Source organism: Triticum aestivum, chromosome 3D (genome assembly GCF_018294505.1).
Source record: "Triticum aestivum cultivar Chinese Spring chromosome 3D, IWGSC CS RefSeq v2.1, whole genome shotgun sequence".
In the NCBI taxonomy this organism is placed as follows: Eukaryota; Viridiplantae; Streptophyta; class Magnoliopsida; order Poales; family Poaceae; genus Triticum; species Triticum aestivum.
Genome location: NC_057802.1, coordinates 26,673,376 through 26,745,464, shown reverse-complemented (window position 1 = coordinate 26,745,464; position 72,089 = coordinate 26,673,376). Strand labels below are relative to the sequence as shown.

Below are 72,089 nucleotides of genomic sequence, written 5' to 3'. Positions count from 1 at the left end.
TATACCAAGAGCATTGGTCCCGGTTCGTGGCACCAACCGGGATCAATGCACCCCTTTAGTCCCGGTTGGTGCCACCAACCATGACCAAAGGTCAGTTTTCGGCAGGCCAAAGGGCGGGAAGCGGCGGCCTTTGGTCCCGGTTGGTGGCACCAACCGGGACTAAAGGGGTGCATTGGTACCGGTTCGTGCCACGAACCGGTACCAATGCACCCCTTTAGTCCTAGTTGGTGCTACCAACCGGGACCAGAGGTTCTGTGCTGCTGCGCCCGCGTCGAAAGTTTAGTCCCACCTCGCTAGTTGAGAGGGGCGCGCAGTGGTTTATAAGCCCCACTGCCGCACCCCTCTCGAGCTCCTCTCCATTGTAGGCTTATGGTCCTAAATGTCACTGCTATGCTTGATGGGCCTACTGGGCCTTCCGCGGGCCTGAATCCTAGCCCATCGATGGGTTTCTAGTCGTATTCAGGCCGTGGCGGCCCAGTAGGTGGCATATTTTCTATTTTTTGACTTTGTTTTGTTTTCTTTTTTGCTTTATTTATTTTGTTTTGTTTCTACTTATAACAAAAAACATATTTATTTTATTTTGTTTCTAATTACTTATTTATTTTATTTTATGATAATTCTCTTTGCTATTAAAGTTTCTAACAAAAAAAGTTCTTTATGAAAATTCTTTTTGCTTTTCATGATTTTGAACAGAAAATACTTCGATAATTTTAGTTGCATCAATTTTATATAATTTTAGTTTCAATAATACTAGAGGTTGCTTATAATGTTTTGAACAGAAAATACTTTGTTAATTTTAGTTTCATAAATGTTATTAAAGTTTATTTTATTTTGTTTCTACTTATATATTTTATTAAAATTTATATTAATTTGTTTCTAATTACTTATTTATTTTATTTGTTATTTTTCATGCATTTACTGATTATTTTGAGCTATAAGACCCTCAAATTGAAAAGCACTACAAATGAACTCTGAAAAAGTTGAAAGTTGGCATGGTATCATCATTTCACCCACATAGCATGTGCAAGAAAGTAGAGAGACTTACGGCAAAAATTGGATGCAGTTCGTGTACAAAACGGACAATCTCTTTCGAAGTATCAGGGTTTCATACGGAAACTCGTCTGTTACAAAGGGATTTAATTTTTTTGAACTTATTTGAACTCCATAGTTTTTCTGTGTTCAAAATGCCCCATTCAAAGCCACATCATCAATTTTCAACCCTTTCTGACTTCATTTGTTATTTTTGACGCATTTACTGATTATTTTGAGCTATAAGACCCTCAAATTGAAAAGCACTACAAATGAACTCTGAAAAGGTTGAAAGATGGCATGGTATCATCATTTCACCCACATAGCATGTGCAAGAAAGTAGAGAGGCTTACGACAAAAACTGCATGCACTTCGTGTACAAAACGGACAATCTCTTTCGAAGTATTAGAGTTTCATACGGAAACTCGTCTGTTACAAAGGGATTTCATTTTTTTGAACTTATTTGAACTCCATAGTTATTCTGTGTTCAAAATACACCATTCAAAGCCACATCATCAATTTTCAGCCCTTTCTGACTTAATTTGTTATTTTTGATGCATTTACTGATTTTTTTCCAGCTATAAGACCCTCAAATTGAAAAGCACTACAAATGAACTCTGAAAAGGTTGAAAGTTGGCATGGTATCATCATTTCACCCACATAGCATGTGCAAGAAAGTAGAGAGGCTTACGGCAAAAACTGGATGCACTTCGTGTACAAAACGGACAATCTCTTTCGAAGTATCAGGGTTTCATAGGGAAACCCGTCTGTTACAAAGGGATTTCATTTTTTTTGAACTTATTTGAACTCCATAGTTTTTCTGTGTTCAAACTGCACCATTCAAAGCCACATCATAAATTTTCAACCCTTTCTGACTTCATTTGATATTTTTAATGCATTTACTGATTTTTTCCAACTATAAGACCCTCAAATTGAAAAGCACTACGAATGAACTCTGAAAAGGTTGAAAGTTGGCATGGTATCATCATTTCACCCACATAGCATGTGGAAGAAAGTAGAGAGGCTTACGGCAAAAACTGGATGCACTTCGTGTACAAAACGGACAATCTCTTTCAAAGAATCAGAGATTCATAGGAAACTCGTCTGTTACAAAGGGATTTCATTTTTTGGAACTTATTTGAACTCCATAGTTTTTCTGTGTTCAAAATGCACCATTCAAAGCCACATCATCAATTTTCAACCCTTTCTGACTTCATTTGTTATTTTCATGCATTTACCGATTTTTTCCAGCTATAAGGCCCTCAAATTGAAAAGCACTACAAATGAACTCTGAAAAGGTTGAAAGTTGGCATAGTATCATCATTTCACCCACATAGCATGTGCAAGAAAGTAGAGAGGCTTACGACAAAAACTGGATGCACTTCGTGTACAAAACGGACAATCTCTTTCGAAGTATTAGGGTTTCATACGGAAACTCGTCTGTTACAAAGGGATTTCTTTTTTTTTGAACTTATTTGAACTCCATAGTTTTTCTGTGTTCAAAATACACCATTCAAAGCCACATCATCAATTTTCAGCCCTTTCTGACTTAATTTGTTATTTTTTATGCATTTACTGATAATTTTTTTCAGCTATAAGACCCTCAAATTGAAAAGCACTACAAATACACTCTGAAAAGGTTGAAAGTTGGCATGGTATCATCATTTCACCCACATAGCATGTGCAAGAAAGTAGAGAGGCTTACGGCAAAAACTGGATGCACTTCGTGTACAAAACAGACAATCTCTTTCGAAGTATCAGGGTTTCATATGGAAACTCGTCTGTTACAAAGGGATTTCATTTTTTTGAACTTATTTGAACTCCATAGTTTTTCTGTGTTCAAAATGCACCATTCGAAGCCACATCATCAATTTTCAACCCTTTCTGACTTCATTTGTTATTTTCATGCATTTACTGATTTTTTCCAGCTATAAGGCCCTCAAATTGAAAAGCACTACAAATGAACTCTGAAAAGGTTGAAAGTTGGCATAGTATCATCATTTCACCCACATAGCATGTGCAAGAAAGTAGAGAGGCTTACGACAAAAACTGGATGCACTTCGTGTACAAAACGGACAATCTCTTTCGAAGTATTAGGGTTTCATACGGAAACTCGTCTGTTACAAAGGGATTTCTTTTTTTTTGAACTTATTTGAACTCCATAGTTTTTCTGTGTTCAAAATACACCATTCAAAGCCACATCATCAATTTTCAGCCCTTTCTGACTTAATTTGTTATTTTTTATGCATTTACTGATAATTTTTTTCAGCTATAAGACCCTCAAATTGAAAAGCACTACAAATACACTCTGAAAAGGTTGAAAGTTGGCATGGTATCATCATTTCACCCACATAGCATGTGCAAGAAAGTAGAGAGGCTTACGGCAAAAACTGGATGCACTTCGTGTACATAACGGACAATCTCTTTCGAAGTATCAGGGTTTCATAGGGAAACCCGTTTGTTACAAAGGGATTTCATTTTTTTGAACTTATTTGAACTCCATAGTTTTTCTGTGTTCAAACTGCACCATTCAAAGCCACATCATCAATTTTCAACCCTTTCTGACTTCATTTGATATTTTTAATGCATTTACTGATTTTTTTCCAACTATAAGACCCTCAAATTCAAAAGCACTATGAATGAACTCTGAAAAGGTTGAAAGTTGGCATGGTATCATCATTTCACCCACATAGCATGTGGAAGAAAGTAGAGAGGCTTACGGCAAAAACTGGATGCACTTCGTGTACAAAACGGACAATCTCTTTCAAAGAATCAGAGATTCATACGGAAACTCGTCTGTTACAAAGGGATTTCATGTTTTGGAACTTATTTGAACTCCATAGTTTTTCGGTGTTCAAAATGCACCATTCAAAGCCACATCATCAATTTTCAACCCTTTCTGACTTCATTTGTTATTTTTCATGCATTTACTGATTTTTTCCAGCTATAAGACCCTCAAATTGAAAAGCACTACAAATGAACTGTGAAAAGGTTGAAAGTTGGCATGGTATCATCATTTCACCCACATAGCATGTGCAAGAAAGTAGAGAGGCTTACGGCAAAAACTGGATGCACTTCGTGTACAAAACAGACAATCTCTTTCGAAGTATCAGGGTTTCATACGAAAACTCGTCTGTTACAAAGAGATTTCATTTTACTTATTTGAACTCCATAGTTTTTCTGTGTTCAAAATGCACCATTCAAAGCCACATCATCAATTTTCAACCCTTTCTGACTTCATTTGTTATTTTTGATGCATTTACTGATTTTTTCAGCTATAAGACCCTCAAATTGAAAAGCACTCTAAATGAACTCTGAAAAGGTTGAAAGTTGGCATGCTATCATCATTTCACCCACATAGCATGTGCAAGAAAGTAGAGAGGCTTACGGCAAAAACTGGATGCACTTCGTGTACAAAACAGACAATCTCTTTCGAAGTATCAGGGTTTCATATGGAAACTCGTCTGTTACAAAGGGATTTCATTTTTTTGAACTTATTTGAACTCCATAGTTTTTCTGTGTTCAAAATGCACCATTCGAAGCCACATCATCAATTTTCAACCCTTTCTGACTTCATTTGTTATTTTTCATGCATTTACTGATTATTTTCAGCTGGATAGAGATAAGTGACAAAATTAATAGTAGTTCATCATCACATTAAAACCAAAGTACATACATAGTTCAAATTGAACAACATATAGCTCTCCAGAGCATCTAGTTAAACCATACATTGAAACTATCACTACTGGAATCAGCTAATTTGCCATCTGCCAGCTCTTTGCCATCTGCTAGCGGATGGCAAAGAAGGTCTTTGCCATCAGCTACCCAAAAGCAGACGGCAAAGAAAATGGCAGACAGCAAAACAGGCCTTTGCCATCAGTCAGTTCTTTGCCGTCAGCTGGCGGACGGCAAAGAGAGAGGTGGCCCCCCACTAACGAGCCGTTTACGGAAAAAAACGCCCCCACTTTGCCGTCTGCTAGCAGACGGCTTGCCGTCTGCTAGCAGACGGCAAAGAGACAAAACAGCGGACGGCAAACCAGATCCACACCCCCACCGCACGTTATCTCTTCTCTCCCTCTCTCCCCCCGCCGTTATCTCTTCTCTCCCTCTCTCCCCTCCCCGAGGCCCACCAGATCCGCACCGACCGCCGCCCCCGCCGCTCCTCGCTCCGCCACCTGCTCTCCTCGCCGGCCGTCTCCGCGGCCTGCCTCCTCTTCGGCCTCGCCGGGTTCCTCGCCGCCGCGGTCTCCCTCTCCCGGGCGCCCGCCGAGGCCCCGCGGGGCCGCTGCCCGGACTCCTCGCACCCGCTCTCCGTCTCCGTCGCCTGGGACCGGCGCCCCGGGGATGCCGCGGGCGGCGCCACCGACCTCCCGGCGGGCCTCGCCACCGGATCGCGCGGCAGGCACAAGGTGGGGGAGCCGCGACCTCGAACAGGAGGCCGCCGCCTGGGGCGCATTGATTGGAGCTAGGGTTTCAGTCAATCGGTCGGGACCATGGAGTCGCCGCCGCCCAAGCGCAACGCCGACCACGTCGGCGAGGACGGAATCAGCGCCCTCCCCGACCACCTCCTCCTCGACATCCTCGAGCGCCTCCACCTGCGCGAGGCGGTCCGCGCCGGCGCGCTCTCCACGCGGTGGCGGCACCTCCCCAGCCACCTCTCGCTCGTGCACCTCGACGCCGGTCACTTCCGCGGCGCCACATCGCTCCAGGTCATGGACGCGTTCACGGGCGCGGCGCGGGCCTTGCTCACTCGGGTACCTCCCGCCGAGGGAGTGTGCGAGAGTGGTGCCCTCAAGGTGCTCGTCCTCAGCTTCTACACGTCTTCCCCTCACCTGACCTCATTAGCACTTGCAGTAGGCTCAGGCACCTCAGCTTGAGATTCTGCAGACTGCCTGATCTGCACTCCACGCTCAAGATCGATGTGCCGTGCTCTGAGCTCCAGGAGCTTGAGTTCATCGGCCTTTTGTGCACACGGATCAAGCTCGTCTCTATCCCCAAGCTTAGACAAGTGGAGTGCAAATGTTGGCTCTTCAATAACCCTCTAGTGCGCTTTGGCTACGTTCCTGAGCTTCGCGGTTTAGTACTCGCTTCTAAAGCCAAGGCATGGCAAGAGCCATTCGCGCTTAGCGAATGCCTGTCAACGAGTGTTGGTGCCAGGAACCTGTCAACACTGACTCTGTGTTTTGGGTACCAAATGGTATACTTAATTTCTGCGCACCACTTAAATATAAATCTTCTGCATCGTCATACCATGTCTTCTCTACCAGTTTCAGTTGTGCATGTATGTTCTTGCTGCAGATTTGGATTCAGCCAGAACCTCCGAAGCAGCTCATTGCTATATTCAGAAACCTGACCTCTGTGCGTCTGGGGCCAACTAGTACCAAGATTTTTTTTAACTTGGTACCACAGAAAGATGTATACCTAAAAAGTGCCCTGGGGCCACATGTTAGTGACACATGAATGGCACTTCACAACTTGAATGTGTCGTGGTTGTGGTTGTGGGATGTGCCGTGGCGCGGTGGTGCTGGATGCGCCCACGTCGCCGGCGGTGCTGGATGTGCCGTGGCGCGGTGGTGCTGGATGTGCCCACGTCGCCGGCGGTGCTGGATGTGCCGTGGCGCGGTGGTGCCCCTGGGTGGCGCCTCCGTGCTGCGGTGCCCCTGGTTGGCGCCTTCGTGCCCGTGCTCTCACTGGTGCCGCCGTTGTGGTGCTCTCTGGCAAGCTCCGGCTTGTTGTGGTGGTGTTGGTTGTGATGCTGGTCACACCATAGTGATGGTGTGGCTGCATCCTACTTCGGCTACAACTCCTTTTGGTGAGCTTCTCCTTGCTCCCCTCCTGATCTCTCTAATGCATAGCTCTAGATCTTGATCTTGTGGGATGTGAGGCTCTATTAGCTGTGGTTAGCTGCTGTAGATGAGCATCAACTTGTATTGGAGCTCTCTGTGATGATTCTTGCTGTGTCAGGGTTTTGGTCAGTGACCATCTATGTGTATTTGTGAAGTATATATACTCCTGTACTGCTCTGTTCTGTTTAGTTGATCCTGGAGTTGTTACTTTGGTCAGTTACTTTACTCATGAACGGATACTCACTTGTTCTTAGTTATTTTACTTCTAATACTGATATGAACAGATACCACTTGGTTTGGCTATTCCTATTTGTCTCTTTCTAATAGCCTATGAACAGATGCTATACTTGGTTTTGGCTGTTACTTTCCTAGTTTTCTACTGATAAGACAGATACTACATCTGATTTGGGCAGTGATGCTGGTCTGAGCCCCCCTCTCTTAGGCTTAATTTACATGTGACTATCCCTGTGCTGTGATGAACTAGCCCTGGCACTTCCAGGCTGTCTGAGCACATAATCCCTCAAGTATACCTTGAGGTCTTCTGTAGCTCTCCTTAATAGTTATCTCTTCTAAGCTGCTGGTGGTTGGATGTGTTGGGACTTGGTCTGGTTGGCTGATTATCTTGATCTCAAGTACTGGCTCCTAGGGCATTGCATTTCACCAAGTGAAATGCTACATTTCTACTCCTAACCCATTCTCTCTTTCTTAGTGTTTTTGTTATGCAGGTTGGAAGAAAAGAAGAAGATCCGGAGAAGATCTTAGTAATAAGATAGTCTTTTAGGAAAATAGATATTTAGTTTTAGATCATTCCTTGTAATATTTGTTGGATATGTGTTCATGGATATGTGTTGGATATATATGTGTTCATGACTATATATTGGTAACATGTGTTGGATATATATGTGTTCATGAGTATTGGTAATATGTGTTGGATATGTATATTGGTCATATATATATATATATGTGTGTTTGATTTTCTGTGAAAATGAATTGATATAAGAAGAAACAGAATTAATGCCTATTTGGTCTCTTTGCCATCTGCCAACAGATGGCAAAGAGCCTGCAGCCTTTGCCGTCAGCTGGCGGACGGCAAAGGCTGCCGTTAGCCACCTAACGGACACTAACACTACTCATTTTGCCGTCCGCTTCTTTGCCGTCCGCCGCAGATGGCAAAGAGCCTTTGCCGTCCGCCGCCTGGAAGCAGACGGCAAAGTAGGTCTTTGTCGTAGCCTTCTTTGCCGGAGCCTTTTGCCGTCCGCGGCTGACGGCAAAGGTCTTTGCCGTCCGCCTTTCGAGCCTTTGCCGTCCGCCGTGGCAGACGGCAAAGTAGCTGTTTCCTGTAGTGTATGTAAAACCTTTCAATGCAACAACAAATGCGATCATAATCACAACTAAGGTAACAATTGATCCAACGGCATAATGATACCAAGCCTCGGTATGAATGGCATATTTTCTAATCTTTCTAATCTTCAACCGCATTGCATCCATCTTGATCTTGTGATCATCGACGACATCCGCAACATGCAACTCCAATATCATCTTCTCCTCCTCAATTTTTTTTATTTTTTCCTTCAAGTAATTGTTTTCTTCTTCGACTAAATTTAACCTCTCGACAATAGGGTCGGTTGGAATTTCCGGTTCAACCACCTCCTACATAATTGTCATAAACAATAAATGAACCAAATAGTTATAAAAAGATAATATATACCACATCCGAATCATAGACAGGACGAGGGCTGACGGGGGCGGATACCAGAACCATCGCACTATATAATAACAAGGAATAATAAAAGTAAGAAAATTAGACAAGTATCCATCTCAAGTAAGAATTTTTTTCTTTCAGAAAGAAGATAAGAAAAAGAGGCTCACCACGGTGGTGCCGGCGACGAGATTGGCGCGGGCAATCGACGGCGGTGAAGACGGGGACGGGACGTGACGGACCGCTAAACCTAGAAAAATCTCGGGGAAAATAGAGCTCCGAGGTTGAGTTTCGAGAGAAGAAATATTAACTAGTGTGGCTCGGACATTTCATCGAACACCTCATGTGCATAGGAGGTGAGCTAGAGCACCCAAATGCCCTCCCCTCGCCGGCCAGCAAAAAACAGAGCACGGTGGAGTGCTCTGCTCGCTGGCGATGGGCTATATATAGGCAATGCATTTTTCCCGGTTTGTGGCTGGAACCGGGACCAATGGTTATGGGCCAGGAGCGAGGCCCATTGGTCCCGGTTCGTTCCTAGAACCGGGACAAATGGGTCCAGACGAACCGGGACCAAAGCCCGCGAGGCCCCAGGCGGCCTCCTGGGCTCACGAACCAGGACGAATGCACCCATTGGTCCCGGTTCGTATAAGAACCGGGACTAATGGGCTGGCCAGGCCCGAACGAAAGCCCCTTTTTCTACTAGTGGGGAAGGATTTTGGGGGTTAAATGGACATAGCAGTAGCGCGTTTTACGCAGACCGCGCTACTGCTATTACATGTAGCTATAGCGATTTTATAAGGAAATCGCTACTCCTACCTTGACTAGCTGTAGCTCTTTTTCAGAAAAGCGCTACTGCTATTACCAGTACCTATAGCAGTTTTCCTGTTTGTTTTTTTTTCTTTATTTTCTCTCACTTTTTTTTCTGAAAGCTGTGAACGAAGGGAAGGTGATATATATTGCATCACTTGACGGTTAAGTATGTATTCAAAATAGGAACATATATATTACATCATTGGACCCATGCATAATGGCTAAGTGCGTATACAAAATAGGAACATATATATTACATCATTTGACCGATAACATTAGGTTCCTCAGCGTTGAAGTTTTCGTTTTTGAGTGAGCTTCTTTCCCTTCTTGTTCGTTGAAGAATAATTGAGCCCCTCATTGTGACATTTCCGTTTCCATGGAGTACGATTTTTCTTAGGTAATTTAGTATTGATTCTTCTTTTGACGTATACTTCATCGTCATCATCATCTTCCCTCATTGGGTTGCCGTACTGATCGTAGTCTTCCTCGTTGGCGACTCCATCCATTCCAATGATGTTCCTTTTGCCTCTCCTAACGACAACATGGCTGGGATTGCACGGGTCGGTTATGAAGAAGCATTGTGTCATGTGCTTAGCATGCTTGAACATGAGGGTCCCGCATGATTGAACTTAGTACCGACGAACTCTACGGCGTGGAGTCCACGTTCTCTCCGCCGCCATGTCCGGCCCCTTCTCCTCCACCAAGTTCGGCCCCTTCTCCGCCGCCATGTCCGGCCTCTTCCCCGCCTCCATTATCGATCATCTCTTCGTCTTGCCCCGTGTCGTCATTGCCTGCCCCGTTGGCGTCCTCAACATCATCATCCTCATCTTCAATTATCCACCGAATATAGCCATCCATGAAACCAATCATGAGTAGGTGCGCTTCGACACGACCTTCATCATAGGGGTCGAGCCAAACTATTCCTTTGCATCTTCGACACTAACATAAAACCTCTGTCAGGTTATTTTCTTTCATGTCCTGCACAGCCGACCGCAACCACCTATCCACACCCGTTCCACTAACCATCATGAACGCCTTCATGGTAATAATAAACAAGTTGATTATAAAAATGCATGCATGCATCAAAGTCATACAAAAATTCGGCATGACCTTCCCTAAAAATAGGACATATAGATCTAGAGTTTGCCCAGAATTCGCCGAAACGGAAATAAAATCAACATTTCGGCAAAACATAGGCAACTCAGAAGCACAATTCGGTGTCAACTCATGCCACACACACAATTTCAATCATCTCGCCCAATTCTCATATCGCACACACATACACATATTTCCATTCTTGCAAAAGCATGAATTTTTAATCACACACACCTATCTCGAGATCGAGCACGCGGTGGAGAGATGATGATGTAGTAGGGATCGGAGATCAAAAGTGGACAAAGCTCTTCTTGACAAAGCTAAATCTAGTTAGGGGGCACATAGGTCACTTCACTAAATGCTAGCTACATCTACCTAGCTAGCTAATTTGGGAGGAGACAACTTCAACTAGTGGAGGGGGAAAGAAAAAGAGAAAGGAGATGCATTAATGGAGGTGGTGCTAGGAGTAATAAAGAGAGAGAAAGGTAGGTACAAGAGGGAGAGTAATGGGGGGAGAAGTATTGAGGAAGAGAGGAGGTGGGAGTAGGGGAAAGTGAGGAAGAGAGGAGATGGGGGAGGGGAGGGTAAAGGTGGAAATTGTGCTGCGTCTTAGCAGTAGCGCGGGTGGCTAAGCTCGCTACTGCTAAGAGAATAGCAGCAGCGCGCTTCCTGTGCACGCGCTACTACTAAGCGGGCCCGCCATATGGCCAGTTTCAAAATTAGCAGTAGCGACAAGAAAACTAAGCGTGCTACTACTATTACTTTACTAGTAGCGCTGGTTGCGTACGCGCGCTGCTGCTAAACCAAGGTTGGTGGGTACTGTCGGTCGCTTTTAGTAGCAGCGCGGTTCGGCTCGGCCGCGCTGCTGCTAACTGAGTAGCAGTAGCGCTTGTTCCGCACCCGCGCTACTGAATGTTAGCAGTAGCGCCTCGTTTTGTACCACGCTGCTGCTAAGATTCTGTGTATAAGATTTTCCCTAGTAGTGTGTTCACTACTAGGGAAAACCTTACCAGTAGCGCTGGTTTTTGAGCTACCAGTAGCGTGGGCGCCCGGGCTACTGCTATGGCGCTACAGCTATTTTGTAGCAGTAGCACTTGTTTAGACCAACGCTACTGGTATGTTCAGATACTAGTAGTGCGCCACTGGAAAGCGCTACTAGTAAATGAGCGCTGCTGGTAATATTTTGGCCCGCGCCACTGCTAAATTTATGTTTTTTTTTGCATTTTGGCGCTATACATGTTTAAACAGATATATCTTTTATACAATAACAATCATCATGAACTAGTCTGTTTAAATAGTATATTCATCACCACTAGTCATCACCACCAAACAATGTTCGTCAATGAGACATCATATAACAAATTGGTCACTAGTCATAATCACAACTCCTCATCATCATCAACTCTAACACATTGTAGCACATAATAACACATTCTAGCTAGGACCTACTCCTCTCATAGGACCTACTCTACCCTCTCTTAGGTAAAATATCATAAAACAAGATAGGCATTGACTCTCCATTAAGGAAAATGGACTCTCCATAATAAAGAACGGAGATCATCCTGTCTCCAAGTCTTGGCCTACGCACAATGTTGCTTCCAAGTAGCTCTGTACGATGGTCGAAACATTTTTTTAAATCATTTATTATCATGGCTTCCTCGCTTTTAGATATCCGGTATGGACAGGAGTGATGTGGATACTGCGGCTGACCTAAATGTGGAGGAGTTTGATAATAGCTATTGTAATTCTCAAGATCAGTAAAAAATGCTATAAGACCATCTTTCTCCTTATAAGTTAATTGTGCTTCATCATTGTAGTAGTAGGTTCTGTCTACCATCTTCCATACATTTTTTGAAGAATGAAAATAAGCTGTCAATGGAAATAAGCTGTCAACTATTTTGAAATAAACAATATAAATTACTTAATAAATATGTTTGAGAAACTCAGACAGCGGTAGAACTAGAAGCGTGTCAACAAGGATCCAAATGGTCATATTATTTTCGTCGATGTCAGGATCACCAAGATCGAAGGTGAGAAGCATACCCTCATGAAAATCATACGCCTTGCAAAGTGCTTCCCATTTCAGGCAACCAAAATTGGATGAGTTCACAGAATTGTATAGATTTACAACAAAATCATAACCATGATGGGTCCTTAGTTGAATTATCTTTGTCTCCATGCTTTCATGATCTTCAAAACCCATCTTCTCCAAGACATAGCGTCTTGCATGGCATGGGATAAGCTAGTCGAGTTGTAAAAGACGGAAATTACACATTGAAGAAGCAGAGAAGTTGTGCAAAAAATAACAAAAGACACTTGTCGTTGTTGCGTAGCGTTCCAACATCGAAGGTCTCTTCGAGCTTGATGCTGAAGCGCCGACCTTCTACCAGATGAGGCCTGTCGCACAGACCGCGCTCATCTTCGCAGTACTCGCACATAGCGAATTCCCTTTCATTGTTAGACATTTCCTATATGTTCATTGTTGAAACAGACGTGCATTCAATAAGCAGAACTAAAATCATAATAGAGATAAAACAAAGTCCTCCATTCAAATTAGCATGCATTCAATAAGCAAATAACTAATAGGTACTTAATAATCCATCATCGAATACATATATAGTAGTTTGTAGCAAAGATCATCATATAATATCACTAATACATCTCGAATAATAGCTCCTCTAGGTTCAGTGGGCCGCGGTGGACACCCAAAGAGAAGGAACCACCACAGGATCATAGCTCCGGTGCGATCCTTGAAGAATCTGCCAGGTATTGGAGAACCTTACGTCCGCCAACGCAACCATCTAGCGATGGACGTGCGCGTCCTCCTACGTGACACGGTGTTGTACCACCTGCGTGGGGGACTCAAGCCTATGCACCGATGCAGGCCCACGTGACCGCCACCAAAGACGCTCTGGGTCGACGACGGGCTGGCTCCCCACTAAGTTGCGCTCACCAGAAGGTAGCACAACCCAGTACCAGCCCGGCGGAGCCCAGTCCCGGACATGGCCCCTCTGCTCAAGCAGGCCTCCTCCGCCCAGTCGACGACGAGGATGCGGGATAGGCATCGTCGACGTCGAGAACAAAATGCTTAATTATGAAAACAAAATTAATAAACAGATAGCAAAATTCGGCATCACCTTTGCTAAAACCAGGACATATCGAGCGCCTGAAATTTGCCAGAACGTAAACGAATCGACATTTCTGGCAAAACATAGGCCACTCGGAAAAATATGACATGTCCAAAATGTGACATGTTCAAAATATGACATGTCCACTTCAAATTTGCATATAACAGGAAAACTTGCTTTAACTAAAAAAATAACAACAATTGCTTTAACTAAAAAATACCTAGAATTCTGTTAACTACACCTAAAACACCTAAAATTCTGTTAAATACACATAAAACACCTAAATTCTATTAACTACACCTAATTAAAAACCTAGCTAATTTTTTTCCTAACTTTAAAACCTAGCTAAATTTAAAAACCTAGGGTTCATACGAATTAACTAGGGTTCATACTACCTAATCTGTCCTAGCTAGGGTTCGATCATAACCTACATTATTCTAAGAACCTACATTTTTTCAACTATATAGGATTCAAAATAACTACTCTCTAATAACTATAACTAGGGAGGGAGGAGGGGGAAGGAGGGAGGAGTACCTCTCGGTGGAGGAGGGCCGGCGCAGGAGGGAGACCGGCGGGGGAGGATGGCCGGTGCGGGGGGGGCGACAGGGGAGGAGGGCCGGCGCGGGGAAGGGCGGCCGACGAGGGAAGAGGGCCCGTGCGGGGAAGGGCGGCCAGATAAGGGGATGGAGGGATTCTGTGAGTGTGAGCGTGTGAGTGTGAGTGAGTGAGCAGGGAACGGCGCGCGGGCCAGCGCGGGAGGAAGCAGAGGTGGGCTTAGCAGCAGCGTGGGGGAGGTGGCCCGGCACTATAGCTAAAGCTGCAACAGGGGGCTGAGAGTGTGTCCCATCAACAGCAGCGCTGGCCGGGAAATCCCGAGCTACTGCTAACATGCGCTTGCAGCACTGGTGTTGTCCGGCGCTACTGCTAAGTAGGAGTAGTGCGGGGTCTTTAGCCCACGCTACTCTAAATATCTACCTATAAGCATTTTCCTAGTAGTGGTTGGTGGTGATGAGATAGCTACACTATGACTATGATGATTAAATAGTAGCAATGACTATGATGGTTATTAGCTAGTGTTGTTGGTGATGATATGATGCAAGAGTTTATATATTAATGTGATGATGATGAGTTATTATATCATTTGGTGAAAGAACCGTGGATTAGTTTCAAGTGGATGGATCCTAAGTGATCAAGTCATGGATTATCGTGATAATCCATGACTTGATCACTTAGGATCCATCCACTTGAAACTAATCTGCGGTTCTTTCACGTAATGATTTAATAACTCATTATAATGTAAAAACAATCTCTAAATTGCTACTGTATGAAAACTTGTATAAAGGTGTATGAATACGACATAAAATAAAAAAGAAATAGAATACAAAATAATAGTAGTAGCGAGAGCAGCGAGACGTGCTACTAGTAATTACCAGTAGCGCGTGTTGCACGACGCGCTACTACTAAGTAGATATAGCAGTAGCGCATGTTAACACACGCTATTGCTAACCTTTAGATCTAGTGTCGTAGCAGTAGTGCGGTTACCCGCGCTACTGATAGGCCAAAAACCCACGCTACTGCTAGGCTTTTCCCTAGTAGTGCATGCACGCTCCTTGGTGGAATTGGGGCAACTTGTCCCTGTCAGCTTCATTTTGTGCTTATGCTAGGCCAATTCAGTGTTCTTATCATACTATGTTTCGACCATATTTGTTTTGACTTTTTATGATTGTTACCTGTGTTGGGCTTTATTAATTTAAAGGTGGACGCTCCTTGTTTCTTTGTTCTAAAAAACCACCAGAATCGGCGGGGTCATGTAAACAAAAAAAGTAGTATTTATATGGTATCAGTATGCTTCTTCTCTATATTCCCTGCGTATTGGTCTAGAAACATTTTAGAGGTTGGGTCAGAGAGAAGTGCCACATCGGTTGTGGGTCCGGGTGGTGTGGATCCACGCACGAGCGGCTGAGATAGGCGCTTTGAACAGGACATGAATAAAAGGCTTGTAGGATGGTTGAGCTCCGGCTGATCAGAGCTAGTACAATAGTGGGCTTATAGCCCACTTACATGGCACTTTTGCCTATGTGGAGGAGAGACATGTGAAAAAGTAAGGGGAGTGAGCTCTCATGTAAGAGCCTAGCTACATATGCATTCCTAGACATATACAATAAATGTGAAGAAAGAGATGGAGAGAAGCTAAAAAAGCACTAATCTAATAGCCAACCTTATAGCCCATACTATTGTATAAGTGGCTATAGATGATAAGGTAGCTTCATATAGCAATCAGCTAGCTATATTATTAACCATGATCTCATGGTTTCTTGGTAGTGGTTGCTCGTATATGTTTCTTTTGTATGGTCAAGTGATTTAAATGGTGGTGTATCTAAACACTCATTTAATGCTTGAGATATGGCGTCGAATCCTGAGATATTTCGTGATGCGCTTCCTATGAAGTATGATTGCATATATCAAAGTTTGAAATATACGCTACCTAGGTATGAATTTAGGAGCATATCTCAACAGATTTGATCGAACGGCTGGATTTATTTTCTTTTACTTATGATATGATACACCGCCTATTAATATAGAACTAATAAGAAGAGACAAAGGGGGAAGAGGGAGGGAGAGAACGAGAGACAATACGCCACCACCATGGCCGTGGGCACATCCTCTTTGATGCTTGGTGGCACTCTAGTCCTCCTCGCCCACGATTGCTTGTATCTGCGTTGGTATTTCCCCGAAGAGGAGAGGATGATGTAGTAAAACAATGGTAAGTATTTCCACAGTTATGAAACCAAGGTATCAATCCCCTTGTCATGAAGTTTAATATTACTAAGCTAGGAATATATAGAAGAAACACCAATCATTTTAACATCTTCATCATTAATAAAAAAGCAATTGGTAGAAAACGCTCTTTCTAAAAATTCTCTTTTAGCTCTAAGTTTAGTGGTTATTTTCTTACTTCCATCCATGGAAACATATAAAGCTTTAATTGATTCATTGAGATCAACCTTAGGTGAAATTTTTTTGATCTTGAGATTTTCTACATCATGTGAAATTCTATCAATGCTCCTAGACATATCATCAATCTTATTAAAGTTTTCTTCTATCGCAGTGTTGAAAACTTTTTGCGCACTTATAAATTCTTTAATATTACTCTCAAGATTAGAGGGCATCCTACATTATTTTACCAAGAATTACCATAGGAATTGCCATAATTATTAGAGGAATTTCGAGGAAAAGGCCTAGGATTAAAATTGCCTCCATAAGCATTGTTATTAAAATTGTATCGCGAGATAAAATTCACATATAAGGAATCGCTATTTTGCTCAATAAAAGTAGAAAAGGCACAACATTAAGATCAATAGGAGCATTCTTACTAGCAACCAATTTTATAAGTGCATCAACTTTTTCACTCATAGTACTAATTTCTTCAACCGAATTAACCTTTTTACTAGTAGGAGCTCTTTCAGTATGCCATTATGAATAATTTTCCATACTATTATCAAGCAATTCCGTGGTTTCACCTAAAGTAATTTCCATAAAAGCACCACCCGCGGCGGAATCTAAAAGATTTCTAGAGACAAAATTCAATCCTGCATAAATATTTTGTATAATTATCCACAGATTTAAACCATGAGTACGACATTTTTTAGCATTAATTTCATTCTTTCCCAAGATTGCGCAACATGTTCATGCTCTAGTTTCTTGAAATTCATGATTTGATTTCTAAGGGAAATAATTTTCATGGCAGAAAATAATTAGTAATAAAAGCATCTTTGCACTTATCCCAAGAATCAATACTATTGCGAGGCAAAGATGAAAACCAAATTTTTGCACGATCCCTCACAGAGAAAGGAAATAATTTCAACTTCACAATATCATTGTCCACATCTTTTTTCTTTTGCATATCACACAATTCTACGAAAGTGCTTAGATGGGACGCGGCGTCCTCATTAGGACTACCGGAAAATTGCTCTTTCATAACAAGATTCAACAAAGCGGCATTAATATCATAAGATTCCGCACTAGCGGCAGGAGGAGCAACCGAAGTACTAATAAAATTATTATTATTATTATTATTGGAAAATCACACAACTTGGTATTTTCTTGAGACATCGCGATTGCAAGCAAACAAGAGATCTAACAAGAAAAAGGCAAACGACAAAGAAGGTGAATAAAAAGGCAAATTATTTTGTGTCTTCTTAGGAAATGTTTTAGAAGTGTGGGAGATGAAAACGAGAGGCAAATGGAAAATAAAGTAATTGCAAGGAGATGAGAATTGTGATTGTGTACCTGATAGATCTGGACTTGATCCTCCTCGGCAACGGCGCTAGAAATTCTTCCTGATTGCTTGTATCTGCGTTGGTATTTTCCCGAAGAGGAGAGGATGATGTAGCACAACAACGGTAACTATTTCCTTCAGTTATGAAACCAAGGTATCAATCCAGTAGGAGGATCCACCAAACTATGTAAGCAGTACCTTCAAACAAATAATAAATTTTTGCAACCCAATGCGATAGATTAAATTGTATGAGATTGGATAAATAGATCTGACAAAAACACAAAATAAAATAAATAAATAAAAAGTGCAGCAAGGTATTTTTGGATTTTTGGATCAATAGATTTGATGACAATATGATAGAAAATAGACCCGGGGGCCGTAGATTCCACAAGAGGCTTCTCTCGAGAAAATAGCATACGGTGGGTAAACAAATTACTGTTGGGAAATAGAAAGAAAAGCAAATAATTATGACGATATCCAAGGCAATGATCATGTATATAGGCATCACGTCCAAGATTAGAAGGCCAAAACGATTCTGCATCTACTACTATTACTCCACACATCAACCGCTATCGAGCATGCATCTAGTCTATTATGTTCATGAATAAACGGAGTAATGCAATAAGAACGATGACATGATGTAGACAGGATCTATTAATGTAGCAATAGACCCCATCTTTTTATCCTTAATGGCAACGATACAATTGTGCCATGTCTCCTTCTGTCACTAAGATTGAGCACCGCAAGATCGAACCCATCACAAAGCATCTCTTCCCATGGCAAGAAATATCAATCTAGTTGGCCAAACCAAACCAAAGTTTCGGAGAAGAAATACGAGACTATAAAAGTCATGCATATAAGAGTTCAACAAAGACTCAAATAATATTCATAGATAGATATGATCATAAAATCACAATTCATCGGATCCCAACAAACACACCGCAAAAAAGAATTACATCAAATAGATCTCCAAGAACATCGAGGAGAACATTGTATTAAAGATCAAAAAGAGATAAGAAGCCATCTAGCTACTGCCTACGGACACGTAGGTCTGTGGTAAACTACTCACACATCATCGGACGGGCTAGGGTGATGATGAATAACCCCTCCGTGATAGTTGACTCCTCCAGCAGAGTACCAGAGAAGGCCTCTAGATTGGTGATGTCTACTACGCAACTTTATTCTTGTAGACACGTGTTGGGCCTCCAACCGCAGAGTTTTGTAGGACAGTACAATTTTCCCTCAAGTGGATGACCTAAGGTTTATCAATCCATGGGAGGTGTAGGATGAAGATAGTCTCTCTCAAACGACCCTGCAACCAAATACAAGAAATCTCGTGTGTCCCCAACACACTTACAATGGAAAATTGTATAGGTGCACTAGTACGGCGAAGAGATGGTGATAAAAGTGTAATATTGATGGTAGAAATATATTTTTATAATCTGAATAAATAAAAAAGCAAGGTAGCAAATAGGAAACGGGCACAAAAACGGTATTGCAATTCTTGAAAATGAGGCCTAGGGTCCATACTTTCGCTAGTGCAATCTCTCAACAACGCTAACATAGTTGGATCATATGATTATCCCTCAAAGTGCAATAAAGAATCACTCCCGTGTTCCTATTAGCGGAGAACAAAAGATAGTAATTGTTTGTAGGGTACAGAACCACCTCAAAGCTATTCTTTCTGTTCGATCAATTTATGAAGTGTGAATGCTAGCAAAGTGCACAAGTTTGATCAATGACAATTTCAATCACTTTTACTAGCATCATAACAGCAATTATTTCTTATAAAACTTCTCATGTTATAATGGAAACCAATTCACATGTTAAGGTTCAAACAATGAATTATCTTGAAACTCAACAACCTATGTTCTCAGTCACCAAGCAATTGCAATTCAACTTATTCAACAGAGTATAAGTAAGATCTCCACATACTCAACCATCATATAGTCTTCTATGATTGCTAACACTCACCGCATACACATGAGCAAAACGTTTCAACCGGACACATAGAAAGATAGGGGCTTATTGTTTTGCCTCCCAACGTATTCACCTCAAGGGTGATGTCAACAATAATAGCTCATGCTACCCATATTCATCTGGACATATGTGCCTAGATCTTTCCTCACCACATGATGCTTGCCAAAAGAGGAAAATAAAAAGGAATAGAGAGAATAACTTTGACTCTTTGCATAGAAGTAAATACATAAAAGTAAGGATAGGCCCTTCATAGAGGGAAGCAGAGGTTGCCATACGCTTATTTGTTTCTATGATCAACCCCTTAGTGCAAAAGAACGTCACGTTATATTGGCCCTTATGATAGCAACCTTTATTATGCAGCTCGTCGCTTTTATTGCTTTGCCATCATAAGTTCGTACAACGCTCAATTTTCTCTTACACTAAATTATCTAACACTTTTAGAAGCAATTTTTATTGCCTTATTGCACCGATGACAACTTACTTGAAGGATCTTGCTCAATCCTTAGGTAGGTATGGTGGACTCTTGAAAATAAGATTTGGGTTTAAGGTTTTTTGGATGCACAAGTAGTATCTCTACATGGTGCGGAATTTTTGGCCTAGCAAAGATGGGGGGCAAGCACCACATGTTGAAGGATCTATGACAATATGACTTCTATGTGAATATGAGCAAACATAAATCATTACGTTGTCTTCTTTGTCCAACGTCAACAATTTTGGCATATAATATTTTGATGGGGGCTCACAATCACAAAGGATTTCCATGATAGTGTATTTACATGTGAAAGTTCTCTTCCTTATACTAATTATTCGTGAATTTCTTGTATGACCAAAATTGTGATTATCAAGCCTCAAAAGATTTCACTTTCTACACCCAATGTGAAGTTACCACTAGGCATGATAAGATATCAACTTCATGGCATTCAATTTATTCAACAATTTACTCATAGGATATAAGTGAAGCACAAGAGCAATTCCAAAGAAAAGAGCTTCGTTGACGGGATGTGAATGTCGCTTACTTAGTCTCCTTGGCAACTATTTGAGGACTCTATTTTATTTAAAACTTTCAGATATAAATATTTTATTAAAACAGCAAGTAAAACAAAAATAAAATTACATTCTAAGAATAGCACAACTCATGTGAAGCAGCAAAAACTTAGGCTCAACCGATACTAACCGATAATTGTTGAAGGAAAAAGTTGGGATGCCTACCGGGGCATCCCCAAGCTTAGATGCTTGAGACTTCTTGAAATATTATCTTGGGGTGCCTTGCGCATCCCCAAGCTTGATCTTTTGTGTCTCCTTAATTCTTCTCATATCACAGTTTTTCTAAATCTCAAAAGCTTTATCCATGCAAAACTCAAAAAGAACTCGTGAGATAAGTTAGTATAAACTAATGCAAAAACCTTGTCAATCTCTACTATGGCAAATCAATAAAATTATTATTCAACATTGCATACTAAATTCCTCAGCATCTTTAATACTCCTATCCTCAAATATATTAATTAAAAAAGCAAGCATATGCAAACAATGCAAACATAACAGCAATCTGCCAAAAGAGTACAGTCGGTAAAGAGTGGAAGAGTATCAACACTTCCCTAACTCCAAACATTATGAAATTCTACCACACTGTAGAGAATTTATCAGAGCTTATTATGCAAAAAGTTTCAACATTTTATCACATTCTGACTTTCCTCGGGAATTTTTGCAACATCGATAAACTTTCTGTTTCCAAACAGCAACATGTAGACTTGTAAAATAAGCATAGTAAAGGCTATCAATGCCACTTTTATTGAAATAAAAGATGCAAAACACTATGCTAAATAATAGCAAGAAAATCCTAACAAAATAAATTTACGCTCCAAGAAAAACACAAATCAAGTGATGAATGAAAACATAGCTCCAAGTGAGGTTACCGATAACGTTGGAGACAAAAGAGGGGATGCCTTCCGGGGCATCCCCAAGCTTAGTTGCTTGTATATTCCTTGAATATTACCTTGGGGGTGCCTTGGGCATCCCCAAGCTTAGGGTCTTGTCACTCCTTATTCTCCTCATATTGATATCTCACCCAAAACTTGAAAACTTCAATCACACAAAAGTTAATGGAACTTCATGAGATAGGTTAGTATGATAAAGAGCAAACCATTTCACTTTGCTATTGTCAAAGACAAGATTCATAATTGTTTCGACACAATGCCTACTCTAGCATATCATTTCTACAATTTATATTGAGCAGTATAAGACATAGAAACTAGGAAACAAGCAAACTATGCATTGAAAACACAATCTATCAAAAACAGAACAGTCTGTAATCATCTGGATAAATACCATACTTCTGCTCCTCCAAAAATTATGCAAAAATTAGGACTACGTTAGCAATTTGCATGTTAAACTTCTGCAAAAATAATCAACTCAAAATCACTCTTTTGTTAAAAACGAGACTTATTTTCGTGAACACAAACGTTTCTGTTTTTCAGCAGGGTCAAATCAACTATCACCCAAGATGATCCCAAAGGCTTTACTTGGCACTTTGTTGAAAAAAAGCTATAAAACATGATTAATACAGTAGCATAATCATGTGAGCGCACAAAAATAGTAGTTGAAAGTGTGGGTTGTCTCCCCACAAGCGCTTTTCTTTTATGCCTTTTAAGCTAGGCATGATGATTTCAATGATGCTTGCATAGAAGATAAGAATTAAAACATAAAGAGAGCATCATGAAGCATATTACTAGCACATTTAGGTCTAACCCATTTCCTATGCATAGGAATTTTGTGAGCAAACAAATTATGGGAGCAAGAATTAACTAGCATAGGAAGGCAAAACAAGTGCAACTTCAAAACAATCAACACATAGAGAAGAAACTTGATATTATTGAGATATGTAAGAGCATAAGTTCCTTCCTCATAATAATTTTCAGAAACATCATGAATGGATTCAATAATATAACCATCACATACAACACTCTTTTCATGATGCACAAGCATAGAAGATTTATCACTCTTTATGGCATACATGTCATCATAATAATCATCATAGATAGCAACTTTATTGTCATAGTCAATTGAAACCTCTTCCAAAATACTGGATGTATCACTAAATAAAGTCATGACCTCTCCAAATCGACTTTCATCAATATTGTAATAAGATTCAACACCCTCCAAAATAGTGGGATCACTACTACCTAGAGTTGACACTCTTCCAAACCCACTTTTATCAATGTAATCATCATAAATATGAGGCATGCTATCATCATAATAAATTTTCTTACCGAAAGTAGAAGGAAGCAAAGGATCATATACATTAAGCAAAGCATCCCCAAGCTTAGGACAAGCATTATTTCCAGCAAATAAATCTTCAAACATGTCATACTCATTAAACACAACATCTCCAAGCTTGTGGTTTTGCATATCATCACAATCATTCTTATCAATAGCATGAATGGCACCAATAGTATAGCAAACATTATTATCATATTCTTCCAAGCAAGTGCTAAAAAGATTTTCAAGATCATAAGGGACATCGTTGTCTTCCCAATCATAACAATTACAAAAAGTAGTAGGTATCACAAAATCATACTCAATATCATCATCCTCCATCAACATATTTGATTCACTTTCATGAGGCACAATGGTGATAGGAGCAACATTATTTGGGAGAGATGCCTTTTACCTTTATTAATTCTTATTTTCTTCTTCTTCACCACATCATGTGTGGGTTTAATTAATTTCTTTAAGCTTCTTGTTGAAGAGATTTATTGGATAGGAAGCTCCTCCTCGTTACCTGATTCATCATAATAAACACTAGGAGGGTATTGGGAAACAGTTTTCCTTTCTTAGTACTCTCTTCATACTCCATTTGTTTTCTTGTATTTAAGTAGTTGGCAATATAAGGATTCTCAATACAATTTACCGCACAAAACATATAAATTTCTTCTAGATAAAAATCAAGAAATCACTCGGGATTTGGAAAACCCTTAGTTATACGCTTCATTTCTTCATACCCCAAAAGAAGACTAAACTCTTTATGATTCTCAAGGGTAATCAAGTTATCACAATTTGTGGACACGATGTGATCATGAAATAATTTGCATTGGAGATTTAAATGACCAAGTTCATTGCAAAGTTCACAAGGATGGCGAAAAAAATTACATCTTTCAGCACAATCATCTAGCCTCTCTTGCAACTTTTTCGTTTCTAAATATTTATGCTTCTTACAAAATCTATCTTCCATTTTTGGTGCGCAATTGCAATCCTAATTCACTCCGCAAAAAGTGACATGCTTATAAGAAACATTTTTATCATGACTTCTGCAATCATCATTAGCATTTTGGATATTCAAAGAAAATTCATACTAACAATATTGCAATCATGCTCATAATTCAAATATTTTGTGCCAAGCACTTTGTTGACTTCTTATTCTAACAATGGAGCACAATTTTCCGATCCATCATTTTCAAGAAAGATATTATAAAGATGAAGAATAATATGATGCAATCTAAATTCCATTTTTTTAGTTTTCTTTTATAGACCAAACTAGTGATAAAACAAGAAACTAAAAGATTGAATTGCAAGATCTAAAGATATACCTTCAAGCACTCACCTCCCCGGCAACGACGCCAGAAAAGAGCTTGATGTCTACAACGCAACTTTATTCTTGTAGACACTTGTTGGGCCTCCAAGCGCAGAGTTTTGTAGGATAGTAGAAATTTCCCTCAAGTGGATGACCTAAGGTTTATCAATCCATGGGAGGTGTAGGATCAAGATAGTCTCTCTCAAACGACCCTGCAACCAAATACAAGAAATCTCTTGTGTCCCCAACACACCCAATACAATGGCAAATTGTATAGGTGCTCTAGTTCGGCGAAGAGATGGTGAAAAAAGTGTAATATTGATGGTAGAAATATATTTTTATAATTTGAATAAATAAAAACAACAAGGTAGCAAATAGTAAACGAGCACAAAAACAGTATTGCAATGCTTTAAAATGAGGCCTAGGGTCCGTACTTTCGCTAGTGCAATCTCTCAACAATGCTAACATAGTTGGATCATATGATCATCCCTCAAAGTGCAATAAAGAATCACTCCCGTGTTCCTATTAGCGGAGAACAAAAGATAGAAATTGTTTGTAGGGTACAGAACCACCTCAAAGTTATTCTTTTCGTTCGATCTATTCAAGAGTTCGTACTAAAATAACACAAAGCTATTTTTCCGTTCGATCTATCCTAGAGTTCGTACTGAAATAACACCAAAGCAAATTCATATTCATAATACTCAATCCACACAAAGAACTACAAAGAGACCCCAAAGTTTCAATCGAAGAAAAGATAATAAAAACGTGCATAAACGCCTATGCATAGATTGCCCCAACGTCACCTCGGGAATCTGCAAGTTGAGTGCCATAACATACATCAAGTGAATAGATACGATACCCCATTGTCACCTCAAATATTCATACCGCAAGACATACATCATGTGTTCTCATATCTGAATATTCAATCCGACAAGACAAAACATCAAAGGGTAACGATTCAATTCATCACAGCAAGAGTATAGAGGGGAGAAACATCATATGATCCATCTATGTTAACAAAGCCCATGATATAGATCACGAGATAGAGAGAGAGATCAAACACATAGCTACTGGGACAAACCCTCAACCCCGAGGGTGGACTACTCCCTACTCATCGTGGTGGCCGCCGGGATGATGAAGATGGCCACCGAAGATGATTCCCCCCTCCGGCAGGGTGCCGGAACGGGTCTAGATTGGTTTACGGTGGCTACAGAGCCTAGCGGCAGCAGAACTTCTGATCTAGGTTAACCACGAAGGGTTTCGGAATATTTGGGAATTTATAGTGCAAAGAGGGGCGCGGGAGGCCACCGAGGTGGGCACAACCCACCTGGGCGCGCCAGGGGGCCCTGGCGCGCCCTGGTGGGTTGTGCCCCCCTCGGGGCACCCCCAGGTGCTTCTTTGGCCCACTGTTGGTCTTCTGCTCCATAAAAAATCTCCGTGAAGTTTCGTTGCATTTGGACTCCATTTGGTATTGATTTTCTGCGATGTAAAAAACATGCAAAAAACAGCAACTGGCACTGGGCACTAGGTCAATAGGTTAGTCCCAAAAAATGATATAAAGTTGCTATAAAATGATTGTAAAACATCCAAGAATGATAAAATAACAGCATGAATACTTCATAAACTATAGATACGTTGGAGACGTATCAATTGGATCTCGTGGTTCTGGAACTTGTGGCAGTGGAAACTATGATCTCTCGGCTCCCCTAGGGTTTTTGGAATATTTGGATAGTTATAGAGCTGAGAAACGCTGGATAAGACTCCCGTGGGCTCCACTACCCACCAGGGCACGCCTGGGGCCTCCGGCGTGCCCTGGTGCCTCGTGGGCCCCACGGGCCTCCTCTGGTACACCTCCTTGGCCTCCTGGGTGTCTTCTGGGCAGAAAAAAATCTCCAGAAAGTTTCGCTGCATTTGGACTTCGTTTGATATGGATATTCTGCAAAGCAAAAAACAACAACTCGCACTGGGCACTATGTCAATAGGTTAGTCCCTTAAAATGATATAAAATTTCTATAAAATGAATATAAAACATCCAAGATTGATAATATAACAGCATGGAACAATAAAAAATTATAGATACATTGGAGATGTATCAGCCCTCTCCTCGGCCAGCGATGTTCATGATGGGTCAAGCCCTAGTTCAACACCACATTCCTTATGGGACCAGCTCTGCATGGGTGTGCGCAGTGACTACGTCGCACCAGAGGACTGCGTGTCCGCACACTGCATCGACCCCTCCTGCTGATAAGTCTCCAATGTATCTATAATTTTTTATTGTTCAATGCTATTATAGTATCAACCTTGGATGTTTTATATGCAATTATGTGCAATTATATATCATTTTTTGGACTACCCTATTAACCTAGTGCCCAGTGCCAGTTGTTGTTTTTTGGCTTTGTTTTGACTTTTCAGAAAATCAGTACCAAACGGAGTCCAAAAGCTATGAAACCTTTTGAAAAAAATCTGGACCAGAAGGGACCCAAGAAGCTTCGGGAGAAGACCTGCGGACCATGAGGAAGCGACAAGCCCGGGAGACGTGCCCCGGGGGCGCCCCCGGCTTGTGGGCCCCTCGTGGAACCTCTTGACCTAATTTCATTTATGTAAATTCCCAAATATTCCTGATACATCAGAGAGCCACCCGAAACACTTTTTCTGCCGCCGCTAGCCTCTGTTCTTCTGTGATCCCATCCGGAGTCCTTCTTTGATACTCTGCCCGAGGGGGAATCGATCACAGAGGGCTTCTACATCAACCTTGATGCCCTTCCGATGATGCATGAGTAGTTCACCACAAACCTACGGGTCAATAGCTAGTAGCTAGATGGCTTCTTCTCTCTATTTGATCTTCAATACAATGTTCTCCTTGATGATCTTGGAGATCTATTCGATGTAATCTTCTTTTGCGGGGTGTTTGTTGGGATCCGATGAATTGTGGGTTTATGATCAGATTATTCATGAATATTATTTGAGCCTTACCTGAACTCTTATGCATGATTGTTATAGCTTTGTATTTCTCTCCGATCTATCCATATGGTTTGGCCAACTAGATTGATTTATCTTGCAACGGGAGAGGTGCTTTGTGATGGGTTCGATCTTGCGGTGCTATATCCCAGTGATAGAAAGGGACATGACACGTATTTGTATCGTTTCCATTAAGGGTAAAAGGATGGGGTTTATTCTTATTGATTGGATTTACTTTGTCTACATCATGTCATCTTGCCTAATACCATAGATACATGCTGGATAGCAGTCGATGGGTGGAGAAATAGTAGTAGATGCAGGCAAGAGTCTGTCTACTTGTCTCGGACATGATGCCTTTATACATGATCATTGGCTTGAATATCGTCATAACTATGTGCTTTTCTATCAATGACCCAACAGTAATTTGTTTACCCATCCTATGGTTTATTCAAGAGAGAAGACTCTAATGAAAACTATGGCCCTCGGGTCTACTTTTATCATATATAAAATTCAAAAATACCTTGCTTTAATTTATTTACCATTCTTTTATTCTGTGTTTTACTTTATCTATCTAGCACTACGAGATTTGATCCTTGCAATTAACTGCCTAGGGGATTGACAATTCCCTTGTTTGCGTCGCGTGCAAGTATTTGCTTTTCTCTATGTAGATACTGTTTAAGAGTATTTGCGTGGTTCTCCTACTAGATTGATAACCTTGGTTCTTAACTAAGCAAAATACTTATCTCTACGGTACTGCTTCATCCTCTCCTCTTCGAGGAAATCCCAACGCAGCTCACAAGTAGCAGGATAAATTTGTGGCTCCGTTGCAGGGAGACATCACCAAAACCTATCAAGTACCTTCGCATAAACTATCATCTACTTGCATTTACTTTCATTTTTTATTTGCCTCCCATTTTCATGTCCCCCACTTCTAAAACAAATTTACAAAAAACACAATAATATTTTTCATTTGCCTTTTTTCTTGTTTACTTTCATTTTTTATCTGCCTCCCATTTTCATGTAAAACTCCTAAAATAGAAATTCCCACAAATTTGGATATAAAACTTTTGTGACGGAAAGCGGGAACATCATAGGAAAAAGCATTATTCAGGAATTCTTTACTTGTACGGGAAATTTGGTTTGCGATGATGTTCCAATTCTAAAAAGAAGCAATAGTTATGCCAAAGCTATCTCTGCACTTATCCTTAAACTTGACAGAAGATTTATGCGCATTCATCCCACTTTGCAAAGATTTTTTTATGAGTTGCCAGTTATAAACAACCCTAATGCTAAGAATATAGCCACCCTTGTCCTCATGAATGAATTTGATCGCATAGTGCAAGAGGCTAGAGAGATCTTTGATTTTTACAATATGAGCCATGAACATCCTGTGATAGATGAGATTTCATACGATGAAAATTATTGGTTGAGGAATTTGTTTCGTGATAACCACACTTTTGACGAAAATACTAAAAAGGAAGTCGCTCCTTTAAAGGTAATCCAACAAGTTTGCAATGCTATTAATCAACAATATGCATGGATTGTAAAAGGGAACCAACAAGGGTTGGAGGATCATCAGCTTAATAATGCTAAGATTTTTGTTGATGATGTATTCTGCATTGTTTTTCAAAATCCTCCTGATAAACACACATCTCAAGATGTGAAAACTAAGGATGATAACACTTGAAACTATGCATTACGCCTAGCTAGGGGTGTAAAACAACAGCACTTGTTGGGAGGCAACCCAATAGCTATCTTTATTTTTCTTGTTTCTTTTAGGGTTTTTTTTGCACACAATTATGCTACTATTATGGTTGTGTTTTTGTGTTTTAATTAGTGTTTGTGCCAAGTAAAGCCTTTGGGATGATTTGGTTGATAGTTGATTTGATTCTGTGAAAAAACAGAAACTTTTGCACCCAGTTCTGGAATTCTTTAAATTCACTGAACGTGAAACAATTATGGATGTTTTACAGATGGTTGATATACAAATTGCCCACGTTGTCCTAATTTTTTTGAATCATTGGAGTTACAGACGTATAGTCATTATTCAGATTGGTGCAGACTAATCTGTTTTAGACAGATTATGTTTTCGTTGCATAGTTTGCTTGCTTTGATGAATCTATGGATTGTATCGAGGGGTATAAGGCATGGAGAAGTTGGAATACATTAGGTACTATGAAATAATAAAATATGAATGGGTTCATAACAGTACCTAAAGTTTGTGATTTGATTATTATACTAACAAATCTAACAAAGATTTATTTTAGTTTTGTGTGCTGAAGTTTTCAAGTTTTAATTGAGACCGCGATGTATGAAGGAATAGAGAGTGGCAAGAACCTAAGTTTGGGGATGCCCAAGGCACCCCAAGGTAATATTCAAGGAAACCCAAGCATCTAAGCTTGGGGATGCTCCGAAAGGCATCCTCTCTTTCGTCTACCAACCATCGGTAAATTACTTGGAGCTATATTTTTATTCATCACATGATACGGTTTTGCTTGGAGCGTTGTGTATTATATGAGTCTTTGCTTTGTTTGATTTTTAGTTTGCAACAATCATCTTTGCTGGAAACACCTTCTTTAGAGGGACACACACTCATTCGTGTTTTCTTAGAATACTCTTTGTGCTTTACTTATATCTTTTCAGCTAGACAGTTTCTCTAGTGCTTCACTTATATTTTTTAGAGCATGGCGGTGGTTATATTTTAAAGAAATAGTTGCACTCTCATGATTCACTTATATCATTTTGATAGTTTGATAAATAGTAATGGCAATATGCACGGGTTATGAAATTGGTCTTAATATGATAGGTATTCAAGAGGGATATAATAAAACCTTTCATGTAGACCACTGAATATGATAAGTTTGATTGCTTGAAATAGTTTGTGATATTAAGATAATAATATGTGGGAGGTACTAGTGAATGATTGTGGTTTAGTAAGAATATTGGTGTTAATGTTTGTGACTCCCGAAGTATGCACGTATAGTCTCCCGTTATGCTAAGAAGTTGGAGCATGATTTACTATTGATTGTCTTCTATATGAGTGGCGGTCTGGGACGAGCAATGGTCTTTTCCTACCAATCTATCCCCCTAGGGGCATGTGTAGTAATACTTTACTTCGAGGGGTAATAAACTTTCGCAATAAGTATATGAGTGCTTTATGACTAATGTGAGTCCATGGATTATACATACTATCACGTTTCGGCAATTTGCTAGCCTCTTCAATACCGTGCATTGGCCATTCTCACCATGAGAGTTGGTGCAAACTTCGCTGGTGCATCCAGGCCCTGTGATGTGATACACTCTATCACACATAAGCCTTCTTATATCTTCCTCAAAACAGCCACCTTACCTACCTATTATGGTATTTTCATAGCCATTTCGAGATATATTGCCATGCAACTTCCACCGTTCCGTTTTATGACACACATCATCATTGTCATATCACATTGCATGATCATATACCTCACATAGTATTTGTGACTCAGCCACCATTCATCATTTTTTATACATGTTACACCAGCATCATTGAAATCCTGGTATACTGCCAGAGGCATTCATATAGAGTCATATCTTGTTCTAGTATCTAGTTGTAAGTAAATAAGTGTGATGATCATCATTATTCATTATTAGAGCATTGTTCCAGTGAGGAAATATTAGAAAAAATAAAAACAGGCCAAAAAGTGCCGACCAAAAAAAGATAAAAATGTAAAAAGAAAAAAATGAAAAATGAGAGAAAAAGAGAGAAGGGGCAATTTTACTATCCTTTTCCACACTTGTGCTTCAAAGTAGCACCATGTTTTTCATAAGAGAGTCTCCTATGCTTTCATTTTCATATACTAGTGGGAATTTTTCATTATAGAACTTGGCTTGTATATTCCGATGACGGGCCTCCTCAAATGCCCGACGTCTTCATGAGCAAGCAAGTTGGATGCACACCCACTTAGTTTTATTTTTTGAGCTTTCATACACTTTTTAGCTCTTAGTGCATTCGTTGCATGGCAATCCCTACTCCTTGCATTGACATCAATTGATGGGCATCTCCATAGCCCATTGATTAACTTCGTCAATGTGAGACTTTTTCCTTTTTTGTCTTCTCCATATTAATCTTTACCACCCATAGTGTTATACCCATAGTGCATGGCTTACGCTCATGTATTCCGTTGGGGTTGAAAAAGCTGAAGCGTGTTCAAAAGTATGAACCAATTCCTCGGCATGTCATCAGGGTTGTGCATGATAAATACTTTGTGTTAATAAGATGGAGGATAACAAGACTATATGATTTTTTAGGGATAACTTTCTTTAGCATTGATATTTTGAAAGACATGATTGTTTGTTGGGATGCCTGAGTATTGATGTCTTTATGTCAAATTATAGTCTATTGCTTTGAATCATTCAGATCTTAATATTCATGCCACAAAATAAATATTACATGATGAACATGTTAGGTAGCATTCCCCATCAAAAAAATTATCATTTACCTACTTGAGGACAAACAGGAATTAAGCTTGGGCATTGATGTCTGCTAGACTACGTCGCTATTTCCCCAAAGAGGGAGGGATGATGCAGCATAGCGAGGGTAGGTATTTCCCTTAGTGATGAGACCAAGGTTATCGAACCAGTAGGAGAACCAAGCAACACTACGTGAACGACACCTGCACACAGATAACAAATACTCACAACCCGACGTGTTAAAGGGGCTGTCAATCCCTTCCGGGTAACGGCGCCAAAAATTGGCAAACGGACGTGATAAAAATAGATAGATTGAATCGCAGGAACACGAGATAAAATAAATAAGAATAAATTGCAGCAAGGTATTTTTGTATTTTTGGTTTAATAGATGTGAAAATAAAAGCAAAGGAAAATAGATCGCACTGGTAAATATATTAAAGAAGAGACCCGTGGGCCGTAGATTTCACTAGTGGCTTCACTCGAGAAAATAGCAAACGGTGGGTAAACAAATTACTCTTGGGAAATTGATAGAACTTCAAATAATCATGACGATATCCAGGCAATGATCATTATATAGGCATTACGTCCAAGATTAGTAGACGGAATCCTGCCTGTATCTACTACTATTACTCCACACATCGACCGCCTATCCAGCATGCATCTATTGTATTGAGTTCATGGAGAAACGGAGTAATGCAATAAGAATGATGACATGATGTAGACTAGATCTATTTATGTAGAAATAGACCCCATCTTGTTATCCTTAATGGCAACGATACATACATGTTGGTTCCCCTTCTGCCACTGGGATGAAGCACCATAAGATCGAACCCGTCACAAAGCACCCGTTCCATTGCAAGATAAATAGATCAAGTTGGCCAGAAAAAACCCAAATGTGAGAGAAGAAATACGAGGCTATCAGCAATCATGCATATAAGAGGTCAAAGAAGACTCAATTAACTTTCATGGATAAAAAGATAGATCTGATCATAAACTCAAAGTTCATCCGATCCCAACAAACATATCGCAAAAAGAGTTACATCATATGGATCTCCAAGAGACCATTGCACTGAGAATTAAACGTGAGAGGGGAAGCCATCTAGCTACTAACTACGGACCCAAAATTCTACAAGAGACTACTCACGCGTCATCGAAGAGGCACCAATGGAAGTGGTGAACCCCTCCGTGATGGTGTCTAGATTGGATCTGGTGGTTCTGGACTCTGCGGTGGCTGGAATTGATTTGTGTCGACTCCCCTAGGGTTTCTGGAATATTGGGGTATTTATAGAGCAAAGAGCCGGTTCGGGAGGCACCAGGGTGCTTCTCCGGCCCACTGGATATCTTCTGGTCCAAAAAAATCCACAAAAAGTTTCGCTGTGTTTGGACTCCGTTTGGATTTCCTGGGATGTAAAAACCATACAGAAAATAGCAACTTGCACTTGGCACTATGTCAATAGGTTAGTACCAAAAATTGATATAAAATTATTATAAAACATCCAAGAATGATAATATAACAGCATGGAACAATAAAAAATTGTGGATACGTGGGAGACGTATCAGGCATGCTTGATACGCCTCCAACGTATCTACAATTTTTTATAGTTACATGCTATTATAGTACCAATCTAGGATGTTTTATATTCAATTATATGCAATATTATATCATTTTTCAGGACTAACCTATTAACTAAGTGCCAAGTACCAATTGTTGTTGTTTTTTTCCTATTTTTGGTTTTCCAGAAAATCAGTACCAAACGAAGTCGAAATACGAAGAAATTTTTGACGATATGTTTCTAGACATAAGAGACCCTAGAAGCTTCGAGAGAGGCCCAGACGATGAAGGAGCAAGCCACAAACCACATGGGCGTGCCCGGGGGTGGCGCTCATGTAGCTTGTGGGCACCTCATTTCTCTGTTTGACCTAATTCTAGCTCTATGAATTCTCTAACATCGGGAAACCAAGAGAAAGCCACCTGAAACACTTTTTGCGCCGCTGCAAGCTTCTGTTCTTGTGAGATCCCAACTGGAGGCCTTTTTCGGTACTCTATCGGAGGGGGAATCGATCATGGAGGGGATCTACATCAACCTTGCCGCCCTTCCGATGATGTGTGAGTAGTTTACCATAGACCTATGGTTCCATAGCTAGTAGCTAGATGGCTTTTTCTCTCTCTTTGATCTTCAATACAATGTTCTCCTTGATGTTCTTGGGTTTCTATTCGATGTAATCCTTTTTGCGGTGTGTTTGTTGGGATCCGATGAACTGTGAGTTTATGATCAGATTATCCATGAATATTATTTGAGTATTTTCTAAATTATTATTTGCATTATTATTAGAGCTTTGTATTTCTCTCCGCTATATTGATTTGGTTTGGCCAACTAGATTGATTTATGTTGCAAAGGGAGAGGTGCTTTGTGATGGGTTCGATCTTACGGTGCTCAATCCCAGTGACAGAAGAGGACATGACACGTATTTGTATTGTTGCCATTAGGGATAAAATGATGGGGTTTATTCATATTGATCTAGTTTACTTTGTCTACATCATGTCATCTTGCTTAAGGCGTTACTCCGTTCTTTATGAACTTAATACTCTTGATGCATTCTGGATGGAGGTCGATGTGTGGATTAATAGTAGTAGTTGCATGCACGAGTTGGTCTACTTATCACGGACGTGATGCATGTATACATGATCATTGCCTTGAATATAGTCATAACTATGCGCTTTTCTATCAGTTGCACAATACTAATTTGTTTACCCACCACATGCTATGTTCAAGAGAGAAGCCTCTAGTGAAAACTATGCCCCTCATGTCTATCTTTATCATATATTAAAATTCAAAATTACCTTGCTGCAATTTATTTAGCTTTACTTTATTTTGGGTTTTTTGTTTATCTTTGAATCACCACGAGATTTGATCCTTGCAATTAACCGTCAAGGGATTGATGATGTCGCTTGAAGCTACGCCGATATTTCCCCAAAGAGGAAGAGATGATGCAGCACAGCGGCGGTAGGTATTTCCCAGAGATATGAAACCAAGGTTATCGAACCAGTTGGACAACCAAGCAACACGACATAAACAGCCCCTGCCCACAAATAACAACACCTCGCAACCCGACATGTTAAAGGGTTTATCAATCCCTTTCGGGTAACGGCGCCAGAAACGGCGTGCAGATGGGAATAAGTTGTAATAATTTGATAGATCCAACATGAAATAAAATAAATAGAAATAAAATGCAGCAAGGTATTTTTGTATTTTTGGTTTAATAGATCTAAATAAAAGTGCAAAGGAAAAATAGATCGCAAGCAAATATATGAGGAAGAAGACCCGGGCGCCGTAGGTTTCACTAGTGGCTTCTCTCAAGAAAAATAGCAAACGGTGGGTAAACAAGTTACTGTTGGGAAATTGATAGAACCTCAAATAATTATGATGGTATCCAGGCAATGATCATTACATAGGCATTGATACGTCCATTTTGCATCATGCTTTTATATCAATATTTATTGCCTTATGGGCCGTTATTACATATTATGGCACAATACTTATGCCTTTTCTCTCTTATTTTACAAGGTTTACATGAAGAGGGAGAATGCCCGCAGCTGGAATTCTGGGCTGGAAAAGGAGCAAATATTAGAGACCTATTCTGCACAACTCCAAAAGTCCTGAAACTTCACGGAGGCACGTTTTGGAATATAAAAAATACTCGAGAAATATTCAACCAGAGGGGGCCAACACCCTAGCCACGAGGGTGGCGGGTGCTCCCTACCCCCTGGGCGCGCCCCCTGCCTCGTGGGCCCCTGGCAGGCCTCCGGTGCCCATCTTCTGCTATATGAAGTCTTTCACCCTGGAAAAAATCAGAAGGAGGCTTTCGGGACGAAACACCGTCGCCACGAGGTGGAATCTTGGCGGAACCAATCTAGGGTTCCGGCGGAGCAGTTCTACCGGGGAAACATCCCTCCGGGAGGGGGAAATCATCACCATCTTCATCACCATCGATCCTATTAGCGGGAGGGGGTCAATCCCCATCAACATCTTCGCCAGCACCATCTCCTCTCAAACCCAAGTTCATCTCTTGTATCCAATCTTTGTCCCAAAGCCTCAGATTGGTACCTGTGGGTTGCTAGTAGTGTTGATTACTCCTTTTAGTTGATGCTAGTTGGTTTATTTGGTGGAAGATCATATGTTCAGATCCTTTATGCATATTAATACCTCTCTAATTATGAACATGAATATGATTTGTGAGTACTTACGTTTGTTCCTGAGGACATGGGAGAAGTCTTGCTATAAGTAGTCATGTGAATTTGGTATTCGTTCGATATTTTGATGAGATGTATGTTGTCTTTCCTCTAGTGGTGTTATGTGAACGTCGACTACATGACACTTCACCATTGTTTGGGCCTAGAGGAAGGCATTGGGAAGTAATAAGTAGATGATGGGTTGCTAGAGTGACAGAAGCTTAAACCCTAGGTTATGCGTTGCTTCGTAAGGGGCTGATTTGGATCCACATGTTTCATGCTATGGTTAGGTATACCTTAATACTTCTTTTGTAGTTGCGGATGCTTGCAATAGGGGTGAATCATAAATGGGATGCTTGTCCAAGGAAGGGCAATACCCAAGCACCGGTCCACCCACATATCAAATTATCAAAGTAACGAACGCGAATCATATGAGCGTGATGAAAACTAGCTTGACGATAATTCCCATGTGTCCTCGGGAGCGTTTTCCTTCATATAATAGTTTCTCCAGGCTTGTCCTTTGCTACAAAAAGGATTGGGCCACCTTGCTGCACCTTATTTACTTTTATTACTTGTTACCCGTTGCAAATTACCTTATCACAAAACTATCTGTTACCGAGAATTTCAGTGCTTGTAGAGAATACCTTACTGAAAACTGCTTGTCATTTCCTTCTGCTCCTCGTTGGGTTCGACACTCTTACTTATCGAAAGGACTACGATAGATCCCCTACACTTGTGGGTCATCAAGACTCTTTTCTGGCGCCGTTGCCGGGGAGTGAAGCACCTTTGGTAAGGAAAAAAAATTATATAGTGTGCTGAAATTTACTGTCACTTGTTACTATGGAAAGTAATCCTTTGAGGGGCTTGTTCGGGGTATCTTCACCCCGACCTATAGAGCAAAGAGTTGCTCCCCAACCTACTGAACCTACTGAAAATGTTTACTTTGAAATTCCTTCGGGTATGATAGAGAAACTGCTAGCTAATCCTTTGACAGGTGATGGAACATTACATCCCGATTTGCACCCAATCTATGTGGATGAAGTTTGTGGATTATTTAAGCTTGCAGGTATGCCCGAGGATGTTATCAAGAAGAAGGTCTTCCCTTTATATTTTAAGGGAAAGGTATTGACATGGTTTAGGCTATGTGATGATATGGGATCATGGAACTACAACCGACTGAAATTGGAATTTCATCAGAAGTTTTATCCTATGCATGTTGTTCATCGTGATCATAATTATATATATAATTTTTGGCCTCGCAAATGAGAAAGCATCGCTCAAGCTTGGGGGAGGCTCAAGTCAATGTTATATTCATGCCCCAATCATGAGCTCTTAAGAGAAATTGTTATTCAAAAATTTTATGCTCGGCTTTCTCTCAACAATCGCTCCATGCTCGATACTTATTGTACTGGTTCTTTTATGATGAAGACTATTGAATTCAAATGGTATTTATTGGAAAGAATTAAACGCAACTCTGAAGATTGGGATCTCGACGAAGGTAAGGAGTCATGTATAACACCCAAGTTTGATTGTGTTAAATCTTTTATGGATACCGATGTTTTCCGTGAATTTAGCACTAAATATGGACTTGACTCTGAGATAGTAGATTCTTTCTGTGAATCCTTTGCTACTCATGTTGATCTCCCTAAGGAGAAGTGGTTTAAATATAATCCTCCCATTGAAGTAAAAGTAGTTGCACGTATTAAAGTTGAAGAAAAGACTATCACTTATAATGTTGATCCTGTTGTTCCTATTGCTTATATTGAGAAACTACCTCTCCCTGTTAGAATAAAGGATCATGCTAAAGCTTCAACTGTAGTTCGTAAAAGTAATACTAGAACACCTACACCCCCTGAGCAAATTAAAGTTGAACCTAGTATTGCTATGGTTAAAGATCTCTTGGCCGATAATATTGATGGGCATGTTATTTACTTCTGTGATGAAGCTGCTAGAATTGCTAGACCTGATACTAAAAATAAACATAGACCTGTTGTAGGCATGCCTATTATTTCTGTTAAAATAGGAGATCATTTCTATCATGGCTTATGTGATATGGGTGCTAGTGCAAGTGCAATACCTCATTCCTTATACAAAGAAATTATGCATGATATTGCACCTGCTGAGATAGAGGAAATTGATGTTACAATTAAGCTTGCCAATAGAGACACTATTTCACCAGTGGGGATTGTTAGAGATGTTGAAGTCTTGTGTGGGAAAGTTAAATATCCTGCTGATTTTCTTGTTCTTGGTTCCCCACAAGATAACTTTTGTCCCATTATATTTTGTAGACCCTTCTTGAATACTGTTAATCCTAGGATAGACTGCAAAAAGGATGTTGTTACTATTGGTTTGGGGGATATGTCTCATGAGTTTAATTTTGCTAAATTTTGTAGACAACCCCATGATAAAGAATTGCCTAGTAAAGATGAAATTATTGGTCTTGCTTCTATTGTCATGCCTCCTAATGATCCTTTAGAACAATATTTGCTCGACCATGAAAATGATATATTTATGAATGAAAGAAGGGAAATAGATGAAGTATTCTTTAAACAGGGACCAATTTTGAAACACAACTTGCATGTTGAAATCCTAGGGGATCCTCCTCCACCCAAGGGTGATACCATGTTTGATCTTAAACCATTACCTGATACTCTTAAATATGCTTATCTTGATGAGAAAAAGATATATCCTGTTATTATTAGTGCTAACCTTTCAGAGCACGACGAAAAGAAATTATTGAAAACTCTGAAGAAGCATCGTGCTGCTATTGGATATACTCTTGATGATCTTAAGGGCATTAGTCCCACTCTATGCCAGCACAAAATAAAATTGGAGAAAGACGCTAAACCGGTTGTTGATCACCAACGACGGTTAAATCCTAAGATGAAAGAAGTGGTAAGAAAAGAAATACTAAAGCTTCTAGAGGCAGGTATAATTTATCCGGTTGCTGATAGTCAGTGGGTAAGTCCTGTCCATTGTGTCCCTAAGAAGGGAGGCATTACTGTTGTCCCTAATGATAAAGATGAATTGATCCCACAAAGAATTGTTACAGGTTATAGAATGGTAATTGATTTCCGCAAACTAAATAAAGCTACTAAAAAGTATCATTACCCTTTACCTTTTATTGATCAAATGCTAGAAAGATTATCCAAACAAACACATTTTTGCTTTCTAGATGGTTACTCTGGTTTCTCTCAAATACCTGTGTCAAAAGAGGATCAAGAAAAGACCACTTTTACTTGTCCTTTCGGTACCTTTGCTTATAGATGTATGCCTTTTGGTTTATGCAATGCACCTGCTACCTTTCAAAGATGCATGATGGATATATTCTCTGATTTTTGTGAAAAGATTGTTGAGGTTTTCATGGATGATTTCTCCGTACATGGAACTTCTTTTGATGATTGCTTGAGCAACCTTGATCGAGTTTTGCAGAGATGTGAAGAAACTAATCTTGTCTTGAATTGGAAACAGTGCCACTTTATGGTTAATGAAGGTATTGTCTTGGGGCATAAAATTTTTGAAAGAGGTATTGAAGTTGATAAAGCTAAAGTTCATGCTATTGAAAAGATACCTTGTCCTAAGGACATTAAAGGTATAAGAAGTTTCCTTGGTCATGCCGGTTTTTATAGGAGGTTCATTAAGGACTTCTCAAAAATTTCTAGGCCTCTGACTAACCTCTTACAAAAAGATGTTCCTTTTATCTTTGATGATGATTGTGTAGAAGCATTTGAAATATTTAAGAAAGCCTTGATTTCTGCACCTATTGTTCAGCCGCCTGATTGGAATTTACCCTTTGAAATTATGTGTGATGCTAGTGATTATGTTGTAGGTGCTGTTCTAGGACAAAGAGTTGATAAGAAATTAAATGTTATCCAATATGCCAGTAAAACTCTAGACAGTGCCTAGAGAAATTATGCTACTACTGAAAAAGAATTTTTAGCAGTTGTATTTGCTTGTGATAAGTTCCGACCTTATATTGTTGATTCTAAAGTAACTGTTCACACTAATCATGCTGCTATTAAATATCTTATGCAAAAGAAAGATGCTAAACCTAGACTTATTAGATGGGTTCTCTTGCTGCAAGAATTTGATTTGCATATTATTGATACAAAGGGATCTGAGAACCCTGTTACAGACAACTTGTCTAGGTTAGAGAATGTTCTTGATGACCCACTACCTATTGATGATAGCTTTCCTGGTGAACAATTAGCTGTCATAAATGCTTCTCGTACTGCTCCTTGGTATGCTGATTATGCTAATTACATTGTTGCTAAATTTATACCACCTCGTTTCACATACCAGCAAAAGAAAAAGTTTTTCTATGATTTAAGACATTACTTCTGGGATGACCCACACCTTTATAAAGAAGGAGTAGATGGTGCTATTAGACGTTGTGTACCTGAGCATGAACAGGAACAGATCCTACGCAAGTGTCACTCCGAGGTATATGGAGCACACCACGCTGGAGATAGAACTGCACATAAGGTATTGCAATCCGGTTTTTATTGGCCTACTCTCTTGAAGGATGCCCGTAAGTTTGTCTTATCTTGTGATGAATGTCAAAGAATTGGTAATATTAGCAGACGTCAAGAAATGCCTATGAACTATTCACTTGTTATTGAACCATTTGATGTTTGGGGCTTCGATTATATGGGACCGTTTCCTTCCTCTAATGGGTATACACATATCTTAGTTGCTGTTGATTACGTCACTAAGTGGGTAGAAGCTATTCCAACTAGTAGTGCTGATCATAACACCTCTATTAAGATGCTTAAAGAAGTTATATTTCCGAGGTTTGGAGTCCCTAGATACTTAATGATTGATGGTGGTTCACATTTTATTCATGGTGCTTTTCATAAAATGCTTGCTAAGTATGATGTTAATCATATAATTGCATCTTCATATCACCCACAGTCTAGTGGTCAAGTAGAACTGAGTAATAGAGAGCTTAAATTATTTTGCAAAAGACTGTTAATAGATCTAGAAAGAATTGGTCCAAGAAACTCGATGATGCATTATGGGCCTATAGAACTGCATATAAAAATCCTATGGGTATGTCTCCGTATAAAATGGTCTATGGAAAAGCTTGTCACTTACCTCTCGAACTAGAACATAAGGCATATTGGGCCATTAAAGAGCTCAATTATTGTGACGCCCTCGATTCAATCGTACACTAATCATACACGCAAATGTGTACGGTCAAGATCAAGGACTCACGGGAAGATATCACAACACAACTCGAGACACAAATTAAAATAATACAAGCTTTATATTACAAGCCAGGGGCCTCAAGGGCTCGAATACATAAGCTCGAATACACAAGAGTCAGCGGAAGCAACAATATCTGAGTACAGACATAAGTTAGACAAGTTTGCCTTAAGAAGGCTAGCACAAAAGTAGCAACGATCGAAAAGGCAAGGCCTTCTGCCTGGGAGCCTCCTAACTACTCCTGGTCGTCGGCGGTCCCCACGTAGTAGTAGGCATCGGCGGTGCACTACAGGAATCAGCTACTTTGCCGTCTACCATGGCAGACGGCAAAGGCAAGGATGGCGGACGGCAAAGGCCTTTGCCGTCTGCCGCAGACGGCAAAAGGCTCCGGCAAAGTAGGCATCGGTAAAGAGCTTCTTTGCCGTCTGCTTTTTGAAGTGGACGGCAAAGGGGCCTTTGCTATCAGCGGCTGACGGCAAAGAAAGCCGACGGCAATAAATGCACTGTTGGTCCGTTAGGCGGCTAACGGTAGCCTTTGCCGTCCGCCGCTGATGGCAAAGAGCATCCGGCCTTTGCCGTCCGCCGAATGACGTCAGCTGGACGTCACTGTGGGACAAGCCTTTGCCGTCTGCTGCTGTAGGCAAATGTGTCGTGTCGGGGTCGGGGTGTCGGGGTGTGGTGTCGGGGTCGGGGTGTCGGGGTCAGGGGGTTGGGGTGTCAGGGTGTGGTGTCGGGGTCAGGGTGTCGGGGTCAGGGGTCGGGGTGTCGGGGTGTCATGTCGGGGTCGGGGTTGTCGGGGTCAGGGGGTCGGGGTGTTTCCTTCTATCCTTCTTCTTCTTCTTTCCTTTCTTCTTCTTCTTTCCTTCTCTTCTTCTTCCCCTTCTACATTTTCTTCTTATTCTTTTTTCATCTTTTTCTACTTCTTTTAATAATATAACTAATTATCTAAAACCCATGCACTAAATCTAACACTAACACATATCTAGCACTAAATCTAACACTAACACATATCTAGACCTAAATCTAACACAAACAATTAAACGGCAAAAAAAAGAAAAAACAGAAAAAAAAATAACTCACCGGAGCTCGGGGGTGGCGGTGGCGACGGGGGCGGCGGGCGGGAGGGTGGCGGTGGCGACGGGGGCGGCAGGGCTCCGGGGCGGTAGAGCTCAGGGGGAGCCGGCAGGGAGGCGGGGCCGATGGGCCCGCGGTGGCGCCGGGGTGGTGGGCGGGTGGTGGGGGCGGCGGGGCGCCGGGGCAGTGGGACGGTCGGGAAGCGACGTGGTGGGGCGCCGGGGCGCCGGGGCGCCGCGACGGCGCTTCCCGACCGTCCCACTGCCCCGGCGCCCCGCCGCCCCCGCCGGGGCGCCGCGGCGGCGGGATGGTGGGGCGACAGGGCATCGGCGGGTGGGGGCGGCGGGGTGGTGGGGCGACGAGGCAGGCTGCGGCAGGTGGCGGGTGGCGGGGGCGGTGGCGGGGGCGGCGGCGGGTGCTGTGGGTGGCGGCGGGTGGGGGGCGGCGCCGGGCGGCGGGGGTCGATCTGGTCGTGGAGAGAAATATTGACGAAGGGGGTAGGGAGCTCGGCCGTTAGTTAGGTTAGTGAAGTTAGGTCTTTGACGTCCGCTATTTTTCTCTCTTTGTCGTCCGCTAGCGGACGGCAAAGAGGGGAGCCGTTAAGTTTTATCTAATCAGCTCGTAAGTGGGGCCACCTCTCTCTTTGCCATCAGCCAGCTGACGGCAAAGAATCTTTGCCGTCAGCTAGCGGACGGCAAAGAACTGGCTGATGGCAAAATCTTTCTTTGCCATCAGCCAGTTCTTTGTCGTCCGTTTTTTGTAAGCGGACAGCAAAGACCTTCTTTGCCGTCAGCTAGTAGACGGCAAAGAACTAGCAGACGGCAAATAAGCTAATTCCAGTAGTGGTGGCATCTAGCTCCTGGGCTCCGACATCTGGTTGCATCAACCGGAAAGAAGAAGAAAGGGGGAAAAGGGGGAGCAAAGCAACCATGAGTACTCATCAAAAGTACTCGCAAGCAAGGATCTACACTACATATGCATTGGTAGCAATGAAAAGGGTTGTATCTGTGGACTTGACTGCAGAATGCCAGAAGAGAAGGGAAAGCTAGCCTATCGAAGACTAGCATCTTCGGGAAACCACAATCTTGCAGCAACAGGAGGGAGTAGAGTAGCATAAAGTAAAGTAGTAGAAGTGTTATCAACCTCGGCCAGAGATCCTTTCTCGACTCCCTGCGAGAAAGCAATCCCAGAGCCATACTATCCAGTTCTCATCATAATCCAATTCTCATCACAAGTATCCAGTTCTAGTTGTATCGATCGGGATACAACTGCAAGTGTCCGTTACCGTAGGACAGGCTATCGATAGATGTTTTCTTCCCTGCAGGGGTGCACCAACTTACCCACCACGCTCGATTAACTCCGGTCGGACACACTTTCCTGGGTCATGCCCGGCCTCGGCCAAACAATACGCCGCAACCCGACCTAGGTTTAATAGAGAGGCCAGCACGCCGGACTAAACCTCTGCCCCCGGGGGTCATGGGCCATCGCCCCGGGGACTCCTGCATGTTGCGTGGGCGGCCGATGAGCAGACCTAGCTACCTCCTTAAAAAAGGCAGGAGCTTACCAGTCCAACCCGGCATGCGCCGCTCAGTCGCTGACGTCTATTAAGCTTCGGCTGATGCATATGACGCAGAACGCCCATACTATGCCCACGTGATGGTTAGTGTTATCAGGTCAGAGGCCCCTCGGATCAAATATCCAAATCGTAGTGGATTAGGAACGCTCGGTAACAAGCAGAGACTCACGAAAGATGTGACCCCATCGCCCTGTCTCGAGGACTTGAGGCAAGGGCTAGGAATGCCCGCCAACGCCTCGTAATTATCTCGCGGGCACCCGCCAGGTCAACCCGTCTCCACATCACTCGCGGGTACCCCTCAGGGTCGACCCGCCCTTCCAAGTAATAGTTGTAAAGTCCAAGTATCCGTGTGTCCAAACATCAAGGGGAAACCCCGAGGAATCACCCCCGGTGATTCCACTCGATGTAATCATCAAGGTGAACGTAAGAGGAACCACCCCCGAGGTTCACACTTGAGGGGTTGCACGACAGAGTCGCGTCGGAAGTGGTTAAGGAGGAAATCACCCTCGATGACCATGACCGAATAGCTACACTACAGAGATCCCATCGGGAGTGATGTATAGGTTCCACCCTCGGCACTCGATGGTAACTCTGCAGAGTCGAGCAACAAAAGGGGAAAGTGATGTGCGGTGTCGGGGCCTGGTCTTCGATCCCGTTGATCGGGTCTTCGATGATGAAGCAGGGGCAACAAGGACAAGGTGAGGGTCATTGATGGATCACTAACCAACCTATACTAAGCAGTTTAGGATAAGCAGGTAAGGTACAATGAGCAGGTTACAAAAGGAGGCTATGCAACAGAATAGGAGCAACCAATAACAGTAGAAAAATCTAATGCAAGCATGAGAGAATGGAATGGGCGATATCGGGATGATCACAGGGGGGCTTGCCTGGTTGCTTTGGCAAGGAGGGGTCGTCGTCGACGTAGTCGGTCACAGGGGCAGCATCGGTCTCGGGGTCTACCGGAGAGAAAGGGGGAAGAAACAATAAATATAAAGCAAACAAAGCATCATAATGCATAACATGGTAAAACACGGTGTTAGGGGTGAACTAACGCAGTGCTAGGTGATACAGACGAAGAGGGAAAACATCCGGGAATGTTTTCCCGGTTCCGGACGTGTGTCAGACAGATGACCGGAGGGGGAATCTTCCATGTTCAGATAGTTAGAGACACGTGACAGGTGAATGGACCGCGTATTCGGATTCGTCTCGTTTTTCTGAGTAATTTTCATGTAGAAAACATTTTCATCCGAGTTACAGTTTATTTTCTATTAGTTTTCAAAGATTAAACCATTTTTTGGATTTGTTTATTTTAACAGCAAGAGATTATTGCGTCAGCATGATGTCACTGCGACATCAGAGTCAACAGACCGGTTGACTGGTCAAAAATGACCAGTGGGGCCCACTTGTCATAGACAGTAGGGCTAACAAAGGTTAACCTAAACTAACTAAGTTAATTAGTTAGAAGGGGCCCACCTGTTAGTGTATAAATAGTTAGCAGATTAAGTTTAATTCAAATTATTTCATTAAACGTGGGGGCCTACACGTCAGTGGCACAGTGCTGCCAAGTCATCATGGTTGACCCAGTCAACTTGGTCAGCGAGCCCCCGGGATCCACTAGTTAGTGGCCCAGGGTGGCCCCGTGGCTGCGCCACGTTGGACCGCGCCGGAGAGAGCTCCGGTAGCCCTTCCCGCGGCGGAGCGGCTCGGGCCCTCGCCGGGATTCATGTACATGGGGGCTCTGGGCCCGTGACTTGGCTTGCTCGAACGAGCATGCGACAGCGCACCGAACGGTGGCGGTGGCGTGACCGGACCTGGCCGGAAACAGCGCCAGCGTTGAGCCGAGGCGGCGACAGGGCCCTGTTTGAAACGTGGCAGGAGCGGCCTAGGGGCTGCGAATGGGTGCTGCGCGCGTCCTGGAGCACGCAAGTGACTTGCTCTGGGGCTCGGAAGCGCGTACGGCGCGCGGTCGGCGGCCATGGGGGCCGCGGAGCTCACCTCCGCGGGGACGGCGAGGGAGCGCGCTAGAGCGTGAAAGAGAGGGAAGGGAGCGACGCGGAGGCTCACCTAGTGGGCACACGGTGGCCCCGTGAACGCTTAGGAGCAGCAGAAGCGGCGAAGCGGGGCGACGGTGCTCGTCGGAGCCGAGGACGATGACTTGGTCGGGGCGGTGCTGTAGCGGGCTTCGGCTCGGGCTAGTGGTCGGGGTCGCAGTAGTGGACGTCGACGGCGCGTCTGGACACGGTGGCTCGTCGAGGAGGGGCCGGTGGCTACGCGGGCGAGCAAGCGGAGGCGACGGTAGTGGCGACCATGGCGGAGAGGAGAAGCAGCAGCGCGTGGGGGGAAAGGGGATTTGAGAGGAGAGGCGGAGAGGGAGAGGGGCGTGGAGTGGGCGAGGGATCAAGGCGCGTGCGTGGCGGCCTTATCCCCTCGCCGACAACGGCGAGTGGGTTCGCCAGGGCTATGACCCTGTTCCGACCCCGGTCGAGGGAACAGGGAAGGGGACGAGCAAGGGGGGATCTCGGCTCGCTCGGATGGGTTAGGTGGGCCGGCCCATGTGGGTTAGGTCCAGGGGGTTGCTCTCTCTCTCTCTCTTCTCTTGGTTTTCTTTTTAACTTTTTTGTTTTTCTTTTTAACTTTCAGAAAGAAAAATAGTTTTATAAAAACCAATCTTCCACCTAAAATACCATTTTAACTTAGGCCACTGCTATAATTAACTGGGCACCAAAATAAAGTAGTATATTATTTTTATAACTTAACAAGCATTTAATTTATTTTCTTTAGCCACTGTTTTAAAGTGGTTTAGGGCATTTGGACATTTTGGAAAAAAGTTAGTTCACCTCCAATATTAACAAGTGATTATTGGCCACCAGATGAACATTTTAGTTTTCATGTTTGACAAATATGAATTTTTGACTTTAGATTGGATTTGAAATTGAATTGTGATTTGATCAAGTGAGGATTAGTAACAGTAACATGATTTCAAACTTGCTGGTGAGAAGAGACTATTTGACATTAGCTCACTTGATGAATGGAGAACTCAATCCTATGAGAATGCTAAACTGTTTAAAGAAAAAGTTAAAAGATGGCATGACAAAGGATACAAAAGCGTGAGTGTAATGTAGGTGATTATGTGTTGCTATTCAACTCTCGTTTAAGATTTTTTTGTAGGAAAACTTCTCTCTAAATGGGAAGGGCCTTACGTTATCGAGGAGGTCTATCGTTCCGGTGCCATAAAAATCAACAACTTTGAAGGCACAAATCCGAAGGTGGTGAATGGTCAAAGAATCAAACACTATATCTCAGGTAATCCTATAAATGTTGAAACTAATGTTATTGAAACCGTAACCCCAGAGGAATACATAAGGGACACCTTCCAGAACGTTTCAGACTCCAAAAAGGAATAGGTATGTGGTACAGTAAGTAAACCGACTCCAAAACAGTTCTAATGGCAATTTTTCTCCGTTTTGGAATATTTAAGAAAATAGGAAAATAAGAAGTAGTCTGGGAAGGACATGAGGCGTCCACGAGGGTGGAGGGCGCGCCCCCTACCTCGTGGGCACCTCGTGTACTCTCCGGACTCCGTTTTCTTGCACGATACTTCTTTTGGTCGGTAAAAATTCATTATATGATCTCCCAAAGGTTTTGACCACCGTACCACGCAAACATCCTCTGTTTTTGTTTCGAGCTGTTTTCTGCCAGAGTTGTGAAGGCCAGGCATCATGTCGTCCCTCTCCTCCAACAATGAGGGCAACGATGCTTGGCTAATGAAGATAGAGCTAAAGAGAGAAGAACCCGGGGAGATCAACAAGGATGATGGGATCAAGAAGGCCATGGAGGATTAAGCTCCGGCAGCAGAAGACGAAGACATCCTCCAACCTCATTACAATCTTCTTACCCCAACGGAGATTGAAGCTTTCAAGATGATTGAGTTAGCTCGCATACAAAATAAGTATCTCACACGTGAAAATATTTTGTTGAAGGAGCATGTCGCCGCACTCAAGGGCATTATTCGCAAATTGGAGGATCTCCTACGCTCGATGTGCGACTATCCATCATCAGCACCATCTTCTTCACCAACAAAGGAGAACTGAGTATCAGGTATGGGCACTCCCCTTGGCAACTGCCAAGCTTGGGGGAGGTGCCCCGGTATCGTATCACCATCACACTCCTATCTTTATCGTTTTTCTTAGTTCGATCATTTTATTAATACCTTGATCTAGTAGAATAAAGTTTTAGTATGATCTAGTTTTGAGCTTTGCTTTATGATCCTTCTATGTAATTGAGTCCGTGAGCTATGTATAATAAAGATTAGTTTTGAGTCAAGGGCTTGATTATCCTGCTATGATCGTGAGGGACTACAAGAAAAAGAAAGAATAAAAAGAAATAAAGAGATCATATTGATCTTATGGAGAGTAATGGCTTCACATATAAAGAGTGTGATGAATGAAAGTTGTTGAGAGTTGACAAACATAGTTTTGGTCATCGTTGCAATTAATAGGAAGTAATAAAGAAAGAGAGGTTTTCACATATAAATATACTATCTTGGACATCTTTTATGATTGTGAGCACTCATTAAAATATGACATGCTAAAGAGTTGATGTTTGACAAGGAAGACAACATAATAGGTTATGTTTTCTTATATCTGAAATAAAGTATGTTGTCATGGATCATCCAACATGTTGAGCTTTCCTATCCCCCTCATGCTAGCCAAATTCTTTGCACCAAGTAGAGATACTACTTGTGCTTCCAAATACCCTTAAACCCAGTTTTGCCGTGAGAGTCCACCATATCTACCTATGGATTGAGTAAGATCCTTCAAGTAAGTTGTCATTGTTGCATGCAATAAAAATTGCTCTCTAAATATGTATGATTTATTAGTGTGGAGAAAATAAGCTTTATACGATCTTGTGATGTGGAAGCAATAAAAGCGACGGATTGCATAATAAAGGTCCATATCACAAGTGGCAATATAAAGTGACGTTCTTTTGCACTAAGATTTCGTGCATCCAACCATAAAAGCACATGACAACCTCTGCTTCCCTCTGCGAAGGGCCTATCTTTTATTCTTGTCTTATACCTTATACAAGAGTCATGCTGATCTTCACCTTTCCTTTTTACATTTTATCCTTTGGCAAGCACATTGTGTTGGAAAGATCCTGATATATATACCCAATTGGATGTAAGTTAGCATGAACTATTATTGTTTACATTACCCTTGAGGTAAAAGGTTGGGAGGCAACACTATAAGCCCCTATCTTTCTCTGTGTCCGATTAAAACTCCATAACCATAAGTATTGCGTGAGTGTTAGCAATTGTGGAAGACTAAATGATAGTTGAATATGTGGACTTGCTGAAAAGCTCTTATATTGACTCTTTCCTATGTTATGATAAATTGCAATTGCTTCAATGACTGAGATTATAGTTTGTTGGTTCTCAATGAAGTTTCTGATTCATACTTGACATTGTGAATAGATTATTACTTGAGCATAAGAAATCATATGACAATATTTATACATGTTGCTTTTATAAGAATGATCATGATGCCCCCATGTCTGTATTTTATTTTATTGACACCTCTATCTCTAAACATGTGGACATATTTTTCGTTATCGGCTTCCGCTTGAGGACAAGCGAGGTCTAAGCTTGGGGGAGTTGATACGTCCATTTTGCATCATGCTTTTATATCGATATTTATTGCATTATGGGCTGTTATTACATATTATGTCACAATACTTATGCCTTTTCTCTCTTATTTTACAAGGTTTACATGAAGAGGGAGAATGCCGGCAGCTGGAATTCTGGGCTAGAAAAGGAGCAAATATTAGAGACCTATTCTGCACAACTCCAAAAGTCATGAAATTTCACGGAGGCACGTTTTGGAATATATAAAAAATACTGGAGAAAGAATCAACCAGAGGGGGCCCACACCCTAGCCACGAGGGTGGGGGGCGCGCCCTACCCCCTGGGCGCCCCCCTGCCTCGTGGGCCCCCTGGTAGGTCTCCGGTGCCCATCTTCTGCTATATGAAGTCTTTCACCCTGGAAAAAATCAGAAGTAAGCTTTCGAGACGAAACACCGCCGCCACGAGGCGGAACCTTGGCGGAACCAATCTAGGGCTCCGGTGGAGCTGTTCTGCCGGGGAAACATCCCTCCGGGAGGGGGAAATCATCACCATCGTCATCACCATCGATCCTCTCAGCGGGAGGGGGTCAATCTCCATCAACATCTTCACCAGCACCATCTCCTCTCAAACCCTAGTTCATCTCTTGTATACAATCTTTGTCCCAAAGCCTCAGATTGGTACCTGTGGATTGCTAGTAGTGTTGATTACTCCTTGTAGTTGATGCTATTTGGTTTATTTTGTGGAAGATCATATGTTCAGAGCCTTTATGCATATTAATACATCTCTGATTATGAACATGAATATGATTTGTGAGTAGTTAGTTTGTTCCTGAGGACGTGGGAGAAGTCTTGTTATAAGTAGTCATGTGAATTTGGTATTCGTTTGATATTTTGATAAGATGTATGTTGTCCTTCCTGTAGTGGTGTTATGTGAACATCGACTACATGACACTTCACCATTGTTTGGGCCTAGAGGAAGGCATTGGGAAGTAATAAGTAGATGATGGGCTGCTAGAGTGACAGAAGCTTAAACCCTAGTTTATGCGTTGCTTCGTAAGGGGTTGATTTGGATCCACATGTTTCATGCTATGGTTAGGTTTACCTTAATACTTCTTTTGTAGTTGCGGATCTTGCAGTAGGGGTTAATCATAAGTGGGACGCTTGTCCAAGGAAGGGTGGTACCCAACCACCGATCCACCCACATATCAAATTATCAAAGTAACGAACGTGAATCATATGAGCGTGATGAAAACTAGCTTGAGGATAATTCACATGTGTCCTCGGGAGCGTTTTCCTTCATATAATAGTTTGTCCAGGCTTGTCCTTTGCTACAAAAAGGATTGGGCCACCTTGCTGCACCTTATATACTTTTATTACTTGTTACCCGTTACAAATTACCTTATCACAAAACTATCTGTTACCGATAATTTCAGTGCTTGCAAAGAATACCTTGCTGAAAACTGCTTGTCATTTCCTTCTGCTCCTCGTTGGGTTTGACACTCTTACTTATCGAAAGGACTACGATAGATCCCCTACACTTGTGGGTCATCAGGCATCACGTCCAAGATTAGTAGACCGACTCCTGCCTGCATCTACTACTATTACTCCACACATCGATCGCTATCTAGCATGCATCTAGTGTATTAAGTTCATGGAAAAATGGATTAATGCAATAAGAACGATGATATGATGTAGACAAGATCCGTTTATCTATGGTGGTAGATATAGATCTCGTCTTTTTATCCATAGTAGCAACGATACATATGTGTCGGTTCCCTTTCTGTCACTGGGATCAAGCACCATAAGATCGAACCCACTACCGGGCACCTCTTCCCATTGCAAGATAAATAGATCAAGTTGGCCAAACAAAACCCAAATATCGGAGAAGAAATACGAGGCTATAAGAGATCATGCATATAAGAGGTCAAAGAAACTCAAATAACTTTCATGGATATAAAAAGATATGACTGATCATAAATTCAAAGTTCATCAGATCCCAACAAACACACCACAAAAAGAGTTACATCATATGGATCTCCAAGAGACCATAGTATTGAGAATTCAGCGAGAGAGAGATAGAGAGAGCCATCTAGCTACTAACTACGGACCCGAAGGTCTATAAAAAGAACTACTCACGCGTCTTCGGAGAGGCACCAATGGAGGTGGTGAACCCCATCCGAGATGGTGTCTAGATTGGATCTGGTGGTTCTTGACTCTGCGGCGGCTGGATGAATATTTCGTCGATGCTTCTAGGGTTTTGGTATTTCGGGGTATTTATAGAGCAAAGAGGCGGTCCGGGGGGCACCCGAGTTGGGCACAACCCACCAGGGCGCGCCTGGCCTCCTGGCACGCCCTGGTGGGTTGTGCCCCCTCGGGGCACCCCCGAGGTGCAACCAGGGCCCATTGCCTTCTTGCCCATAAAAAATCATCGTGGAGTTTCGTGGCATTTGGACTTCGTATGATATTGATATCCTGCGATGTAAAAAACATGGAAAAAAACAGCAACTGGCACTTGGCACTATGTCAATAGGTTAGTACCAAAAAATGATATAAAATGATTATAAAACATCCAAGATTGATAATAAAACAGCATGGAACAATAAAGAATTATAGATACGTTGGAGACGTATCAACATCCCCAAGCTTAACTCCTACTCGTCCTCGAGTAGGTAAGTGATAAAAACAGAATTTCTATGTGGAGTGTTGTTCATCATGTCATATCATATTCTTTTCTTTATAGCATGGACATTTGGACTTTTATGTGATTCAAAGCAATAGTCTAGTTTTGACATAATAATTTAGATACTCAAGCATATCAACAAGCAACCATGTCTTTCAAAATATCAACGCTAAAATAAGTTATCCCTAGCCCATCATGCTCAAATATTGATCCATTCATGAAACCACTCGAATATTAACTACACCCAATAGTTAAGTAAGATCATATTGCCTCCTAGTTGGTGCTTTTTATGAGAGAACATGGAGACTCAAATTCAAAAATAAAAATTGCATAAAGAAAAAAAGAAAGGCCCTTCGCAGAGGGAAGTAGGGATTTGTAGAGGTGCCAGAGCTCAAAGCGAAAAACTTAGAGGTAAAAACATTTTGGGAGGTGTATCCATGCCACCAACGAAAACGACTTAGAGTTCCCAACACTTTCCATGCTAGATATGCCATAGGCGGTTCCCAAACCGAAAATAAAGTTTATTCCTTTTTCCAACATACTTTCACTTTCCATGGCTAACCGTATCCACGGGTGCCCTCCATACCAACACTTTCCAAGGAATTTATTATCTGACAACATAAAGTAAATTATTATTATTATTTGCATTTCAGGACTGGGCATCCCTAAGAGCTTTGCCTTACTCTCGTGCAATGACAAGTGAATAAACACTCATCTTGAAAATAACACATCCAGCATGGAAAATATTAGCCACCCGTTACCATTCCATGAGCGAAGCAAACACACAAAAGAGAAGTTTATTTTGAAAATTAGAGATGGCACATGCAAATTTGCTTAGAACGGCAAAAGAATACCGCATATAGGTAGATATAGTGCACTCATGTGGCAAAACTGATTTAAAGGATTTTGGATGCACAAGTAGAGGTCATACTTAGTGCAAAATGAAGGCTAGCAAAAGATTGGGAAGCGACCAACCTAGAAACGAATAATCTCATAAGCAAGCATTAAGCATAATTAACACTGAATAATGCACCATAAGTAGGATATAATTTTCATTGCATGATTATTGACTTTCGTGCATGCATAGGGAATCACAAACCTTAACACCAATGTTCTTACTAGAGCACAATTACTCATAAACATAACTCACATATCACATCATCATATCTCAAAACTATTATTAAGAATCAAGTTTATTTTGTCCAGTGATCTTCATGACATTTTGCTACTTTATTCTTCTTGGATATCTATCACTTTGGGACTAATTTTCATGTTTTGCTTTTCATAAGCTCAAGCAAATATAAGTGAAGATCATGAGCATAACAAATTTCTTTCTCTCAAAATAATTTAAGTGAAGCAAGAGAGAATTTCTTCAAAATTTTACTAACTCTCAAATAAATCTAAGTGAAGCAAGAGAGCATTTCTTCAAAAATAACAAAGCACACCGTGCTCAAAAAGATATAAGTGAAGCACTAGAGCAAGTCCTAGCTCATAAAAGATTTAAGTGAAGCACAGAGAGCAATTCTAAAGAGTCATGATATAATTTTGGCCCTCTCAAATAGGTGTGTCCAGCAAGGATTGATGACTTAAAATACAAAATAAAACAAGCAAGGACACATATCATACAAGACGATCCAAGCAAAACACATATCATGTGACGAATAAAAATATAGCCTCGAGTGAAATACCGATAGTTGTTGGAAGAAAGCGGGGATGCCACTCGGGGGCATCCCCAAGCTTAGTTCGTTGCTCATTCTTGGATAATAGCTTGGGATGACGGGGCATCCCCAAGGTTAGGCTCTTACATCCTTCCTTCATCCATCGTAAGATAACCCAAAACTTGAAAACTTCAATCACACAAAACTCAAGAAAACCTTCGTGAGATCCGTTAGTGTAAGAAAAATAAACTACTACTATAAGTGTTGTATCAAACCAATTGTTATTTTTTTTGTATTATATCTACTGTATTCCAACTTTTCTATGGAAAAAACTCATCAAAGAAAACCATAGAGCCATTAAAATAAGCACACAACACAAATAAACAGAATCTGTCAAAATAGAACAGCCTGTAGCAATCTGATTTGTTCGAATACTTCTGGAACTCCAAAAATTCTGAAAAACTAGGAAAACCTAGATAATTTGTATATTGATCTTATGCAAAAAGAACTAGCATTTTATCACGTTCTGGTGAATTTTGACAATTATTTTCGTGAGCACAAAGTTTCTGTCTTTTTCAGCAAGATCAAACAACTATCACCCTAAAAGATCCTATTGATTCTACTTGGCACAAACACTAATTAAAACACAAAAAACACAATCATAACAGTAGCATAATTGTGTAAACACACAAGAATAGCAAGCAAAAAGCAAAAATAAATTTTGTTCATTGGGTTGCCTCCCAACAAGCGCTATAGTTTTACACCCTTAGCTAGGCATAAGGTAAGGATCTAAGTTTTGTCATCCTTCTTCTTCTTAATTTTCTTGGGGGTATTTTTATCAGGAGGTTTTGTAAACACAACATAAAACATATTATCCATAGAAACTTTAGCATTCCTTAGTTGATTTTCATCATAACCCCTTTGATTTCCCGCTACAATCCAAGAATAGTGTTGATTAACATTATTAAACACTTGTTGGATTATTTCTAGAACGGGGACTTCCTTTTTAAGATTCTCATCAACAATCTTATTATCCCCAAGCAAATGCCTTAGTGCATAGTCACTATTGTAAATAATTTCATCCATCACGGGTTTTTCACGATTTATACCATAAAAATCAAAGATTTCCCTATCTTCCCAAATTATGTAGTCAAACTCATTCATAGGAACGAGAGTGGCCAACTTTTTATCCCTGGGATCTTTATTTCGGGGAGCTCAAAAAACATCTTTGCAAGGTAGGATGAGTACGAATAAATTTACTTTCAAGCTTCAGAACTAGTGCTGAAACAGCATCCGCATAAGATCTAGTAGTTTTAAGTTTAGGAGCATCATCAAGACTTAGATTCCCAACACAATTGAAAAATTCTTGGATACGTTCTTTTCCCATAACGTTCCCTTGCCCCAAGATAAAAGTTTTAGTGTACAGATTGCCTGTACGTCCAATCTTAGGAGTTAGGCCATCATCTATTGGTGCCATACCGAAATCACTCATGATTGCAAGCAAAGGATAGATCTGACGAGAAAACGGCGAACAGAAAAAGAGAGGCGAATAAAATGGCAAATTTTTGTGAAGTGGGGGAGAGGAAAACGAGAGGTAAATGGCAAATAATGTAAATTACGGGGAGATGAGATTTTTGATTAGGAACCTGGTTATGTTGAAGATCCTCCCCGGCAATGGCGCCAGAAATTGGCACATTGACGGGAGACTATCTTGACTTGATCCTCGCCGGCAACGGCGTTAGAAATTCCTTTTGATGTCGCTTGAAGCTACGTTGGTATCTATTATATATAAAAAGTATTTGATGGCCACACGAGAAAAAAGAGAAATAAGAAGAAATTACCACAAAAATTAGAATTATCCGACCACTTATTTAGTGATCTAAAATTTATAGCCATTAGATAAGATTTAGGTGAAAAATTACCCACCACTGCCAATATGATGAAAAAACGTTTCATGCAGCATTGCCATTGTACAAAGGGAGTAAATCTTGGCCAATAGATATTTTTCATAAACTAAACTACCCGCATATGCCATCACAAATCAAGATCTCCTCATATGCCTAACCTATTATCTCACGCCCAACTCACATGGCATGCCCTCGCCGCCACAGAAAAGATTGGTTTTTTTTTTGGTTAAAGCATGTGTTTCCGGTCGGCCGAGTAATTTATCAGGTATCCATGCTAGCTTCCCCAAGTAACTATGATCCATCTGCGGTTCGTATGTGGCTGTGAAAATTGATCAACTAACCGTGCTACCTTCATGCGTTCGAGATCAATATACATCATGGATCAATATGTGTTCACTGCATGCTTTTCCGGTCGACCGAAGGAATTGATCAGATGGCCATGGCAGCCTCCTCGAGAAACAAGATTGATATGTGGCATGGATCAACATGCGTTTGCTGGTGCGTTTCCGGCCGTCCGAGGAGTTGATCAGCTGGAGTGCTATCCTTGAGTGCTATCCTTCCCAAGGAATAAGATCAATACGTGTTTCCTGCATGCGTTCTTGGTCAGCGGAGGAGATGATCAGCTAGGTTATTCGTATATGCTAGCACCCCATAAAACTAGTCAATACGCCTGCTTTAATGTTTACAAGATAGATCTGTGTTTCCTACATGCATTTTCTAAACGACCAACAAATTGATAAGCTAGCTTTTTCATACTTGTGCTATACTCGCCAAGATGTTAATCAATTTGCTTGCTCTTCTAGCTTCATAGGAGTCCACGTTTCTTTCCAGCAAGCAATCCGCAACCGGTTACATAATCTTATACAGGAGGGTGTGAGATCACTGTAAAGTAATTGGGGTTTGGAACTTTGGACCAGTTCTCAGGGAGAAGATGTTAGCGTGGAGCAGGGTTCGTCGTGCGCCGCCGGTTAGCTCCTGCATCGGTCATTGGAGAAGATGTTCATCATGGAGCAGAGTCCGTCATGTGCCGCTGAAAAGATTTAATTATTTTTGGATGAAGACCACCTCTCAGCGATTATTTTGGAACTCTCAGGACCCACTCACGGAGAACATGTTGACATGGAGCAGAGTTTGTCATGCGACGCCGGTTACCTCCAGCATACGATCGCTGAAGATGATGTTGGTCGTCGTGCAGAGTCCATCGTGTGCCGCCGGCTCGCCACAACGTACAGTTGCCAAGTTGATAGATGACGATGTCCAGGCCATGAAAGAGAGACCACGAAAGACACGCCATTGGAAAAAAAGTGTCGTCCGCAATAGTCTTCTTGACATCCTGAGCGTCAATGCCGGACACAGATGCATCTACGAGAAGAGGATGTCCCACGCGGATAGAGACAAGGGACAGAACCTCCTGGTCGTGCCATGCAATGAACATAATAAGTGGTCTGTTTTTCGAAGGTCTTTTCGAGAGAGGAATATGGCAAAAGAAACAAGAGGACAAGAAGAAACAAGAGGAAAAGAAACACGGTCTTGACATACATCAATATGGTGACCATACATTCTGGAGGGTAGGCATTTGACGAGCAAAACTGTCTACAGTACCAGGTTCTCCGGCTGGTGACACGAGGTGTTCACGTTGATTGATCAGTCCCTGGTGATAGCTCTTACTACTTGAAAGTTTGATGTACATGTATGAAGAAAATTAAGCTGACCACACTCAGCATGGACGCCACGGAAATCAGTTCATCAGCCATGTAAAATAAGCTCATGCCGTGCAGATTGGGGCGAGGCAACAAGGCGTGTCTCATGCAACCGGGGATAAGCTGAACTACTCTCTGTTATATTCACATTTTAACATCCTTTATCACTTGGAATCAGAAATCAAAGGATCAACCAATTGGATAGAGAAAGATGTGAATTATGTAAAGGAGGTTTGAGTTGCTCCCAGCAGAATAAAGAAACGTGTAGCCACTTGGATGAACAGATAGTGAAGGTGCACCTTGCCAAATAATTAATTTATATTTGAAATGAGCAGAGGTATAATGACGAATTGACGATAACTAGGAGAACAGAAGGAACAAGATGATCTGTTTTGTATGCTGCCTATCAACTTGGAGGTTTACTAAACGTATATTAAATATGTTTTGGGCTCAGTTTCCTGCATATGCAATTACGAGTTCAAGATGGTAATACTAGATGTGCATTGACACTATTAGGAAAAAGAGAAATGATAAGAATTATATGATTCAGCCACAAGACATATATTTTATATGCCAAGGGGAACATATGTTGCGCAACATTCACCACAACTATTGGTCTACAGCACCGATCTATATGTTTGTAGAATTATCTGAAAGTTCCTTTATTGATGGGTTTGAAAGAAGAAATATCCCTGTTATTTCTGAGTGAGGAAGGAACTATACTATTCTACAATCTTTTTTCTAAAAAGACCAGAGACACCGATCCATCTTAGATCGAAGCTCCTTTGTGCTACATGCTCATGCAGTACTCCATGAAAAGGAATTCCTGACTGCATACCATTATATGCCTAGAACTATATGTATTTGTGTATGCTTTTTGCTAGCTTCACATGGACATTCAAAAAGCTGTAGATTTATCTCATCCTATCATTCCATCAGAGTTGTGTCATTATTCTCTGTTGTTAATGCAGTTTAGCTTTAAGAAAGTCCTTTAAGGCAATAAAAAGAATAATCTTATAGAAATTGAGTGGCGCCAACTTTGCTCTGTTCAATTTGTTTTGAATTTTTCTCCAGTATTTTGCACTCTATTACCAAGAAATTAGAATCTGTTTCGGCTAGACTATTTTTGGTAGATCCTAAGAATATTTGCGGAAGCCTATCCTCTACAAATACACCGATATAATACGATGTTGGAAAGCTCGAGTAAGTTAGGTCAGAGTAGTCTTTTCCCTATAAGAATTGAAGGTTTAATAGTTGTTGCAGCATATCTGTTACGCAGGCGGCACCAGATTTGTTCTGTTAGCAATGTTCTCGATTAATCACTACAGTAAGCTTGACATTCATCTACAGTAGACCTCCGGTGAACTACATAAAGCTATTTACTAATGGAGTGCAGGTTCTGTAGGAATGTGTACAGGATTATTCAGTTATCAACCAAATAGTTAAATTACTACTATGTAGAGCATTAATTTAGATCCGTATTTTTATTGCAGGTACCTGCGAGCACGGGCATCTAAAACAAGTATGTAATGTTCATGTAGTTACTGCCTAAATACTAAGTGAAGAGTTCCCATGAGTAGAAAAGAACCGTGGAATAGCAATTTTTTTTACAGTAATTGATTCGGCAGTGAAATGTTTGTGAATGCACTATATATAGATGTATAGTTCAATTCTCATGTTTATGGTGTTCTTTCGGAGACACCAAGGAGTATTATTAGTCAATGCATACGTTCGCCCAGGTTCACAATACTGTATTATAGATGTGTAGTTCAATTCTCATGTTTATGTTACAATGAACCGGTGATGGTATTGTAAAACAATGTATTATCATGCCGTGTTTTAGTCTCACACCACTTCCTTTTTATTTCAAGGGAAAGGGAATTACCAAATTGTCGAATGGTGATATTAAAACAAGGGTTTCCTCTACCTTGGATGATCAACTACATATATTATGTGTTCTTCATTACATTGTCTGATATATGTTTGCTCCTCACTTTAGTTTGAAATTGTGTGCACAAAAAAAGAATGGCAGAATTATATGGAATAAAGCTTGGCATAGATAGCATGCAGATGATTTTTGAAAACAAGAAAATAATAAATGTATTTAAATTTCAAGGATTGGATAGCTGAAAATGTAGATCCAACTGAGGGCCACTAAGAAGGAAAACCAGGGGACCTTCAGAGTGATCCTCCCACGTTGTAGATCCATGATGGATCGGCTACTTCCATGCCTGGGAGCTACTAAGAGAAGAACACTACAAAAAGGGGAAAGTGAAGGATCAACACGGCTGGACCCATGAAACCACAGTCGTGCTGTACACTAAATGAGTAGTCTCGACATTTACTTTTCTAGAAAGTGTCGACAATGTAATAGCACAAAAATGAGAAGTATCATATATGTGTTTAAAGAATACAATGCAATGTGATAAAAATGCAAGAAAAGTGATACAAATATAATTAGTAGAACATATGTGATCAGAAAAATATAGTTAGTTCGGCATGCATAATCGGCAAGTAAATAGTAAATGGTTAACGTATATATTTTAGTATCAATAAGAATCAAAGATAACAAAGACAAAACTATATAATAGGAGTCTCATATTTGTAAATGTTATCATATTTGATTGATCTTTAGACAAAACAAATGTTATGTTCTTACTATTAAATTTTATAAAACCTAGCCCGCGCATTGAGCGGGCCACTTTGCTAGTTTCCCCAAAGAGGAAGGGATGATGCAACACAGCGGCGGTAGGTATTTCCCTCATATATGAAACCAAGATTATCGAACCAGTAGGAGAACCAAACAACATAACGTAAACAGCCCGTACACACAAATAACAACACCTCGCAACCCGACATTTTAAAGGGGTTGTCAATCCCTTTCGGGTAACGGCGCCAGAAACGGCATGCGGACAGGAATAAGTTGTGATAATTTGATAGATCGAACGCCAAATAAAATAAATAGAAATAAAATGCAGCAAGGTATTTTTGTATTTTTAGTTTAATAAATAGAAATAAAATGTTGTTGGGCAATTGATAGAACCTCAAATAATTATGACGATATCCAGGCAATGATCATATTACATAGGCATCACGTCCAAGATTAGTAGACCGACTCCTGCCTGCATCTACTACTATTACTCCACACATCGACCGCTATCCAGCATGCATCTAGTGATTAAGTTCATGAAAAAACGGAGTAATGCAATAAGAACGATAACATGATGTAGACAAGATCCGTTTATCTATGGCGGTAGATATAGATCTCGTCTTTTTATCCTTAGTAGCAACGATACATACGTGTCGATTCCCTTTATGTCACTAGGATCAAGCACCGTAAGATCGAACCCACTACCGGGCACCTCTTCCCATTGCAAGATAAATAGATCAAGTTGGCCAAACAAAACCCAAATATCGGAGAAGAAATATGAGTCTATAAGAGATCATGCATATAAGAGATCAAAGAAACTCAAATAACTTTCATGGATATAAAAAGATATGACTGATCATAAACTCAAAGTTTATCAGATCCCAACAAACACACCGCAAAAAGGGTTACATCATATGGATCTCCAAGAGACCATTGTATTGAGAATTCAGCGAGAGAGAAAGAGTCATCTAGCTACTAACTACGGACCCGAAGGTCTATAAAGAACTACTCACAAATCATCGGAGAGGCACCGATGGAGGTGGTGAACCCCATCCGAGATGGTGTATAGATTGGATCTGGTGGTTCTGGACTCTGCGGCGGCTGGATGAATATTTCGTCGACGCTTCTAGGGCTCTGGTATTTTTGGGGTATTTATAGAGCAAAGAGGCGGTCCGGGGGGCACCCGAGGTGGGCACAACCCACCAGGGCGCGTCTAGGCCTCCTGGCGCGCCTTGGTGGGTTGTGCCCCCCTCGGGGCACCCCGCAGGTGCAACCAGGGCCCATTGTCTTCCTTCTGGCCCATAAAAATCATCGTGGAGTTTCGTGGCATTTGGACTTCGTCTGATATTGATTTCCTGTAATGTAAAAAACATGGAAAAAACAACAACTGGCACTTGGCACTATGTCAATAGGTTAGTACCAAATAATGATATAAAATGATTATAAAACATCCAAGATTGATAATAAAACATCATGGAACAATCAAAAATTATAGATACGTTGGAGACGTATCAATTGACAACCCCTTGTTTGTGTTGGGTGTAAGGATTTGTTCTTTTGTGTGTACGTGTTGTTCATGAGGTATTGCGTGGTTCTCCTACTTTATTGATTACCTTGGTTTCTAACTGGGGAAATACTTATCTCTATTGTACTGCATCATCCTTTCCTCTTTGGGGAAATCCCAACGCAACTCACAAGTAGCAATGCTTGATATGTCTCCAACGTATTTATAATTTTGATTGTTCCATACTTTTATATAAAAGTATCAATCTTGGCTGTTTTATATGCAACTGTCTGCAATTATATATCATTTTGGGACTAACCTATTAACCTAATGCCCAGTGCCAGTTGCTGTTTTTGGCTTTTTAGAAATCTGTACCAAACATAGTCCAAACGCTACAAAACTTTTCTGATGATTTTTTTGGACCGGAAAGGACCCTAAAAGCTTCGGGGAGAAGACCTGCGTAGCCATGAGGGAGCGACAAGCCCGGAATGCACGGCCTAGGGGGGGCGCCCCCAGGCTTGTGGGCCCTTCGTGGCACCCCTTGACCTAATTACACTTCTATAAATACCCAAATATTCCCAATACCCCAGAGAGCCACCCGAAACACTTTTCCCGCCGCCCCAAGCATCTGTTCTTCTGCGATCCCATTTGGAGGCCTTCTCTGGTACTCTATTGGAGGGGGAATCGATCATGGAGGGCTTCTAAATCAACCTTGATGCCCTTTCGATGATGCGTGAGTAGTTCACCACAAACCTACCGGTCCATAGCTAGTAGTTAGATGGTTTCTTGTCTCTCTTTGATCTTCAATACAATGTTTCCCTTGATGATCTTGGAGATCTATTCGATGTAATCTTGGTTTACGGTGTGTTTGTTGGGATCCGATGAATTGTGCGTTTAGGATCAGATTATTCATGAATATTATTTGAGTCTTCTCTGAACTCTTTTATGCATGACTCTTATAGCTTTGCATTTCTCTCCGATCTATCCGTTTGGTTTGGACAACTAGATTGATTAATCTTACAATGGGAGAGGTGCTTTGTAATGGGTTCAATCTTGCGGTAGTAAATCCCAGTGACAGAAAGGGACACGACACATATTTGTATCCATGCCATTAAAGATAAAAAGATGAGGTTTATTCATATTAATTGGGTTTGCTTTGTCTATGTCATATCATCTTGCTTAAGGTCTTACTCTGTTTTTATTAACTTAATATCCTAGATGTATGCTGGATAGCGGTCGATGGATGAAGTAATAGTAGTAGATGCATGGATGCAGAATTATATCAGCTAACCAATGATGAATCGATGTCCTCCGTATAATAAGATGAAGACAATGTCGAACTTGTAACAACTATGTAATGGTGTATTGTGGGTTTATGAGTTAGATTCAAGTCACTGTTGCTTGGTCCCTTTCGTTATTGATTTGTGAATATAGATAGACTCTGTTGGGTAGTGGTTGGTCGTTGCTCGACTGAAAAGACCGCCCTTAGAACCTACTCCCTCTGTAAACTAATATAAAAGCGTTTAGATCACTATTTTAGTATTCTAAATGCTCTTTTATTAGTTTACGGAGGGAGTACATGTTGAGTGGTCTCAAGCACGTGGCGACCAACTCTTGTTTCACGTACGCAAGGCGCAGGCACACGACTGCTCACCGCTAGCGACAAAAACAACAGCAAATACATGTTTTGTTTGACACTGCCAACGAGTCTCTACTCTCCCCTTCCTTCCTTTTTTTGGAAACTTTTTTCTGTGGCCGACCGGCGGAGTTTTCAGCCGGTCATAGGATGGACGCAGACCATACGACTCGGCAGGAACAACACACACCCTTTTTTTTGTGGGCCCTACAACCGCTATTCCTCCTAGCTTATCTTCTCTTCCAATCGTTCTCAGCCACTCACCCAATTCTTCTTCCTATGTTCTGCCCGAGCGATCTCCTCCCCCCCCCCTCTCTCTTGTCGTCTTCTCCTCCGGTGAGCATCAGGAAGGCAACCGTTGAGCAAGTACCCTCCCCTTGTTTTTCTCTGTCAACTACATAAGTCACTGCTCAACGAAGACCAGAGTTGCAACCGAGGGGGGCACAGTGCTACAACGGCGAGTGTCGACGCCTGCGGTTGGGAGCTGCATCCAGATCTCAATGGCTGATGCATCTGAGGGAAGGGCAGCGTACGGGGAGCATAGTCTGGCAATGATGGAACCAACAACCATGGTTTCTACAACCAGCAACCGCCGCCGACAGAGACGACAGGCTCTGGTGCTGCAACCATAGAGATTTTTACTGGAACCATGTGGCGATAAAGCTGCAACCACCGTGGACCAATACTGAAAACAAATGGCGTTGAGGATCGCTTTGTTGGGACAAATTTGTTGGAACCGGCAAGAAATTTGGCTGCCGGTGAGATCCTTTTTTGATGGTGACCACACATCGAGATGCTGGAACCAACACGCCGAGATGCTGGAAGCGGTTTCTTGGAACCAGCTATCGGCGAGGTTAGATCCATTGGGCGACGAAGATGCTACAACCAGCGGAGGCTGCAACCAGCGTGAGGAGTTGTAATCCTCACCACTTCACTAGCGAAGTTGCATCCTACTGTCGGCGGTGCACGACCATGCCAGTGGAGTTGCAGTCGCTTTGTGCTCACGCAATTGCAGTCGAATTGCAACATTGTAGTTGCATGTTTAGGGATGCATCTCTAGGGACGCATGTCTAGGGATGGACATGCAACCGGCCAAATATCCTCACCCCAATTGCAATTGCGTTGTGGACCACGCAGTTGCAGCCGGGTTACAACATTTGCAATTGCATGCTTAAGGATGGACATGCAACTATCAAAAATCCTCACCCCCAAATGCAATCGTGTTATGGATCGTGTAGTTGCAGTGGGATTACAACACTTGAAGTTGCATGTCTAGAGGTGAACATGCAGTTAAAAAGTTACAATTTTCCCTTAGAACCTTTACACTATTTGAAATTTGCACTTGCGACCTCACTGAAAATTTACAGTTCAATTAGTAATAGTAACGAACTGTTTACATATAAGAATGGAAAATTTGAAAAAAGTAAAAGAAATGACAACAACAACAAAGAAAAATACGCATAAAAAGGGAGATAGACGAGTCACGGGCATGGAGAACGGTAGGGTCGCTTTGCCCATTAACCTTTTTTTCGGGGTACTTTTCCCATTAACCTGCCCTAGGACGTGATGTGTAAAATCCATATACAAACATAAAAACAGGCTGATAAAAACAAAAGAAAACACAGGAGTGTGGACTTAGTGTATCGGTGCATATTGGTCTTCTAGACAAACTTCAAAGCTTGATTGCACTGTCACAATGTTTACACACGAATATAGAATCATTGGGCTGATCTAACCAAACATGGCAAGCAGTATCTAGGAATAAACTGTGATTCGCGAGTTTATGAGCCTGCTGCAAGCGGGGACAAAGCGGCCAACAAATGAAACAATTTGGGCTGCACTTGTTGTTTGACTCTCGCGTAAAAAAATATAACCCACACGAATCTTCGCATTTTAATGCGACGGTCAGGGGCGTGAATAGGACCAATTTATTTCTCAGCTAGCCTAGTTTTAACAAAACTGCTCATTTAGTATGTTAAAAATACGATGTATAATCCTGAGATCTTTTGTGATTCGCTTCCAATGAAGTACTATGATTGCATATATATGTCCAGTTTGAGATATACGCTTCCTACGTATGGATTTATGAAGCATGTCTCAAATGATTCTATCGAACCTGATGGATTTATTTTCTTTTATTTAATATGATACACCGCCTGTTAAGATTAGACTAATAAGAAGAGACAAATGGGCGAGAGGGAGGGAGAGACAGATCGAGAGACAATACCCCACCACCAAACGGCGCTCTCCTCCTCCTCGTCCTCTCCACGGCCATTGATGTTCATGGCGGATCAAGCTCCAGTGCCGCGCCACGTTCCCCGCTGGACGACCTCTGCAACAGCCTTGGACCTGGGTACGTCACGCCGAAGCTCTGCGTGTCCACGCTCTGCATCGACCCCTCCTGCCGCTCTACGCGCGGCTTGCCGGGGCTCGCAGTGATCGCCACCAGGCTGACGGTGTCCAACGCCACGGTGGCCAAGGCCAGCATCGAGCATGCGCTCGCCCACGCCAAGGACGGCAAGGCCAGGAAGGTCATGCGGTCCTGCCTCCAGCTCTACACCGGCGCCGTCCCAAGGCTGCAGTGGGCGGCGCGGTCGGTTGCTGCTGGGCGATATAGCGGTGTACCGGATGTGCTACAGGCTGCTAGGCACGTCTCATCTGAGTGCACCAATTTGGCCGCCAAGGTGGCACTTCCCAAGGAGAACGATGAGTTCTTCATGATGGCCTACGTCGCGCAGGCCGTCGTCGAATGGGTGCAGCAGTTTGGATGAATAACCCGCTCTTCCTCTCCGTAATAATAAGATAAAGACGCTGTCAAAACTGAAACAACTATGCAATGGTGTATTTGTGGCCGGCCAATCAAGTCACCGTTGCTTGGTCCCTTTTCGTTGTTGTTGTGTGAATGTAGATAGACTGTGTTGGGCAGTGGTTGGTGGTTGCTCGACCGGAACGACCGACCGCAATACCTACATCTACCTCTACTTCTACGTGTTTAGTGGTCTCTAGCAAGCCACGACCGACTCCTGTTTCACATACGTGAGTCGCAGGCTCACGACTGCTCGCCGCTAGTGACAAAAACAAGGAAATACGTGTTTTATTTGACGCTCCGGCTGGACGGAGCAAGCGGGCTTTTCGGCCCATTCGTGGCCCGTTCGGGACCGGACCGGACAGTCCTGGCCCGCTCAAAAAATTGGCCGGTCGGGATACAAAATTTCGGCCTGGAATTTACTCGGTCCGGTCCGGTCTTTGACTGGTCCGACCGAACGGACCGAAGCGTGCGGCAGGCTGTTCATCGTCATTGCGGCAAGCGGCGGCACCATTCTCTACCGGTGATATGCGCGCACCGCGAGTCCAACGGCCACGCCCTGACGTCTTTCTCCCGCGCGACTGCACCCCTCCTCAATTTGTTTCTTTTATTCAGTCGAACAGAGAAGAAAACTCATGTCACGCGCATCATCAGGTAGAAGAGAGCAGAAGTAGAAAAAACACGCTGTCACACCCGTGATTATCGAGAGGAACAGGGGCAAGAGACGGTCACACCCCACTTCCTTGTTTTCCTATTAATCATCCAATTCCATCGGCGGCGCCGTCGACCTGCCTCGTCTCATATAGCTTAAGGGTCATGGGGGCATGGTGGATCATAGCCCTTGTAGATGGGAGGGTTCTGTTTTTATATGTTTCTTCGAGTTTTGCTAGGATTTGTATCCTGTTTAGAAAGACGAGACAATGATGGTTCCCTACAGATGGAATAAGGTTCTCCCTGCTTAAGCCCAATCCAGTGGTGCGTCTAGCATCGTTGGAGGGCAAGTGGAGGTGTGTCTCCGGTGGATCTCTCAGGATTCATCCGGTGGTTATCTTTGGTGGATCCGCTTGGATTTAGTCTTCATCCGTTTACATAACTGTCTTCTGGTTGGATACTTCTGATCAACGCTTCTGCTCATTGGCGGTGGTTGATGTCCTGGTGCGTCCTATAGGCCCTTAGCACGACGTTTTCTGGTGTTTACTACAATACATCTTGCCTGGGCCCGGGGAGTGAGGGGTGGTGATGGTGGCGCGCATTTGGCACGCTTCAGTGCTTCTAGTCGTCGCAAGATGGTCTGCCGATCTGAATGTAATTTTTATTATTTCATGTGTTCATTGTACTGCCATGATTGATAATGAATAGATCGGAAGTTTCCGCAAAGAAAAGTATGTGCCGGCAAAAAAAATTATGAAGAGTACTCTTTGCTGGCTCTATTTTACTGTTCCTCTTCTCCTTGGTAGAAACGAGGGCATCACATGCTTGATTAAAAAAAAATTAGAATCAGAAAGATCAAGCGACGGAGGACCAGATGTAGGAGAATAAGTGTGAGGCGGATGCGACCCTAGGATCGCTGTCGAATAGTAATAAATGGAAGTAACCGATCTTTCAAAATTATTGTACGGAAACCAATCGGCAAATAAACATATGATATCACAGGTTTGCAAGGTATATATCCTTGACATGGCATATACCCCAATTTAATTGTGGAATCGTAATAAAAATCAAAAGAGTTATAGATATAGAGGTAAATAGGGAGGGCGTAATCAACGCACCGCACCAAAAAACTGCTCCATCTAGGCCTACAAATAGCCGGCAGAGAAAGATGCAGAATAGCTAGCATTACAACAAACACAACACACACGTACAGCAAAAGTAGGAGAGAAAAAAATGGAGGCCAAGATGATGAGGATCTTCGCAATGCTGATGCTCTTCAGCCTCTGCAGCAGAGGTACTATTCAATTCTTTGATCCACTCTCCGAATCCAAATCGGACGAATCTAATTGTCTCATGTCGATTTTGATCGATTTCTTCTTCTTTTTGTTGCTGGTGCTGGTAAAGGCAATGCGGAGTTTCGGGAGTGCACCCTGTCGGACCTCCACGTGACCCAGACCGCCACGGGGAAGAACGCCGGAGGGAACCCAGAGTACGCCGTGGAGGTGGAGAACAGGTGCATCTGCACACAGACGGACGTCAAGCTGCTTGCCCCCGGGTTCAAATCCTCCGAGACCGTGGACCCCAACGTCTTCAGGCCGGACGCCGACGGCAAGCTCGGCACCCTCAACAACGGCTCCCCGGTGTACTACGGCGACAAGATCAAGTTCAACTACGCGTCGGCCACCAAGTTCAGCCTCGCGCCCTTCTCCTCCAGCGTCGCATGCTCGTGATTGGGAGGATTACTTGGAATCGGTTGGGCCCGATCAATAAGTTTGTGTTGGTTGATCGATCATATATACGTTTATAAATTAACCCGCACATGCATGAAACGTTGCTTTGAGAATTGATGGGTTTGTTGAAATTCGAGGCTGGATGTATCTTGCTACCATTGGAAAATTTAAAAAAAAAACCGTTCATGTCCTCTGACCCAAAAAGTTTAGATCTGGAAACTTGCTGGAAAATTGTAATTAGTGTCTGTTTGTCATGCTGCGGATCAAAATTAAATTAAAAACATGTGCTGAATTAGTGTCTTGGTCGACTATATATGTGCTGAATTATTTTCAGAGATGTTCACAAGTTTAGTGATATGTTCTCCTTGGCATGGTTTTTTAATTACGTAAACAAAACAATTTCGGGTCTCACCACAAGATCCGAACTTTCGAAAAAGAAATTAGTTTGAATTTGGCTCAAAATTTCATTGGAATTAACCTAATTTAAAGTCATTAGTTTGAATTTGGCTCAAAATTTCAGGATTACAAATATTTCGATCCCCAACAAAATTTTAAAAAATTTAATGAAATTTTGTTGATATTTTTAATCCTGCTGCTTGGTATTATTGGTAGGATTTAGAGTTTATATTTATTGGGTATGTATAGTACTCATCTAGATGTGACATAATTATGTCACATATAAGCTGAATTTTTTCTTTGTTTGTTATTTTTCTTTTTTTTTCATCGCTTCATTTGGGCTGGCCATGAACCCACGCCCGCACGAGATTTGCTTACTCACATGAGTGTGTACGTGTATGAGAAAAAGTACGATTTGCTTACTCACACGAGTGTGTACGTGCGTTGTGTGCACTAGATTGTGTTCTTAAAAAAAAATAAGAGTATGCTGGTTCAAGAAAGCTAGTATCTTTTATGTAACTCTGTTATGAACGGTTTTTCTTTCCACCATCCGTTTTTATTTAAAATGTGACTAACTTCAGATATATATATACAAAAATGTACATCGTGTATGAAAAAAGTAGACATCAAAAGATGAAATAAAAAATGTTAATCATTATATTTGAAAAAATGTTAAACATGCATAACAAATTCATAAAATCGAAGGCATTAAATAGTTCAAAAATTTTCCGATAAAAATGTTCATGAAATTAAAAGTCTTTTTCAAAAATTGACCAAATTTATAAAAGACAATGAACATTTTTCAAACCTTGTAACTTTTTGAAAAAGAAAATGAAAAAATAATCAAATAGCGCAGTTGCATGTTAATGGTAGACTTTCAATTGGGACAAAAAAGTGTCGACCCAGTTGTGAGTCAATGGTGGATTTATAACAAAAAGGTCAAACCTAGTTTCGAGTCGATGGTGGACTTGCAATTGTGTCAAAAAAAATCAAACCAGTTGTGAGTGAAGGACGAACTTACAACTTGACTAAAAAATAATCAATAGTCTAGTTGCATATCAATGATGGGCTTGCAACTAAGATTAAAAAAAGGTCGGGCCCAGTTACGGGTCGATAGTGGACTTGCAATTGTGTCAAAAGACATTAGGCCAGTTGTGACTCAAGAATGGACTTGCAACTTGGCTAAAAAATAATCATGGGTCCAGTTGCATGTCAATGATGGACTTGCAACTGGAAAAAAATGGTCGGGCTTAGTTGCTAGTCGATGATTGAGTTGCAACTGTTACAAAAAAAGATCAAGGTCCAAGTTGTGTGTCAATGGTTGACTTGTGACTAGAACAAAAACTAACAGACCTAGTCGCGAGTTGATGGATGACTTGTAACCGGGATGAAAAAGGTCAACTCTACTTGCGAGTCAATGGTGAACTTGCAATTGCGGCAAAAAAAAGTCGGGCCCAGTTGTGTGTCGATAGTTGACTTGCAACTAGGATAAAAAAAGTGTATGGCTCAGTTACGAGTCGATGGTTGACTTGTAATTGTGACAAAAAAAACCAAGGTCCTAGTTACATGTTGACGGTGGACTTGCAACTAGGATAAAAAAGGTCAGACCCAGTTGCGAGTCAATGGTTGATTTGCAAACCGGGAAAAAAGCCAACTCTAGTTGCGAGTCATTGGTGTAGTTGGACTTGCAACTAGGAAAAGAATGGATTGGGCCACAGTTGTGTGCCGATGGCGGGCTTGCGACTGGGACAAGAAAAAAGGTGAAGCCCCCAAATGCATGTCTAGGGTGGAGTTGCAATTGGAGGAAAAATGATCGACCACCTAGTTGCGTATTGAGGGGGGACTTGCAACTGGGACAAAAAATTGACCGGGCCCAATTGCATATCGAGGGTAAAGTTGCAACTGGCACAAAATTGGCCAGGCCCAGTTGCGTACTGATGGTGGACTTGCAACAAAAAAACAACTAGAAAAAATAAATACAAAATAAAATAAAACAAAAAAAGATAATAAAATACAATTACAATATGTGTAGTTGCATGTCAAGCAATGAAAAAAGAAAAGCAACATTTAGTTGTATCTCTATACCATCGATGATAGGAAAAAGTAAAAATGAATACCCAGTCCACGAGGAAGAAGAAAAAAAATTAAGAAGCTATGACCCAATACAACAAATGGACTAGTGGCCACGCATTGAACACCCCTCGCGCGCAGCGCAAAAAAGCGACACCACAACACGTGAGATACAGCAATAACTAAAAGAAAAAACAGGTTTGCACAAATCTTATAGCTTATAAATCCTATGATATACAACTTGGATGTGACATAGTTAAAAATCATCTCGATGCGATTTAGTAAATCCGATATTTATTTTACTCATAAAGAAGATTGACATTATGTATATTTATTTTGTTTCATATATACGTAACGATAAAAGTAGCTAGTAGTCAAACTTCTCCATTGACATCTGACAACAATATTTGTAGCTATAAGAAGGAAGAATTGGCCATTATTTATTTGTACCATTATTGCCGATAGCACCTTCTCTACAAAGAAAAGCATTGTGCGATATAACACACTATTTAGCTTAGTTTTATTTTCATGACTACATGCGTGATTTTGGAATCAACAATAGTTTCTCCTTCCGATGGACGGTTAGCCCAAACACCTCTGTCATATCAATGTCCTTTCTCTCAACCCCAAGCGGAAGTTGCCAGTCAAAATGGCACACAAGGTTTGCCAACATAAGCTCCACATTCGCGATCCCAAGGTTCATACCAGGGCACATCCTCCGTCCTGCTCCGAACGGCAAGAACTGGAAATCATTCCCCTTGAAGTTGACATGCATACTGCTGCCTTCATCTGTAAATCTTTCAGGAATGAACTCTTCCGCATACTCCCAGGAGCTCGGATCCCTACCAATGGCCCAAGCATTGATGACCACACGAGTCCCAGCAGGAACTATGTATCCATCGATGATGCAGTCAGCCATGGCAAGGTGCGGAGCAAGGAGAGGAGCAAGAGGATGTAGCCGGAGCGACTCTTTTATGACTGCTCTTAGGTACGTCATGTTGTTCATGTTGGTTTCACTGATAATTTCTTGTCCTTGGGGTACAATACCCCTCACCTCGTCTTGTAGCTTCACCATCAGGTGTGGCTTCCTCATGAGCTCAACCAAGGTGAATTCGAGGGTGTTAGCTGATGTGTCTATTGAACCAAAAAA

The 72,089-nt window shown here is 41.7% G+C and overlaps 2 protein-coding genes and 1 pseudogene across 2 annotated transcripts in view; 2 read left to right on the top strand and 1 right to left on the bottom strand.

Annotated features, from left to right (window-relative positions):
- The first annotated feature begins 16,010 nt into the window (after positions 1-16,010).
- On the top strand, positions 16,011-66,081 carry LOC123076087 (uncharacterized; annotated as a pseudogene).
- A 1,845-nt stretch (positions 66,082-67,926) lies between these two features.
- LOC123073897 (uncharacterized) lies at positions 67,927-68,636 on the top strand. The gene is made up of 2 exons (XM_044496896.1): positions 67,927-68,037; positions 68,148-68,636. Exons 1-2 carry the CDS (start codon positions 67,977-67,979, stop codon positions 68,471-68,473), a joined length of 387 nt encoding a protein of 128 aa, XP_044352831.1. The 5' UTR covers positions 67,927-67,976; the 3' UTR covers positions 68,474-68,636.
- Positions 68,637-71,245: 2,609 nt separating this feature from the next.
- The window catches only part of LOC123077058 (indole-2-monooxygenase), a 2,353-nt gene continuing 1,509 nt past the window's right edge, over positions 71,246-72,089 (bottom strand). The window contains exon 3 of the mRNA XM_044499261.1: positions 71,246-72,089. This exon is cut by the window's right edge and continues 6 nt beyond it. Coding sequence (XP_044355196.1) covers positions 71,472-72,089 — 618 coding nt within the window. The 3' untranslated portion in view covers positions 71,246-71,471.

What these genes read in the sequence shown, in the direction of transcription:
- LOC123073897 (XM_044496896.1), top strand. Translation starts at nt 67,977, where the DNA reads ATGGAGGCCAAGATGATGAGGATCTTCGCAATGCTGATGCTCTTCAGC. An exon ending in CTTCAGCCTCTGCAGCAGAG is followed by an intron (nt 68,038 to 68,147) that starts GTACTATTCAAT and finishes GTGCTGGTAAAG; the next exon opens with GCAATGCGGAGTTTCGGGAG.